The following is a 72,089-nucleotide window of genomic DNA, read 5'->3' on the forward strand; positions in this document are numbered from 1 at the left end:
TTTATGTGGTTGCTTTATTATTTAATTCAAAATTAATCATTGTGTATTATGACAATCTCGGTGGTTTATTGGAAAATGATGTGATTTTACATGATTTCCCTGCATAGGGAAGCTCCTCTTATTCTAAGAAGTGTGTTTCAATAAAACACAATCATTTTGATATAGAAAAATAGATAATCGTTTATATTTTACGATCTTTGTAACTGTACATATTTTTTAATAATTTTAAATATGCAAATGCTGATGCAAATGAAACCCATTTGTCAAACACAAACCAGTGCAAATAAGTGAATCTTCATTCATCAGAATTAATGTTGTTTACAATTAAATGTATTTATAGAAATATACTAGTACGAGGGTTGATCCAAGTTCGTGGAATTTCTTCATATTAATTTCATTTATTTTTAAGTGAAATTGGTTGAAAATTACAAATGAGAATACAGACACTTGTAGAATATTTTATATAAAAACATTTTAAATATTTATGATAATAACACTATGGCAGTTGCCATAGAAACGATTGTTTGGAAATGCAGGGGAGACATGATCGCGTTTATTATTATAATTTTAATTCTTAATAAGTGAAATGAGAAAAAACCGCCCTATGTGGTATAAAAAACAAAAAGTATGTCATAATTACGATAGTTTTACTGATTTTACTGGATATTTAATTTGCGAGGGTTGATCTAAAAGTTCGTAGAAATTCTTTCTAAAATGTTTTCGTGATTTGTTAAAAGCAAACAATTTTATAGTAAAAAAGCTATAATAAATATATTTACCAAGGTTACACATATCCTACATATCATTATAGTTTTCAGTATTGAGCAATTGCAATAATATGAACATGGATGGTTTTTAATGAAATATTTTCTAATAAATTTGCTTCGATTATCTTCATAAACAGGGCATACCAGTAAAAATGATATTCGTCCTTCAACACAATTATACAAAAGAAAAACATTTCCTATGCGATTTGTTAATTTTATTATATCTCCCAGTTTCAATAGCTAACAGGTTTTATGCTAAACTTAACTTTGATATAACGTAAATATTGCAGAATTGCTCCGAAACTATTTTTTATTATAGAATTCAAAAGGATTTGCATTTAATATATATGCATTTTACTACCACGCTGCATTTCATTTCCGGCAATATCCATAACATTTCTGAAATTCTTTTATTTCATTTCCTACATTTTTTGTTTTCATTACCGATATAATTTTTTTTTTCATTTCCGGAATTTTCCTGTGCGGGAAATTAATGTTTTCTAAGTAAAAGCCAATTGAATTTTAAAAGTATTTATACCAAAATATTAATAGAAAGTTAAAAAAAACATTTTTACATATATGTAGCACTGAGTCTAGGTAAAAAAGTTCACTGAGCATAAACTTTCTTCACGTTTAATGTGCACTAAATTAAATGTCAGTGACAGCAGTGACAGCACCATACTTATGTGCAAGTCACTGATAGATTTACAAAATTGTATTTCAATGATTTATTTATGATTTATTCCTTAAAAGTAATCTTCGTTCAAATTCAGCTGAATCAAACAGTTATAACCCATGATAAACATGTTCAGAATTCACCGATTCAAATAAAAATTTAATTTGCGACGTCCAGCTATATTTATTATATTGATTAAGTTTCCACAAGGAAACATGTTTTGTTAAGCGGGTGTCCTCCTTTGTCAGTAACCGATTCCAGTATTGTACAGCGTTAATGCAGTGTCTATGGAAAGGCAGCTTCCAACCGAATTCTCCGTGTAATGCTGGTATCGGTGTAAATCTGTGTACCCCAAGTAGTAACGAAGTGCGCCATTGTGTACCATCTCAATGCAGTGATAGTTTCAAAGACCCCATATTTCACAACAAAAATCTAAAACTGGTGCTTCACAATTCAGAATTTTTTTTTTGAAAGTTGAAATCCCAATATCTTTATATGAACGAATTTTGGAAACCATCCCTCCGAAAGCACGTCTACCTGATCTTGACAAAGTATCGGCATTATTTTGGAAACTAAGCTTTTCATGGAATATAACACCAAGGTATTTGTAATCCAAAATGTATTGTAGAACATTGTCGTTGAGTTTAAACTGGAAATCACTGCGGGATCCTCGTTTACGGAAATGCACTACTGCTGTTTTTTTTTTTCATATTTATACACAAGAGTCATTTTTAACGTTGACTACTTAGGGTATGTTGACGTTCATGACAGTATTACAAATTGGATTAATGAATGATTTGCTAACACTTTGAATTGTATATGATTTACTTTTGTTAAAGGTACTTGGACACATATTTGAAGTTCTTTTTTTTTCTCTATAATATTACGGCTTACATATTTTAATAGAATTTCACACAAAAATAAATTAAAAATCTGATTTCATTTAAAAGTTATTAAAACTTAAAATTTTTTGACGGATTTGATTGACATATTCTTGCACATTCACAAATTTTAACTTTATTCTTAATCCTTAAGAAAAGTGGCAATCTTTTTGTGTATTAATGAAAAATATTAATACTATAATCCAGAAAATTCAGAGTAGAAATGTTCGAAAGCAAAACAAACACACAATATAGTGTCAGTCCGTGCAGTTGTGGTAAGCAGACTGTAACGATTGAACGTACCCAGTGAATTGTAAACACCATACAATAACAGGCTCTTGCCTTGTTTACAAAAACTGTGTACATAACACGAGTGTGGTCGATTTGCAAAACTCTGTACACAACGGAATGACGATACTTGTAAAAGAGTTTTGCTTTCTAGCATTTCTATTCTGAATAAAATTTGGATTTTAGTTTTAATATTTCTCATTAATACACAACAAGATTGCTATTTTTCCCAAGGATTAAGAATAAGGTTAAAATATGTGAAAGTGCAAGGATGTGTCAATCAAACCCACCAAAAAATTTAAAGTTTTATTAACTTTTAAATGAAATCAGACTTTTGATTAATTTTTGTGTGAAATGCTATTAAAATATATAATTCGTGATATTATACAGAAAATATGAACTTCAAATCTTTGTCCAAGTACCTTTAATTTAATTTAATTTAATTTAATTTGATCATTTTGTGCAGATCTCTTTGATTTGACCATATTTTATTGTAATATAAATACAAAGGGATTAGGCACAAGTTCTGAAAACTGAAAACACCCTCTCCCTACATGTACATTATGCGTGTCTTTCTTTCTTTCTTTTTTTTTTTTTGGTTGAGTGTTTAATTTTATCACGTAGATATGAGAAATAACTTAAACAAGCGTTATCTGACCAAACTGGAGAAAATATCTTTAATTTAATGTATTAATCATAACTTTGTAGTCTTAAAAGATTGAATATGGAAAATCCTCATATAAACTCATAAAAACTCACAGTAACTGAAAAAGGGCATTTACATAGTAATGGAATAGAAGGGCAGACACAGTCCCTCGAAAATCTGAAAAGTTCCACGAAATCCGCTTCACGATAGATTACGAAATTTTAAACACTTGTAGCTATTGTCCCAACTATTTTAAAGGTACTGGAGGCTTGTTTTATGTGGTTGGTTTATTATGTAATTCAAAATTAATCATTGTGTATTATGTCAATCACGGTGGTTTATTGGAAGACGATGGATTTTACATAATTTCCCTGCATAAGGAAGCTTTTCTCATTCTAAGAAGTGTGTTTCAATAAAACATAATCATTCTAATATAGAAAATAGATAATCGTTTAAATTTTACGATCTTTGTAACTGTACATTTTTTTTGGATAATTTTGCATATGTCAAGTGACAAACAGCTGATGCAAATGAAACCCATTTGTCAAACACAAAACAGATCTAATAAATACATATGCAAATAGGTGAATCTTTATTCATCAGAATTAATGTTGTTTACAATTACATGTACTTGGATATATCGAAACATACTAGTACGATGGTTGATCCAAAAGTTCGTGGAATTTCCTCATATTAGTTTCATTTAATTCATTTGTTAGTGAAATTGGTTGAAAATTACAAATGATAATACAGACACTTGTAGAATATTTTAGATCAAAAACATTTTAAATATTTATGATAGTCACCTATGGCAGTCGCAGTTGTTTGGAAATGCAGTGGAGACATGAACGCGTTTATTATAATTTTAAATATTACATGTAATACGTGAAATGAGAAAAAAAACGCCCTATGTGGTATATAAAACAAAAAGTATGTCATTATAACGATTGCTTGTATGTGAGAATTTTACTGATTTTACTGGATATTTAATTTACGAGGGTTGATCCAAATGTTCTTAGAATTTCTTTCTAAATTTTTTTCGTGATTTGTTAAAAGCAAACAATAGGCATATATATAATATAGAGTCATAATGCAACAATAATGGAAAATTTCACCACGTTCTATTTACCATTATGGTCACACGAACTTTCTGAAAATGGAATGTTGTGAAACCCGGGGAAGACTTCAACGTAACGTCGAGTTAGGTATATCTGACTATGTCACGTCACGTTATAGAAGCATCGTACCCTAATGTCCGATTCCAACATGTAATTCTTCAAAATGCTGCCATTTTCTCCATTTCTTTTTTCAAGAAAAGCCTGGGTATCCTCTAGCACCAACTTATCTTCATTTTTCACTCATATTTCAAAATACTTCAAGAACAGTATGTCAGCCGACAACGTCCATTAATGCTTTTAATGTGTCTAGGGGGGATAAAAACTTACAACAAAGCCTCAAAAAGGCGGCCACACCTTAAATCAACGTATCTATCAGAGTTTTCTTTTTCTTCAGTTTCTTACGTCACTGGAAAACCAGTAACTAGATCTAAATGCATTTCCCCCCAGTCTATCTCAATAAAATTATATACGCATTTAAAGACGTACAACACACTGGGGGAGATAACTCTTGCGATTTCAATTAAACGTTTGACGTGACGTCAAATTTAACGTCAAAAATAAAGCGTCAAAACGACGAGTAAAACGATCCCGATGTAAACTGTATATCGATCATGAAAGAGAATTTCGATATGGGGCTTGGCTGTGATTGTGCGTACCATACTCAATCAATTAGTATTTTTTTAATTAACCCGATTAAACTCCGTAAAAAGCAAGACATAAAATACCATCCCTTAATGTTTATTTCATTTCATTTCATATACAATAAATTGTATTTTTTTATCAAAGCGCAGCATTTTTTTTTTATTCTTAAAATTTTATTTTGCCGAAATTCTCATTATGTACAATTGGCTATATAACATTCCGATTAATGGTCTTCATTACAATTTGTGTATACGCGATATAAATATTGTTTTTCTTCTTTAATTAAACAAAACAACAATAAATAAACAAAAAACTTTTTACAATGTAAAATCGATGTTGTTCTCAGACCCTTACTGATCAAAGAGGAACAACTCTGAAAATGTAGGAGATGTTTATTTTCCTCCCTTTATTCACGGTTTTCCACAGAATCAATCTATACATTTACAACAAGATCTGATAAATCCGAGAATTGAATACTATAGACCTCATATACACAATGTAAGTATAGAATTGAAAATAATTGTTTACTTGTACTGAAATCTGCATTTATGAATATCCTATTGCAGCAAATCGTAACTTTGACTTTCTGTCAACAATGTCGGTTCGCATTTCCTCGAATCAAAACAAAACGTAGCCTATATTAAAAATATCAATGTGCGATTTGTTATAAATTGAAATAAATGAAGAGTTTAATTATTGATATTTTGATGTTAATGTGGACGAATACGGAATTTTCATTTTAACTTTAGAAGCGACGACATTGAAAGAAATGCGTACAATATCATGAGGGGTGTATGTATATCTAATGCAAATGTCGATGTATCCCCACGGCCACATACTGTCTCGTTTGAAAAGATGACATGAAAGAAACTACAATTATTCCATTTATATCACAGGACAGGAGAGTTGAACATATACCATTTTTTAATGAATAAAATTAAAGAAATAAAATTAAAAATCGACACATTCAAGTTCAACAAAACTTGAATTCGTATCCAGGTTTCATGAGATACTAGTATGGAATGCATATCGCATACGTATATGGACTAGACACTAAAATCTTTCAGTAATTTTTTCTTGATACATATAAAAAGAGTAGTCAATATTTATTCTGCATTCATGAATTTAAAAACTAATGCATAGCTCCGGGATTCTTGACGAGATACCAGTATATTTGCACTGTAAACGACGTTTCGTCAAACGCTAAATGGTCTGCGACGCAAAAAAAGGAAGGGGTGGGGGTGATAGGGGTATTCAAAAATTATCTTAAAATCTACATTTAAATACGCTTTACATATGAGGACTTTAAAATTTGTAAGTTAATATATTTTAGAAGCAAAAGCAATATTCCAATTTAATTTTTTTAATGTGTATTTGTAGATTTATATAACAAAATGATCTACCCCCGTCTGAAAGACGCGCGGGAACGTGTTTTATTGAGAAAGGGGGAGGGGGTAATTTTCCGCTATTAAATCAAAACTGGTCGTACAAAAATTATACAAAAAATTATGAAGCTTATTTTTACTACCAGCTACCTAAAGAAAGTTTTTTACAAAAATTAAACGACAGGTTTTTTCACAAAAAAATTTTGAATTTGAAAAATACGCAATTTTCAAGGCTTAGAAAATTCATAGTTTTTCAGTTTAAGGTCTTTAAAAAAATTTTGATGATATGTATATCAAAAAGATGACTATTTTTTTGTGTTAAATGGTTAAAGGAATAAGCCAATGAAATTTGACATTTATATCTAACCTGGTTTTTTTTGAAAATCAAGGTTTAAGTAGTTCATTGATTAAACATTTTCTCTCCTTGTAAACAACTAAAGGGGGTAACTTTCGGAAGTTCCTGTCCAAAAACCACTCGAACGATTTTGTCCAAAATATGCATACATTCAGTAGATATAGTCATGTACTAAATATACAAAAATAACGAAAATTAAACGACAGAAAATTTTGGGGGTAGGTGTGTTGTACATCCTTAAGATAGAGTGATCTCGGGATTTTCAGAAAACTTTTTTGTTTGTGGATTGCAGGTTTGACATAACATACGAGGGTTGTTCGAAAAGTTCGTGGACGATGTCAATCTTCGTTATATTACTCACCAGAAATTTTAAATTGGCATAATATGATATGTAAAAATATTTGTTTTGTTTATGAGTGAAGTTTCATTCCATTCGATTTAATAGAAATCAATTGACTTCAATTTAAAATCAACATGTTTTGTACCCGCAGAGCACACTGAACGGCAATGTAACGTCAAAACATAGCGTCAAGAATTTCTAAATATGAAAATCCCTTTAAATTTCACATAGTATAATCCAATGCCCACTCATTAAATCTTTTTTCTAATACTTTACATTTATTTTTCTAAGAATTGCTCTCATTAAATAATTTACTTTGTTAAGGTTTTAATTTCTTTTATTGCTTAACTTTGCTTTCACAGGATAAGCAACTCTGAAGCGCCTATGTCTTTCTTTGACGTTCCAACTTTTTAGAATTTTGGTAAGATTTTCACAGTTAAACCGTTTCTTCAAAGATTGTTCTCATCCGATACAGAGTCTCTGTCACTCAAATACTGCCCGTACTATTTGTACACACAAGAACAACTCGCTAATGACATGTTTTCTTGATTCCTCCAACATTTTTAGAGTTTATTCAGGATTTTTCCTGAGAAAGACACAAAATTGCATCTTTATCTGCTGCTCTGTGACGTTCTAAAACGTCATCGTTTTTGTCATTTTCAATAAGGACTACCTATCTTCTCAAGTTGATTTCTTTTCAACAAAGCAAAATATAAAGCCATAATTTGGTATATGAATCGATGTAACAATTCTTAATTTGAATTTTTAGGTTGTTTTTCGTTTTTCCTCCATTTTAAAGAGAATATGACTACAGACATTATTTAGTGTATTGTTTGTAACTTACTAAATTTTGACCTGCTCCGCGACCCGATTTTTGCATTTTAAAAATCTGGAAAAAGTTTGAATTAATCGTAATATTTTGAAAAAATTTAATACAAATCATTTGGATTTATTGTAAAAATATATCTACCAAATTTGGATAGCATATGACGTCAAATAAAAAAGATATGACAGTTGTCCACGAACTTTTCGAACAACCCTCGTATATAAGCTGATAATGAAAAACACATGTTTTTAAAACCAAAAAGACCAGTGGGGGTACAACGTAAACAAACCGGAGTTGCTTACCCTCCTCTCTTATAATGCATATATATAGTTGGGTATTTTTATACCCCCCGCTTGAAAAGCGGGAGGTTATATAGCAATCGGTATTTCCGTCCGTCCATCCGTCTGTCTGTTTCGCTTTAGGGTACCCATCTCTTATCCGCAACTCCTCTCATGCCACTGAAGAAAATTTAATAAAACTTTCACAGAATCTTTATTACATATTGCCATTGTGCACCTCCTATTTTATTTACTTTTTGATCTGACAAATATTTTGGATTTTCCGGAGCAAAACATGGACACTGCCATTATATTCATATGGGAGGCGGGGGGATCATTTAGGGAGCTCATTGCTCACAGTACCTCAACTTTTTTTGGGGGGGGGGCGATTGTGTTGGAGTTTTGACGATTCATTCCTATTGTAAACATGCTTAATAAGTGTAATAAATATATAAAATGTGAAAAAATGTCAAATAAGCCCCGGGGGTTGAATATCGGGGGGGGGGGGGGGGTCCTATCCACAAGTACCTGTGTATGAAACTGGTTAATAAAATATTATTATAAAATTTAAAACAATTAAGAGCTAGATGCAAACGAATTTTCATTTGAATTTCAATGTAACAATTAACTTTTTTCACATGCAAGTCAACATACTGTAGTTACAATTTTGATTTTTAAATTTTTCATTTCTTATTCAAGTTATTATTAAACGCTGCTGCATGGTAACACATTTCTATGAAATCGATGAAGAATTTATTTTTCTATAAAGGCGGAATCGGTAAAGCTTCTCTCAATACTTTTAAGGCTATCAAATACGAATATAGTAATAATGGTTTTGACAAAACATTACTGAGAACTTGATGTGTATATATATATATATATATATATATATATATATATATATATATATATATATATATATATATATATATATATAGCACAATTTACAACAACTCTTAAAAGCACAATTTAACAACTCTTAAATAATACTGCCCTAAGTGAAGAAATATTAATATAGAAAGCACAAAGAAATTCACTTTTATAAGGATACTCGCTTCCGCCCCAGCCCGGGGTTGAACTCTCGACCTACGGAATCTGTCTCCTAGCAGTGCAGGAACAGCGCGTTAGACCGCTCGGCTATCTAGGCAAGTGGAATTCTCACAACGCTGCCCTACACTACACGGTCATTGAGAATAGAAGTGAGATACAGTTATTTGGACATTATTTGGACTTCTGTTCTCAATGACCGTGTAGTGTAAGGCAGCGTTGTGAGAATTCCATCGGCATCGAAAGCAAGTTTTTTTAACTTGCCTAGATAGCCGAGCGGTCTAACGCGCTGTTCCTGCACTGCTAGGAGTCAGATTCCGTAGGTCGAGAGTTCAACCCCGGGCTGGGGCGGAAGCGAGTATCCTTATAAAAGTGAATTTCTTTGTGCTTTCTATATTAATATTTCTTCACTTAGGGCAGTTATATTAGTTTAAGAATTGTTGTAAATTGTGCTTTATAAATAAATTAATTTCATCACAACATGTATTGGTAACAATCCTCTAAAAACTAATGTCCAAATAACTGTATCTCACTTCTATTCTCAATGACGTGTAGTGTAGGGCAGCGTTGTGAGAATTCCATCGGCATCGAAAGCAAGTTTTTTTAACTTGCCTAGATAGCCGAGCGGTCTAACGCGCTGTTCCTGCACTGCTAGGAGACAGATTCCGTAGGTCGAGAGTTCAACCCCGGGCTGGGGCGGAAGCGAGTATCCTTATAAAAGTGAATTTCTTTGTGCTTTCTATATTAATATTTCTTCACTTAGGGCAGTTATATTAGTTTAAGAGTTGTTGTAAATTGTGCTTTATAAATAAATTAATTTCATCACAACATGTATTGGTAACAATCCTCTAAAAACTAATGTCCAAATAACTGTATCTCACTTCTATTCTCAATGACCGTGTAGTGTAGGGCAGCGTTGTGAGAATTCCATCGGCATCGAAAGCAAGTTTTTTTTAACTTGCCTAGATAGCCGAGCGGTCTAACGCGCTGTTCCTGCACTGCTAGGAGACAGATTCCGTAGGTCGAGAGTTCAACCCCGGGCTGGGGCGGAAGCGAGTATCCTTATAAAAGTGAATTTCTTTGTGCTTTCTATATATATATATATATATATATATATATATATATATATATATATACTTATTTATCATTTATCCTAGCTGCCTTTACAGATATAAATTTTCTTTTCAGCGACATTCAAATCTGAATTTTTTCTACATTACCAAAAAAATTAAAAATCTTTCAACCATATCTATTTTTTAAAAATATATATGAAATTCGAAACCTTTTAGGAAAAAATAGTAATTACGCATTTATATTAAATATAAGCTTTACACAACATTTTTTAAAAGCTTAAAAAATAAAAGAAAAATTTTGAATTTGAGAACTTTATACGAAATCCTTTGATATTCGGGAAAGGTACAATCATAAATACTTAAAATATATATTTTTAAGATACTTATATCATGTTGGTGGAAGATCTTTATCAAATATTTTTTTATAAATAAAGAAGGCTTTCAAAAATTTATGTACTTCAGAAAAATAATGATTCCTAATTCAACGATGAAGGAAGATTAGCATTTGGACCTCCAGTATTGCAGCCAACGGGAAGTAACTTTTGCTAAACTTAGGTTCATCGAAAACTATATACGGTCTACATCTAAAAGGTTATGGGAAGCAAAATTTTGAATATTTTTATGTTGTTTTAATAAATAAATATTTTATCTTTTTTTTTTTAAATTTGACATTGTTTTTTTAAGTTATTTTATTAGTGCTATGGACTAGGCCCCAATACTTGGCCACTCATTCTTCTGTTCATCTAAGATGTAAGTGGCTGTGGCAGCTGTGCTGAAGTTTTCATTAGGCCTAGTACTGTTGATTACTGGTTGTCGCCCTCATGTTGTTAGATTTAAGTAGCAGGTCCGAAACCACTCTTGAACATAGATCAAGACCTTTCCTTCAAATGGGACCATATAATTGATCAGTGTGCCTGCAGTTGGTGCTAGCATGAAAAAGATTGCTCAATACTGAATAGCCCTGAATGTAATCTGAGCTAGATGTGGTAGGGACTTTAATATTTGGTAGGACGTCCACTACGACATCTCAGTCCACTTCCACACAACTTGATTAGAGATTTTTTGCTCAGATTTCGACCGTTTGTTTCAATCAATACGGGCTGAAATGAATTATCTGCTCGCTTCAATTTTTTCCTTTCAACACCCCTTTAAGTCTCTAACACGATAAAACTTTCATTTCTTACCTTTAAAAGGTTTAAATCCAACAAAATATAAAGTTTTTTATTGTTCCTCTGTAATATCTCATTCATTTTAACCTCCGATGTTGAAGAGTTCCACAATAGTCTGCTTTGAATTATTCGTTCTATTATTATTTCCAATAGGAATGAACTATAGTACGAATTATTCAAAGTAGACATTCTCTTTTTTTAGAAGAAACTTAAAATATGCTGACAGTGCGACCATTAGGGCGAGCGCAGATACCCATTCAGTTTTATTTTTGATCAGGCTTGTCAAACTGCACATGGCATTTTAGACTCTGACATGATGTATGTAAGTTCAATTACCAAACCAAAACTTGAACAGTTCTGATTTTAATGAAGAATGTTTTATTTACTATTTATCTGTCATACTTTCATTAAATGAAGGCAAGTTTATTTTTTGCTGAACTTTTGTTGTTATTCTCGCGAGAACGTAGCTTTAACAAGCGATGCATTGTGGGTCCAAAGTTACTGAGGGAAAAACAGTCAGGGTGTGACTGATATCCATTACTTTTAAAAATTATGATTTCTAGTCATAAAATTGATTTTTGGTAATGACTGAAATTCATCATATTTTAGAATTATAATGATGAAAAACAGCCGTATCTATTTTATGATATTTATTTTAGAAAATACAGTTGCCTCTTATATTAAATATGACTAAATTTCATCATTTTTTGTTTATCAAATTGTTAGGTCGCAAACTGGGCGTACTCAATTATCTTGTAAGTTTTACAGGGCGCACAAATTTATTTTGGTTTTAATTACTTTAATTACTTGTCAAGATGTTTCTCTACACAAGAGTTTATGGCAGGATAGTGTACTATATGTAATTACTGTAGTAAATGGGTTGGAAAAATTGACTTGGGAATGGAAATGTGATAAAAAGAAGTCATATTTTCAAGAATAATAAAAACATATACATTATGTAGTTAAAAGAAATAACAATTATCAATCATTTTTAAAAATGATGGATTTCAGTCACACCCCTGACTGAAAAAAAAATCTGTAATGTATAAATGTGCAGTAGTGCGAATTTTCTCTTTGCCAAGGTTTTTACATTAGAGCTCACAGTGATGAGTAATGCTTTGTGCTTTCTATTATTATAATGAAATATACACTCTTGATTTTATTATTTTTGTGTGCAAGACATTCATCCCTTTCTGAAGTTAACACAAAATTGTGATCACTGGATATGATGTTGTGTGATTCCCTGTTCCCATCCATCCAGCAGCACGCAGGGTTACATTAATAATAGTAGAACGTGATGTGATTTTATCCCATGTTTACCCCTTTATCCTGTGGACATGACTCACTGGATTTTTTTTATATCCCACAATTAAGTGCAGTTGTGATGTCACAATGGTTTTTGTGATGAAGTAAAATAAAGTGCGAGTCCTATATACATGATATAAAACAGTGTAAAGCATTGGTTGTGAAGTATCAAAAAAATCTCCTATGATTTGTAGTTGGATATGACTTTTGTCCAACTCATTGTGTGTTTTTATCCCCTCGCCAAGTCTTGGGGATAAAAAAAATACACAACCCGTTAGATAAAAGTCGTATCCAACTACAAATCACGTGAGATCCTATACATATTACATACATGTTTTAACCATCTTGACGTCCAGCTAAATTGTTCCAGTCCCAATTGGGGCTAAGTTGTCATAACCTAAGAGACTTGTAATACCCAGGTGACCTTTAAGGCCCCTGGGCATCAGCCTGTGAGTAAAACTGCAAATAAATTTTTATCTTTGTTTATCACGTTATAGATTCATTGTTTACTTTTACAGATAAAGATGTCGACTAAGGTACCTGAGCTACTGGAGAAAGAATTGAGAAAAGGACACCAAGTGTAGAAGAGAATGAAGATTCCAACTCATTAAGAATAACAGTTATTTAGCTCACCTACCACAATAGTTCTAGTGAGCATTTGTGATGGAATTGTTCAGATTATAACCTCATGATAAAGAACAGCACAAACGGAGTATTGCATTGAGAATTTGAGTAAAATGAGATTTTTTGATGGAATAGTTTTGACCCCTTGAGATGAATCTTGTTTAAGGATACACCAAAGGCTTTTTTCAAGATTTTTGGCTAAGAAATGGATGGCAATCACTACTTTATAATGCATGAAAAATTCTTGCTGATTATCAAATGGTTTTCTAATTATTTAACAATAATCAAACATAAACACTACCACATGTAAATGTGCCTTTATTGAAGCTTCTGATTTGATCTGTGACTACCTGCTCATAAAGGACGCAATAAATCACTGTGACCACTTGAGGAATTCTTCACTAGCAACACAGAGGTTATCAATAATTAAACTACAAGGAACCAAGATTTAGGGAAGGCGATCTAACAGGTCACTAATGACCATAAAATTGGAGGTGGAGCTTAGCTCTTTCCATTTTGCTAGGAAATCTTTTTGATTCAGAATTGAACCTATTTTACTTAATTAAAAACACCTAAGATAAGTAAAAGGTATCCAAAGCTGAATCTCCAAGGTGTCATATATTTCTGGCTTTGGCAGAATTTGTTGTGTAATGGGTTTTTGCCCTCTACTGTAAAGTAAGATCAGACAGTTAGTTGTATTATTTCATAGGATTCAGCTCCCTTATTTATTGACTAATTTCTCTGAAAACTGGATAGATTGTGTCTCAAATGTGTGTTCACAAAACCGTATATCAGATTTTTGATATCTTGCTTAGTTATGGAATTATTGGGTTAAATGTAGAATTGGGATAATAAATTGGTAACAATAAAGGACGAATGATGGTAATATTTTAATTAGAAGATTGATCAAAAATCTGAAATACGGTTTTTAAGTTCAATTTTTAGTCTACCTTGAGGCAAAATTATAACTTTGAGAGATGGAATGCAAAAAAGTTGATTTATAAAATATAAATGCACTAATATTTACATTAAAATATTAATATTTTTTTAATAAGACAAAAATGAAAGTTTAAATTAGGATCATTAAATAATAAATTGAACAAGCTTTCAAATAATATATACTTTTAATATGTTATCTTTGATAATGAAAGAATTACAAGCAAATTAAATTCTGTCCTTTGGAAACCTTTGGTGTATCCTTAAATTATGGCCATATGATGGATTCAAAGTATGTTTTAAAAGTTTGTTGAGGAATATATTAGGATAAGGAATATCATTTCATTGAAAATTGCTTTTTTAAGAACAGTAAAACAAAAGATACATTTTGATTAACCAGCATCAATTGCAGTAAGAGTTAAATTTATTAAATTCATCCAAATATACATATGCATGCATGGCAAAGTATTTGCTGCTATGGGCAAGGGTACAGACACAAAAAAGGAATCAAAATTTGACATGGAAACAAATGAAAAAAGTCTTTGTAATCAATATTAAAAGGTTAACTAAGCTTATTAATAAAAAATGTTTGTTTGCAGTTGCTGATCAGGACCTCTGTTGTCGTAAACTTTTCACAATTTCATTTTATTCTCAAGAACCACTTGGCCAATTTCAACCAAAATTGCTACAAAGTATCCATAGGTAAAGGGGATTCGACTTTGTTCAAATGAAGGGCCACACCGTTTTTCAAGGGGAGATAATTATAAATTAGAGAAAAATTAATGGTATTTTTTAAAAATCTTCTCAAGAACCACTTGGCCAGGTAGATAAAACTCATGTGGAATCATCTTAGTTAGTGTAGATTCAAGTTTGTTTAAATCATGACCCCCGGGGGTAGGGTGGGGCCAAAACGGCCGATGAAAGTTTTACGTAGGAGTATATAGGAAAATTCTTTAAAAATCTTCCTCCACAGAAGCACTGGGTCAGGAAAGATGAAACTTATGTGGAATCATCCTGAGGTAGTGTAGATTCAAGTTTATTAAAATTATGACACCGGGGGTAGGATGGGGACACAATGGCCGATGAAAGTTTTACATAGGAGTATATACTTAAGGACAAATCTTTAAAAATCTTCCTCTACAGAAGCACTGGGCAAGGAAAGATTAAACTCATGTGGAATCATCCTCAGGTAGTGTAGAGTCAATTTTGTTAAAATAATGACCCTCGAGGGTAGGGTGGGGCCAAAATGGCTGATGAAAGTTTTACGTAGGAGTATATAAGGAAAAAATTTTAAAAATCTTCTTCTCCAGAAGCATTTGGCCAGGAAAGATGAAACTCATGTGGAATCAATCTCAAGTAGTGTAGATTAAAGTTTGTTAAAATCATGACCCCCGGAGGTAGGATGGGGCCAAAATGGCCTGTGCTGTTAAACTTTATTCACACGCACTGACCTCTTGGAGGAGGGTAAAAAAACTACAAATAAATGACACACATTTAGACACAATCAAATCATAAGTTTTGCAATAAACTATTATACTGACAAATCGACTTATTAGCTGTGATTAACGACTATTAACTGACTTAATGAGAAGAAAATGACACTATACAGTTAATCAATATAATATCTAAATTTATAAAATTGACTTAAACTGTCCGCCATATTTAAATGCACCGGTTACAAAAATAGTAGATTAATATGCAGAATTATGCAAAATGTACATAATATTTACTAAGGACATAAAGCGTACATATTAATCAAACATTTTTCAATCAATTTATAATCAAAAACAGCAATAAAAGTTACTTCATGAGAGGACGAGACAAACAAGGTAACTGTAAGCACGTTGGGCTGTAGACTTGGCGGAAACAAACAAACACATGTAACAAGAGGCCCATGGGCCTTATAGGTCACCTGAGCATTATGCAACAACTTTCCTGTGATTGAATTTGATTCATGTTTTAAACCAGATGCTATGGCATTCACAGTTTTGAAAGAGGCACCATTGATCATCATAACAATACACTTAGCAGTTGCTTAGTTTGTTTACTTAATGCCCATAGCCAGGGTAAGGAACAAAAAATGCATTTCAACTAATCAGTAATATTCAGCAATAATCAGTAGTGCCCCTACCACACATGAACCCCTGACCCTTAGGCCTTGATATTTGATTAATACCAAGGAGCAGATTTCAAACCATTCATTCATTTTCAGTATATAAGTACAGCCCCAAAAACGTTACCCCCCTCTACGTTACCCCTGACCCCGGGACCTTGAAATTCACAATTCTGGAAGATTAGGGCCCTTGTCCATCATAACTATATAGGTAGTTCATCTGCTTAATACCCTGGAGCAGAGAAGAAAGTTTTCAAAAACTTAATGTATTCTCACTATATAATTAATAGAGCCCCGCCCTAACATCAGAACCCCTGACCCTGGGGCTATAAAATTCACAATTTTGGAAGAGGCATTCTTGGTCAATATAACTATGTACTTAGTTAGTTTATTTAATTCCTAGGAGCAGAGAAGAAGATTTTCAAAAAGTTCATGTATTTTCACTATATAATCAATAGAGTCCCATCCTAACACCAGAAACCCTGACCCTGGGGCTATAAAATTCACAATTTTGGAAGAGGCATTCTTGGTCATCATAAGTATGTACTTAGTTAGTTTATTTAATACCTAGGAGCAGAGAAGAATATTTTCAAAGAATTCATGAATTTTCACTATATTATCTATAGAGCCCCACCTTAACACAAGAACCCCTGACCCTGGGGCCATAAAATTCATAATTTTGGTAGAGGCACTCTTGCTCACCTTAACTATGCACTTAGTTAGTTTATTTAATACCCAGGAGCAGAGAAGAATATTTTCAAAGAATTCATGTATTTTCATTATAAAATCAATAGAGCCCCGCCCTAGCACTAGAACCCCTGACCCTGGGGCCATAAAACTCACAATTTTGCTAGAGGCTCTTTTGCTCAACATAACTATGCACTTAGTTAGTTTATTTAATACCCAGGAGCAGAGAAGAAGATTTTCAAAGAATTCATGTATTTTCACTATAATTATTATCAATAGAGCCCCGCCCTAACACCAGAACCCCTGACCCTGGGGCCATAAGATTCAAAATTTTGGTAGAGGCACTCTTGCTCATCATAACTATGTACTTAGTTACTTTATTTAATACCCAGGAGCAGAGAAGAATATTTTCAAAGAATTCATGTATTTTCATTATAAAATCAATAGAGCCCCGCCCTAGCACTAGAACCCCTGACCCTGGGGCCATAAAATTCACAATTTTGGTAGAGGCACTCTTGCTCGTTATAACTATGTACTTAGTTGGTTTATTTAATACCCAGGAGCAGAGAAGAAGATTTTCAAAGAAATAATGCATTTTCACTACCTACTTATTTAGCCCCGCCCTAGCACTAGAACCCCTGACCCCAGGGCCATGAATTTCACAATTTTGGTAGAAGACTCATTGCTAATTACAATCATGCAAACAGTTTGACTGCTTCATGTCCAGGAGTAAAGAAGAAGATTTTCAAAGATTGCATTAATTTTAGTGGTTTTGGCCCCACCCCTCAGGCCACAGGGGGGCAGGGATCATGAAATTGGTTCAGTGGTTGCAGAGAAGAAGCTGAAAATGTTCAAATGTTAACGCACGACGCACAACGCACAACGCACGACGCACGACGCACGACGACGGACGAAAACGGTTAAATCAGGTGACCTAAAAACTAAATACAAAACCCGGGATGCCGGAGACGGATATTTCCGGACACTAAATGGCCGATGCAAGTTTTACATAGTAGTATATAGGAAAAATCTTTAAAAGTCTTCTTCTCCAGAAGCAATAGGCCAGGAAAGATAAAACTCATGTGGAATCATCCTGAGGTAGTGTAGATTCAAGTTTGTTAAAATCATGACCCCCGGGGGTACGTTGGGGCAAAAATGGCCTATCAACATTTAACATGGGAATATATAGAAAAAATCTTTTAAAATCTTTTGCGCAAGAACCATTGAGACAGGAAAGATAAAACTCATGTGAAATCATCCTCAGGTAGTGTATGAAGACATTCTTAAATACATGTAGTATTAAAATTCAAGCCCCCACCCACCTAAGTAAACTTTCTCTTATGGTCTGATATTAATTGCTTTTTCCTAACCGATGTGCTCAGTTGAGCACTGTGGCCCCTGGGCCTCTTGTTTTGAGTTTGTCAATTATGTTATTTTTTTAAGGTGATTTTAATTTTCTTTAATTTTCAAGTGCTTGTTGGGTGACCAATATCAGAGGCATTTAAATTTGGATTACTAACATGAATAAACACTTATTTGTATCCACTAATTAATAGAAACAGAAATTCAAAATGGAAATTGAAAGAGTATCAGTATCCTGAAGATTTGAGGTTAAAAAACCATCATGTCAGAAAGTGGCTGAAAAGAGTTTGTGTCAGGTTGAATTTTTTTGTGAGTGGGTAGTTAAATGTAAACAATCATTATTTAATTTAGGCCTTACTCAACAAGGGATTGCAGCACTCGTTAACAATATTTGATACACATTGTTTTCTGTTTCTTGAAGGATTTGGAAAATGAATGCAGTAAGGAGAAGAAGCCCCGCGCAACAAATCACTCGAATTATACCTATGATTCCAGTCAATCAAGTAGGGAGGTAGGATGGGGCAAAAAAGGCCCATAAACATTTTACATGGGAATATATAGAAAAAATCTTTTAAATATATCCGATCCTCAGCCAGGAAGGATGACTCTTTATTTTATAATTTAATTCAAAAAGTTTTAAAATAAAGCTTGAAATTGAAATTTTTTCATGCAACAATTTTTATTTTATGCCTCTACGTATGATCAATGTTCTTTCAAATTTAAACAAACAGTAATAAAAAAGTTGACATTTGTACCTCATAAAGCTAAGTAAAACTTGCATATTGAAAAAAAACAAAGTTCTTTTAACTTAGCCTTAGTTACCGATGTTTATAAGCATGATTTGAAATTAGAAATGATTCATGATGTTTTCTTTGAAAGGAAACACTTCATACACTATGCATTGTGAAACGATGGAAGTGAGTAGGAGAAAGATAAGTGCCGAATAAGTATAAAAATCATGCAGTTTTTTAGAAGCATGGATACCTATGATTTTTATTCCTAAAATGTATTTCTTGATCAATTATCAATTAGAAAATATGCAGTAGGTAGTTCTAATCACATTTCCTGAAAAATTATTTGAGATTTACAAATTTTCCCTTTATAATATGATTAAATTTGTAGATAAAGTTTAAAGAAACACCGTGGGTAAATACATTTTATTTTGAGAATTTAGAGACATCTTTGTGAGCATTTTCAATTACTCAATGCCTGATTGTCAAAACCTGAGGATCGGATGACCTTAAATTCTTTTGCTCAAGAACCATTGAGACAGGAAAGATAAAAATCATGTGAAATCATCCTGAGGTAGTGTATGAAGGCATTTTCAAATAGTATTAAAATTCAAGCCCCTCCCCCCACCCCCACCTACCTCAGTAAACTGATCTGATATTTGCTTTTTCCTAGCCAATGTACTCAGTTGAGCAATGTTGCCCCTGGGCCTCTTCTTTTGAGTTGGTAATTATGTTATTCTTTTTTTAAAAGTGATTTTAATTTTCAAATGCTTGTTGCCTGACCAATATCAGAGGCAATCTAATTGGATTACTAACATGAATAAACACTTATTTGTATCCACTAATTAATAGAAACAGAAATTCTAAATGGAAATTGAAAGAGTATCAGTATCCTGAAAATTTTAAGTTTAAAAAAATTCATGTCAGAAAGTGGCTGAAAAGAGTTTGTGTCAGGTTGAATTTTTTACTCAGTGGGCAATTATTATTTAACTTTAGGCCTTTCTCAACAGGGGATTGCAGCAGTCGTTAACAATATTTGATACACATTGTTTTCTGTTTCTTGAAGGATTTAGAAAATGAATGCAGAAAGGAGAAAAAGCCCCGCCCAACTTATCACTCGGATTATACCACTGATTCAAGCCAATCAAGTAGGGAGGGAGGATCCTGTTCTTGGAGTTATCATGATCTAAAGTCTGTAAAAAAAATTTTCGAGGAAACACAAGAACCCTTGGAAAAATTTATCAGTGAAGTGGAAGATGCTCTTAGGAATCGGAAATACTTTTTCGAACATGATCCAATTGAAATGATCAGTATTTTGAAGAAACTTTTGGAAATTTTTTTCATTTTCGTACGAGTTGGCAAAACTGAGAAATGTGCGCAAGAATGGTGTACCTATGGAAGAATTGGGGAGAATAGCAGAGGAGATGAGGGAATGTGAACAAAAAAGGACAAAGGAAAAGTCAGAGAAATTGCTACAGGGGAACCAGTAAGATCTATATCCAATATTCCAGTTTACCCTAATGCCAATCCAACTTAAAAAATGTTATGATGTTATTTCTCAGAATGTGTGCAAGGAAACTGCAAATATCTATAACACTAGTTTAAGAGTCAGTAAGTTATAACTATCACTCAGTGTACATAATCATAATCAAAGCAAGCATTTACTCAAATACTGAATAAACCCTATTAACCGCCTCTACCCCTATAAGCACCCCCTAGGGCTTTTTTAATTGTCACGAAATAAAGGTCCCCAGTACAGTGATTATATAAAATCATCTAAATTGTATTGAAAGCCCGCCATAATTTGAAGAAAGTAAAAATCAAACTTGGTTATTGGTTAACTTGTACCTAAAGTTTTCCTGAAAGTGAAAAAATTTCTCGAACGAACTAATCATAATGTTTCTGCAAATTTTGTTCTCCTTGTCTATTTTGTAATTTCTGAGTGGAAAAATGAATCATTTAGCATAATTTGGGTGGATTATCTTAGCTTAAGGTAGGACACAATTGATAGGCCAATTTTCCTCTAATTCAATTTTTCTGAAACTTTGATATTTTGTTCTAGGATAAAAAAAAATCTCTCTTAAGGTTCATTGACACTCGATCTGATAAGAGAGATAACTCTTAATGACATAAATGTCTAAAGTTTATAGATTTACGAAATTGAAATGTCTTTTTTGTCCAGTTTTGCCCCGCAAGCTATGCTATAATTGTTTGTATTTTACTTATAAAATACCTTACTTTTGGAAAATCATTAAGGATCAAGGAACATTTTATATGAGTGAGCAGAGGGTTTATGAACATCAAATTTAAAAGAATACGATGTACATTAACTTTTCTAAATCAAGCACTTGTACTTGGCATTTCAGGGGGAGACAAACCAGGATCTGCTGATTACTTAAGGTCCATTTGTAGTTAAGTTTGATATATATTTGGAACGAGGTCAAAGGCATAAATGGAGGCAAGAAGAGAGTCACCTTCCTCATCAAGAAAAGGATCAAAACCAGGCATACTACTTGTATGATCTGAGGGCTCCTCTTTAAGTTCAGTTGAAACTTGGTCAAATTTATTACCAGAAATTAATGCAAGCAATAATTTAGCATCTTCATCAGTTATCTCTTGTCAATCAGTAACTGGGGGATAAACACTACATTTTCAGTAAGAATTGTCAGACTTCATTCCTATCGACTGTATTTGGTAATGATGGGGAGTTGCAGAAGATTGTCAGATTTCAGAAAACGTTCAATTAAGAGAATTACTTAATGTATTTGAATAAAACCAGTAACTCTAATGAAGTTCATCAAATTATTTTATAATTCATTATTTATTTTGCTTGTGTAAAGATATATCATATTAATTACTTTGTAAACAATTAATCAAAACAAGTATTTTTTCTTCAGTGTATTTGTATGCAACTCATATACAACTGTACATGCAGGTTAACATTGGACCTTTTATTAGTATTTCATAGAATCAAAAGAGAAATAAATATGCATGCCGCATGAATTATCAAGAAATTATCAAGATGGACTTTTGAAGTGTTTATCATACGAAGGGTGATCAAAAAGTTCGCGAACTAATTGAATAACTTCTAATTAAGAAATGATATAGGGTTTAAGTGTTGAAAATTTTTCAAAGTAGTCCTCTCCAATTTTAATGCGTATCTGCAACCATTCTGCCCATGCGCGGATCACGCGATAAAGGCAGTCACGCGAAATGCTACTTTGCGTCCTGTCACAGAGGCTTAATATTTTTTTCCGACTCTTATATTTCTCGTCATGCTAGTTTTTTTTTTTTTTTTTTTTTTTTTTTACAACAAAAACAGTCCATTTGTACGAAATGGCCTAATCTCGGCAATAGTATGGGTGGATAATGATATCCTTTTGCAGAAAGAGCATTGTGACCATCAAAACACAAGTCCTCTGTCCTTTGAGCGTCGTTTATTTCATGTGGATTAAGTATGGGTGCCTTCATTTTATCATATCTTATATGTTTGAAGTCTAAAGTAAACGATATTTTAGAGATTTAATAATTGTATCATTGTTAAGATATTCATCAATTTTTCTACCTGTAAGTTGGCGATCTTTCATATCAAACTGCTTAACAAAGGTAAAGTCTCCTTTCCAGTTTGCTTTCACTGTGCAACAGAACAATTATCATTTTTAAACTTCTCCCTTCCTTCACTTAAACAACCAGTCCAATTAATGACAAAACTCTTGACAAGTATTTTGTCTTCATAAACCGTGTACAAATTATTATAAATTTCTGCATAGAAATTTCCAAGATATACGCTTAACTGAACAGGCGTCCGTTTCTTGAATACGACGAAGTCAACCATTTTTTTGTCACAGTGATCTACCTTATGACGTCCTTTTATCATTGTGACGTCACAAATACGGGTGAAAACGTCCCATTACAAATGCTATTTATAAATGCTATATATAACATGTGTATGACTCTATGTGTGCCAAATTTCATTCTGATCTGAGTTGTGGTTTTGTTAATATAGAAATAGTTCGCGAACTTTTTGATCACCCCTCGTAGAGAAAACAATTAGAAATGGAAATATTTCTTGATCATTCTGACAGCATGTAAATTTTGCCAAGGGTATGTCAGGAGCTAAGGAGGCCAAATGCGCATGTAAATCTCGTGCGTCTGTCTTTGTGTCTGACTATAAACACCTGAACACCGTATCATAGTGTTCACAAGATGTATGTGTGTAATTGTGTCAGAGTTATGGACCCTTAATGATGGGTAGAGTAGAAAACCCTAATGAAAAATGAAGAGAGACTTTTAAGCAATGCAATAATACAAAAAAACACAATGAATATGATTAAAAGTTCGGTCATTGCCTTTGTAATAGCGTGACAGTATGATTGATGTGGCATGCTAAAATTTTGTGTGCTGATTATCATTTCACTCATCGATTGGATGTTTTATTTCAATGTGAAAAATAGTAATTAGCATATGAAATTCAAACCACAATACCCAATACACAATACCCTGATCACACTGCCCAGTCACATTAAACAAATATTTTGTAGTCAGCAGCAATATGTGGTCAATCAAACAGGTTGGGACCACTCGCCCAAATGGGATATGATGGCCCGTTTAGGATATAATACCCCAGATGGGATATAAATAATCTTTAATTAACAAGTCCTCTTTATGCTTTGAGCACGTAAGGCCTACACCGAGGACCTCGATCTCTGTCTGTCTGATGCCATTGTCTGTACAATGCCCCAAGTCCATCTCTGATCTTTCATTATAAATATATATTTACATGTATGTATATAAATAGAAACAAAGTAAATGTTTTAATAAGCAAGAATATTTTTACCAGATTTTCAACATCTGGACCATTTGGTCAAGTGTTCTGGTCCTGGCAGGGCTCTATAAATGTGTATTTTACAGAGAGAAATTATTCCTCTTTGCAATTAACGTTTTAATAATTGATTAAATTTATCATTGTAAATAAAGTATTTTTGAAAATTTAATAAAATAAGAAAATTATGCAAGAAAATTTATTGTATAATATAAACAAACACTACTTTATAGTTTTAATGAACACATAGACATAAACACAGTTATTACAAAAATGAGACAAATATAACTTATTAAAATGTTCTTCAAAGACCAAGAGAGGTCAATGTGGGAAACTACATTTTAGGGTTAAATGAAGTAAAGAAAGACTTATTGTTTGTTAATTTAATTCATCAACATTGTTTGGTATACATGGAATATCTTTATATTCGTGGTGATAATAAATAAATCGTTGACAGATTAGAACTTGATTTATCATTTGTAATTGATAATCATACCAATTAATTCATTGATCCTGATCATCCTATCTCTTAGCTTTGGGAAACGAAGCTTCATCAATCGGTAAGATTTAAATTCTGTGAATTCTCTAAGTTGTCGTATTATACTCAGGTGACCGTTAAGGCTCTTGCGCCTCTTGTTTATCAAATGGGTTGGGTCGTTGGCATGGCACTGCACAAGAATGGTATGGCATCACAGGAAAAGGGCCTGAGACCGTTATATGCTAAAACGCTCTAAAATAAACATGTTCTTGATCATCATCATTGTAGACTCCTTCAGTTTCTTTGACTGTTAACTGTTCATTTTACATTGATAGATGGTGTATTGTGAAGAAGAACAGATCAGGGATCCAGTCAGCAGGGAACTGGAGAAACCATATATTGCTGAGGTTTTTTTCAGAAATCCCTATGGTGATGCTGTATCAACTCGGGATCTGAAGAAGGCAATACAGTATATAAGCAGTCTACCAGGAGGTTTGTGAATCAAATAGCACACCAGTAAAGTTTAGAATTAGACAGCACTTGTTACATACCTTATATCATTTTATAATACATCTGCACGTTTTTTAGCTCTAGAGGTTAGAGATCCATTCTGTGTATCGGTTTAAAACTTTGATGAACGTTATCGTCATCATTACTAAAAATAGAAATTACTATCAAATACGTTCAGAACACTACTCTTCCTACATTTTAGTCTGATATAAATATAACCCACAAGTAGAATACACTGAGATACATAATTGTCTTTTTGTCTCTAATTCATTATATAATCATTTTTCAAATATAATAAATTTGATGAAGGATATGGAGATAACGAGCAGTATTCAAGATCAAAAGTCCACAAAGTTATATAAAATAGGAGCAGAGCAAACACGGACCTCCAAACCATCTGAAGTAGTTTCAGATGCCATGGAGGAGTGAGCATCCCCTGTCCACTTGTTACATCCGCCGTGTGCTCCTTGTCCTGATCAGGAAATAACGGGAAAATCCGTCGTCAATTCAGTGTATAAATAATAGACAAACATTTAGTGTGAAAAACGTCAGTCAGCATTTGACTTAATGATAAATTATATTTGCTGACACGATCATTGTATCTACCATAGAACTTACGAAATGATGACTTAAACCGAGACTGCTGATATCTTTGTTTCATCAACTTGCATTTTAATAATGTACCTCATTTTAGAAATTGTTCATACGTAGAGCATGCTCTTGCATATCGAATAAACTGATATATACATTCCATTTGCAGGTGTTGAAGGGATATTCCTGCATAAGTAAGGGGAATTGAGGAATAAAAGTTAAAATTGTCACGTTTATCATAAAGCTTGGTTGTTAGATTACCATTAACGTCTTTTTCAAGTAAAATATATAGGTATGAAACAGATCTGTAGTATCTTTTATCTAATGTTCTCCCGGATATATCGTAACGAGGTAGGAATGAAAATTACCATTTTTAAATGACAATACGTTGTTGATATATTTTAATTTCGAGGTGAAGGCCACAGCAAGTGTTTTCTTCTTTTCGCGCATAAAATTTTGCACAATTTCTGCTTCATACAAATACAAAAAAAGGTCTGCTAATAATGAATAGCAATTGGTCCTGTACTCATGGGAATTCCAATAGATTGTTGGAAGACTTGGTCTCAAAAAACGACATAGATATTGTCAATCAGAAACTCAAGCATCTTTTTGATGTCAACTTAGAGTAAACATTCCATTTTTTATCTTATAACAGGCCTCGTTAAATGTAATCAGTAAGACACTCATACATGTTTAATCACATTTATTTCAGCATGTACGAGGGTTGTCCCGTAAAATCGTGGACAAGTTGTCTAGTGTAAAAAATAAACATCACTGCGTTCTGAAATTTTCACTATTATTTAGTACATATTTTAGTAATATACACAGCAAATTTCAGATAAATATATGCATAAATAAACAAATTATGAGATTTTATGCCATGTATTGTATCACCTTACGGCGCGTGGATTATAACGTCAAAGTGTGTAAAACAGCGTCACGTTTTATCTTTGCTGAAAATGAAGTTGGATGAGTCCGACTTAAATTTAGGATTTTTATTGATACACATTCTTTAGTCTCCATAAACAGCCGATCGAAGAACCAATTGGCACCCTCATGCGATCTTCTGAAGATTTATTAGTAAGTTACGGACAAAATTCTCACCATCATTCAACTAATAGAAAATCTCATATCAGCGGTATACTGTGACAGCGTCTTTTGCTATTACATTAGGAGTTTGTCCGTATGTTTTGTACTCCCCAGGGACTCGATCAAAAAAAACTTCGCTAAGAAAACTCCTATTTCATTTGTAAACTTAAGATATGGTGATATTTTTATAATCTGTTTTCTTCTATAATGGTCATTTCAAGTCTCTAAAGGTGTCATTACAACATCGAAATAAAATTGAACTGTTCTCCGGTGCGCCGTAACGTCATAAAACGTCGCCATTTTTCGTGTGTTGTGTTTACCACTTTCCCATTTCGAATGCTCGAAAAACTGCCAAAAATTAAGCATATGCCTTAAAAATTTTACAAAGACTACAAAATTGATTATGGAATTGAATTAGGATAATTTTAATCCAAATCTTATGTATTTAAAACTTTTATTTTGAATTCAAACTTGTGAATTCTTTAATAAAACCTTGGTTTTTTTACCGTGCGCCGTAGGACAATACCTCGTGCACATTCAAGCATAATAAAATCTTAATTTTTGTCTATATTTTATCAAAAAATTTATCATGCACTTAAATATGATAAATAAACATTTACTGAAATTTTCAGCTTAGTGCGCCCATTACTTTTCGAGAAAAACGCTTTGTCCACGATTTTACGGGACAACACTCGTACATTGTCTATATTTACACAAAATCTAGGGTGTCTAGTTTAGCCTTTTATAGTTTACTTAACCTTTTGACCTAAAAATCAATAGGCGTGTTCCTTGGGTGTTCCTTAGGTCATAGTCATGTAAAAATTTATTGCAAAAGCTGAGAGGCCTCCGGAGATATCCCATGGAAAAGAAAGTGCTACGGTTAAACGGGCAGACAGAGAGTAAAATTAATATCCCCCACTTTCAGTTGGGGATAAAATATAAGTATTACAATCGACTTAAACATTGGACTACTATACAAAATCTTATCAATTTGAGAGGCATTATTTTGATGATTAATATTTATTCAACCATGCATGTATACTCATGAGCTCATGATACTGTACATTTTAACTGATATTCAGTTACCGCACAAACATACAGTACTTTAGGATATGTTATAATTACAATCAGTTCTGCCAGTTGCCAATAGACTTTTCTTTATCAGAGCTGCACCAAAATCTTGTAGGAAGATATGCATTGCCAGATTTAAAGAGAATCATTAAAGAGTACATTAAGAAAAAAAGGTATTTCTATAAAATATACGGAATATAATTTCTATGTGACTTACAGTAGGTAGTAAATATATTTACCATGAAAAAATAATATTTACCTATTTAACCTATTATAGTTTGTTTCTCTATACTTGCTGGCTTCAGACCATGTCCAGAAGAATTTGAGGAGGTTTATGAAGAAATGAATGGTACTTTAGGTAAATGCTCTAATTCTAAAACTATTACATAACATATAACAACTTTAATTTTGATTATTTGTCAAAGTGCATTGTATCAAAAATCACCAAATCGTGACAAAATTATATGATGCGTATCATATAAAACCGAACTGATTTCTGCTATTTTGCTAGCCAAAGTGCTCAGGTGAGCAGTGTGACAGGCCCAATGGCTTTTTGGATTTATATCTGTAAAAAAAAATAATCATCAATGGTATGATAAAAACTCCCTCTCACGTAATACAACACCCTGTGTGTGGATCACGTGACAGGACAGCTGAAACGAGTATATCAAATTCTGAATCATTGATTAGTTCTTCATCGTTTCATTGATGGAAGATCAACTTTTCAAGAAAAAATAATGTACATGAGAATTGATTTTTGATTTGTAGGCCGCCTTGAGGGACCGTTGGCTGCTTCTTATCTAAAACATGATGAGAAAACTGTCCAGATACAAAGAATGACACAGGAGATTGACCAGATACAAAGAATGACACAGGAGATGGACCAGATGCCATTACTACTGCAGAGAAACCAATATCTTTTTGAAAAGGCTGCACTGAACTCAGAAAAGGCTGCACTGAACTCAGAAAAGGCTGCACTGAACTCAGAAAATGCTGCACTGAACTCAGAAAATGCAAGACTGAAAACACTGCTTTTCAGAACATATGTTTTCTGACTCCAAATTAAAACACAAATAAGACTTTTTTAACAGTAGATCATAATTTTAAGGTAAGAATCTTCTCTGGTTTCTGACTAGATGAAATATTCAAAGTACATACGCGTATATGTATTATTTAATTGGGTGTAGGAAATTTAAAAGACCATATTTTACTTTCCTCATCACAATTGTACAACTTTGAAATTGTAAACCGCGTTTGAAAACAATATATTGAGGATTTTCAATCTGAGAACATTATAATATGTGGTGATTTTAATCTAGTATTGAAACCTGAATTAGATTGTTTTAATTATAAAAACGTGAATAACCCAAATGCAAGACAAAAGATTATTGAACTCATTGAAGATAATAACTATGTAGATGTATATAGAGAATTTCATCCGGATACCTTAAGATATACTTGGAGGAAGAAATCTCCATTGAAACAAAGCAGATTAGATTTCTTTCTTATATCAGGAAACTTATTATCCAGTGTCAGAGCAAGCTCCATAGAACCTAGTTATAGGTCTGACCATTCAATGATTAGTCTGAATTTAATTTTTAATGACTTCAAGAAAGGTAAAGGGTTATGGAAGTTCAACAATTCCCTTTTGTATGACGATGAGTTTTTAAAAACAATAAAAACTGTTATAGAAAATGTTAAAAAACAATATGCAGCACCTATTTACAATTTTGAAAATTTTAATCTAATTGACGATAAAGAAATTACTTTTACAATAAATGATCAATTATTTTTGGAGACTCTCCTTATGGAAATTAGGGGTAAATGTATTTCTTACTCATCCTTTAAAAAAAAATCTAGAATAAAAAAAGAAGAAAAGCTCATAGAAGAAATCCAAAATCTTGAGAGATGTGAACCAACTGCATTAGATGTAGATGCACTTGATAGTAAAAAGAAAGAATTAGAAAATATAAGAAAACAAAAAATGGCTGGTGTTTATATTCGGTCTAGAGCAAGATGGATTGAAGAAGGTGAAAAACCAACACAATATTTTTGTAGTTTAGAATCCAGAAATTTCCTCAATAAAATTATCCCAAGAGTAGAATTGGATAACGGAGACACTATTTATAATCAGTTTGATATTTTAAAAGAAACAAAACACTTTTATCAAAAGTTATATCGAAATATCGATGACTCTATACAAAATGTCAATTTGGAGGAGGAAGTTAAATATCCAGACATTGTTAAACTCTCAGAGGAAGAATCCAAATCTATAGAGGGTCATATCACGTTAGAAGAAGCAGGGGAAACATTGTATAAAATGAAGTCTAATAAATCACCAGGCTCAGATGGGTTCACATCAGAATTTTTTAAAATGTTTTGGAAGTTTTTAGGTACTTTTGTAGTAAGGTCAATTAATTATGGTTATTTAACTAATAATCTAAGTATAACACAACGGCATGGTATCATTACATGTCTACCAAAGGGAGACAAACCAAAACAGTTTCTAAAAAACTGGAGACCAATTTCTTTACTGAATACAGTATATAAAATTGCATCTGGTATAATTGCAAATAGAATTAAAAAAACATTTAAACAAAATAATTCATTCTGATCAAACAGGTTTTATAAAAGGTAGAAATATATCAGAAAATATTCGAACCATTTATGATATTATGCAATATACAGAAGAGGAAAATATCCCAGGGCTGCTTCTTCTAATTGACTTTGAGAAGGCTTTCGACTCAATATCCTGGTCATTCATCCAAAAGTCACTTCAATTTTTTAAATTTGGTAGCTCTATTCAGAAGTGGGTAAAATTATTTTACACAAATATTACAGCAGCAGTTAATCAAGGTGGTCATATTTCTGAAACATTCTTCTTACACCGTGGGTGTCGCCAAGGTGATCCACTATCCCCCTATCTATTTTTGATTTGTGCTGAAATATTAGCAATTTTAATTAGGAATAATAAAAATATAAAAGGAATCGAGGTATTAGATAAAGAATATAAGATCACTATGTTAGCAGACGATACGTCTCTTATATTGGATGGTAGTGCACAGTCTCTACAATTAAGTTTAAAAACTTTGAAGTATTTTGCTAAAATATCAGGACTTCACATCAATTACAGTAAAACACAAGTCATATGGATAGGAAGTATGAAACATAGCAATCACATTTTGGATGTAGGTGTAGATTTAGAATGGGGAAAAAGCGCTTTTAGACTACTTGGTATTGATTTTGATGTTGATTTACAGAAAATTGGTGATTTAAATTTTAAACATAAGTTTGAAAAAATTAAAAAAAACTATGATAAACTGGAATCGCAGAAATCTCACACCACTAGGGCGTTTAACAGTGTTGAAAACCCTTCTTCTACCACAATTAAACCACATTTTTGCTTCACTTCCAAATCCTTCTAAAGCTCAGTTAAAGGAATTAGAAAACACCTTTTTTACTTTTGTTATGGGAAAAAATAATTACAGAGTGAAAAAATTAAGATACATAAAAAATTACAAAGATGGTGGTATAAAAATGGTTAGCATCAAGGAATTTATTATGTCTTTAAAACTAATGTGGGTGAAGAAAATTGTGATGCAAAAGAGCAGTATACATTCACTTTTAGACTTAGAGATGAAAAAATTAACATTATGTGGTACAGAATATGTTAGAGGAAAACTGAAATTTATTAAAAATTTGTTTTGGAAAGATGTGTTGGAATCATGGGCATATTTTTTAGATAAAAACTCAGATTCAACATATAATGTAGCTATGGAACCACTTTTTTACAACACTAATTTCATAATAGATAGAAAACCTATTTTTGATAGAAAATGGTTTGAGAATAATATTTATTGTGTTAATGATTTATTGAACGAAGATGGATCCTTTATGAACCTGATTGCTTTTAATAAAACATATGATATGAAAGTTCATTTTCTTGAATATAATGCAGTCTTGGCAGTTGTTAGAGAATGGATGAAAAAAATAAAGAAGCCTTTATCAAAGTTTAGTTACCCACATATATCTCAAGAACTGTTCTCCATATTAAATGTCAAAAAATCAAGAAAATTGTATGAAATCTTAAAAAGTAATCAAGAAGAACCTTTAGGGAAAATTGGATGGAACCGTAGCTTCGATTTGAGTGATGCTGAATGGGAAAATATTTTCTCTCTCCCATTTAAGCTCACACAAAATACAAAACTGCAATGGTTTCAGTTTCGAATAAATCATAAAATCCTAGCTACAAACTTATTTCTACATAAAATTAAAAAAAATGATACTAATATCTGTACCTTCTGTATAAAAGAAATTGAAACTATTGAACATATATTTTGGGAATGTGAAGTAGTGCAGGGCTTACTAGAAGCCTTTTCTACTCTATGTTTTAGCAGAATTCATAAATATATTACATATTCAAAGAAAGATTTTATATTGGGGTCACATGTGAAGTCAGAAAAAGTGAAAACTCTTATTGCTCTCCAAATTAAGTATTTTATTTACAGTATGAGATGTGCCAACAATACTCCTTCTCTGAACGGGTTGATGTCCTCCATAAAAATATTATATGACACTAATAAAATAATAGCAAAGAAAAACAATGAACAAGAAAAATTTGATGAGGCCTGGAAGTATTGGAAGAATTTATTTAATTGATATTTCTCTCTTGCTCTCCCCCTCCCTCCTTTCCCTCCCTTCTTTCCTCCTCTCTCTCTCTCTCTCTTTCTCTTTCTCTCTCTCATTTTTCCTTTTGTAAAACCATGGAAAAAAAATAAAATAAAAAAAAAAAAAAAAAAAAAAAGGTACGATTCTTCTCTGGTTTCTGACTAGATGAAATATTCAAAGTACATACGCGTATATGTATTATTTAATTGGGTGTAGGAAATTTAAAAGACCATATTTTACTTTCCTCATCACAATTGTACAACTTTGAAATTGTAAACCGCGTTTGAAAACAAGCAAGGACTATATTTTTGATGGATTGATAGCGTATGAAAATATCTTTTTTTTCTGTCTAATAGAACTATTATAGCACAATGAATTTAGTTATATTTTTTACACAATCAAAGACGTGAAGAACTTTTCAAATGTAAGTTTAATGGGAGTCATTCGTCATATTTTTGACGTCAGATGTCGCTGGTGTACTAGAGGTGGTTACGTAAACGTTTTAATCAGCGCGGCGCTTGTAACAAAGTAAACAAATCAACGTGTTCTTCGAACTTGAAAGTTGGCGGAGCTAAACCAAGGGGCTGATTCGATCTTTAATCGAGCTGTCACAACCTGGAGAAAGGTTTATCTGAATCTTGGGTAATTATTTTCTGTATAGAATACACATTTATGGAAACTTTCTAAGAAATATCGAGTGTAACATGCCTACATGACGAAGATAGTACAATGACAAAGTGGAAGTATTGTTTACAATCGACATATTTGTGCTTGCACAAACACTATATTCAAATGGAATAAGTATATGGTTTGAATGCTTATGGCTATATTTTGTTATTTTTTCATTTTTACGTGACAATCATCGCACAGCTATAGGTTATGAAGGCCTACACTGGCTTCATACAGTTGCATTTCGTTGTTGTTGTTTTTTTGTTTGTTTTAAAGAACAAAGTCCCAAATGATCATCAAGGTTAAATTTGTACAACGTAATTAATTAATTGCAAGGCAAATACAAGCTAAACATTCTTTTTATTTGAACAAATTACCATAACAAAAGAAAATAAACAAAATTGAAACAAACACAAATACCTGACACATTTCATTCCTCACCAAAAGACTTTCCAGATCCTACACAGAGATACATTAAATGACCATTCATTGATATTGATAAAGATAATCGATTCTTGATCAGCTTGACATTGTTTTTCAAATTCACCGAAAAACAATTTGGAGGCTCGATCCTTTTTATTTTGATGCAAATGGCCTGCATCTCGCAGTGGTTTGTAAGGCCAAAATAAAAAATAGTCTTGTTTCCTGCTACCCGACCTACCCTATTTTTTTGCACCCGACCTTAAAGTGTTTTTTAGCTATTGGGGAAAAAATTCAAAATTTTACGAATTTCATGTTTCAACAGTGAAAAAAAATATATACTCAAGTTGTATTACATGAAATATATTTATAAAATATGAACTTACATAAAATTCCACTTGAGTTGTGCATCAAAAGACATGGAATTTCATTTTTAAAGATGATATCTACCTAGCTATGACATGTTTAATTTTGTTTTGTAGTAGTTCATATCCAAAAGAATACCGTTGGAAAAAATAAAATTAAATTAAACAATAAAATAATTTTCCTACCTACCTACCCTATTTTTTTTTCTGGATGGTAGCAGGAAACAAGACTATTATTTTTTTGGCCTAAGAATATTTGCACTGTCGCGGGTTCAAATCCACTTCAGGGTGTGGAGACCAGTCCTACAGATAAGACATGTTAAGTAAACTGTGGTCCTGTGTCGCAGTAGATGTTGGCACAAAAAAGATACAATGCATCACTGCTCAATGGCCCAGAAAGCCAAGAATAAGTATAAATTTGCAGTCCGCCACTCTCAAATGATGGTGTCTCCATATGAGTAAAAATTCTTCAGAATTAAGGACTTTAAACAACAAACAAACATAGATTAATATGTGCCCTTATACTTTATAGTGCATATAATTGATTTGATTCAGGAAATTATTTGTTCTGTGCATCTTTTTATCATAGTCAGTAGCTATGTGTACATGTATACATAGAGCAATACAACACCACGAATGATTACAAATATTTTAAAGTTATAATTTGCTAGGTTCATTTTGTACAGTATCTGTTGGTCTCCGAAAATTTTTTTTTGGAGAGCTACAGTTTTGCAGCTAGCTGACTGTTAGTGTAAGATATGTTTTATTTCTAAATGAAAGCCTATGCTGAGTAAATTGCTTTTATTATTAATATTTAGGAATATAAATTTATCATTTTATTTTATTCAGGAAATCTGCAGGTAAAATACCAGTAAGATGTCAAAGCTTAAATGGAGCTTTATTTTGGCCGGATGGTACATGTAATTTAAAAATTCTATTTTTCCCTCATCCAACTCATGGAATGGCATCCATCCTATTGTTAGTGCTACCAGGGGGAAAACAGGAATGGTATATAAATGATAGAAGGTACTCATAAATTATACCTAAGTAATACTTCAATGCTTCTAATTTTAATTCTAAAAAAATATATATATATTTCCTTTCATTATCACTAGGTGTATTACAACCTAACACTGGATGTTGAGAAGTTTGGCAGTCCTATACATTCACCATGTTCAAAGTCCGAGAAAATGTTCTGCTGGAAATATGGGGTAACATTCAGCCTGTACACACATAGCCCAGTTATGCTCATGCTTGGAGAATTCTCAAATAAAAAAAATAATTTTGTATGCAGTATCTTCAGAATTTTCACAAACGGTAAGGGTTTTATATTCCTTTGAAAAGTAGATCAATTTTATTTATAAATTAAAAATATTAAAAGACAGTTTAATTTACCGAAAAACAAGTACAGTCTTAATAATGCTATTACTCTATACTAATTGCTACTCATTCATATTCAAAGGGGCTCCAAAAAAATTTTGAAGAGAAAACAAGCTGATGTCCATGTACTCGAAGAATCCCTGGCAAGAGAACTTAGTGAAATGAAAGAATGCACAGACTTAACATTTTAAGATTTGTTGGTACAAAGTGACATTGAAATGGATTTATCTTTCCAAAGCTTGAACTTTTTGCTGTTAAGGATTTTGCTTATTTTTATTTATAGCTGTAAATAAAAACAAAAATTAAAGATTGTATTAAACATTTATACATATTCTTTTCACACTTAAATTTTAGCATACAGGTACAATGTTCTTGGTAACCAATGTTCGTGGATTTCAAGAGTCTGAATACCCCATGAATTCATGTATCCATGAAAATTATTTTTTTAAACATATTGATTGATTTAATCTACATTGTTAAAGAGTTATAATCCACAAAATTTCATACTCAGGCCAAAATAAAATTATAGTTTGTTTAGAATTACCTCCTGCCTCATTGAAATGCCCCCTCCTGAAAACATTTTATTGACCATAAGTAGGAAGATTTTTTTTTATTAAGTCAATATTTTTTGCCCATTACATACAAAACAATGAATATAGTGTCAGATCTATGTAAAATTAGGATTTTTTGTTGATGGTAGATACTTTTTTTAAAAGTCAGAAAATATATTTACTGTTTACTGAGATTTTTATCAAAAATAAAAAAAATTATCTTCAATTTAAAAAAAAACTAATTTCCCTCCCTCCTGTGTCTGAAATGCTTCAGGCGGCAATTCCAAACAAACAATTTTTTAAGGATGTCCTCATGAACAAGTAAAATTTTTCTTGTCCACGAACATTGAACCGCACAAGTTAACGATTTGAATGACTCCACAGAATTCATAATACAAGTACAATCATTTTTAATGTTTTTTTTTTTTCTTTTTAAAGCAAGCAAAAAAAAATCATATAAGTTTTATTTTTTATTTAAAAATAATGAAAAATTGACCCATGTGTCAAAAATACTTAAAAATATGTACTTGTACTCTAAAATTTAAAAAGTATCAGTTCTACATCTTCTAAGCACATCTCACTTTTTATAGCCTGATAGCTTCTTCCAATACGTGTATGAGAAAGAATCATTCAGATTGAGGCTTTGACAGCTTTGAAATGCTTGCATTGAATTTTTCATCTCATTTTTAAGGAAAATATGTATGGCTCTGAGCCTCTGATTTTAAAGAAACATCACAGTGACTGCTAATTATCACTGGGGATACTGGTCGAAACTTTATAAAGCACACTTGAAGCTCAGTCTTTGTATACTTTGGGTCTTGATCGCAGTCCCGGAGCTGTTGCTGGAATTTAGGCCAATACTGAATGTTAAGTTTACTGCATCCTTCTTTAGTCTACTTTTGTCTCCTGTAAACAAATATGTGCAAATATTACTTTTGTTTTGTACAGAGTTAAAGTAAAATATAATCAAAATTTACCTAGGAAAAAGCAAAGACCCTACAAGAACTGATCAAGTGAAGGAAAAATAACTCATTATTCCTGGTGTTAAAATTTAATATATTTGTCTATACCGCGGTATATCTATAATAAATTTTAATATCATGTATAAATTACAGACTTAATGTTCATTTGCTAATGAATCAATTCAAATCTATGGGGACATAAAAACATCATAAACTCCTTTTGTCCTCATTTCAAAAAGAAAACTACCAATGTACATTAAATTTATCAGATTTAATCCTAAACAACAAAATCATGAAGTCTTTTGACATTTAAATCGATTTCAAACTTTTGAAATGATAATGCCATGTGTCAAGCTATTTTGGACACTGTTCATATAAATAAATCAAATGTCGTTTGCCGAAAAAATAAGAAAGGAGTTCACTTTTTCAGCTTAGTTTAAGACAAAATTGTCACAAGGTCGACATTTTAATTTATACTTTGACATATGTGCATTGACATTTTCATTGTTTAATGTATATGATTAATGACATATACTTCGTGAATTACTAATTAGAATATATCAAAATTATTGTTTTACCGAAAATCTAATCCTTCTTATCGCTGTCTCCGAAATTCTGATGACAAGCGACGTCGTGTTTACCATGCAAGCTTCCCTAGTCAGCTGATTTTAATGACCGATTTAGCATCTCTTTTCGTCTGAAACAAATGTCTGGATCTGAAAAAAATGAGTGTCCCAACCTCTACAACATCCTGGCATATCACAGCGAGTTGGCATTCCTTACAAATAAATTAATTTGGAGGTATATTACCAGGAGAAACTTCTGTGTCTCGCCACGCTACCATTTGTTTACACTCAGTCAAGCGCTTGACAAATTCAAACGTTTGCGTAACCACCTCTAATACCGCAGCGCCACCCGACGGTTAATGACGTGAATGCATACTATTAATAATAAGGGACTAAAGTTCCAAAATATATCCTATAAAGCCATATCAAGAGACGCTTATGCCTGGATCAGCGGTTTGTGCAATATTTTTTCATTTGATTTGATTATCAAATGAAATGATTTAAATCTAATTAGAATTTAATTTGTTTTATTGGGATAATTGTGATATAACAATTTGTGCACATACTTTGCTAACTATTTTCAATAGTGCTGGCTTTTCGAAAGTTTGAAATTGTTGAAAAGTTTCATGTCATTATCATCGATATAATGTTAGTGGTTATTATCCTGTTTTGATTTTGAACAAATTAATAGTAAAGTGAATTGGAATTTTAAGAATTTACATGCGTTACCCCTGACTGATAGATGTACATGTACATTGTCAAACGAAGTGTTTCTACATTGATGGAGATTAAAGTACTGTTTGTTTGAAACTAAAAGAATGTCTCTAAAATATGAACATTATTTTAACTATTCTAGGGCCGAATTTTTAAATTATGAGAAGAAAATGATTATTGATTAGAAAATATACGGGAATTTCTTTGATGTATTCTTTATTTAATTTTAAAATCATAACATATCTTTGGGTCAGGACTGTTAACTTCAATAACTGGTAACTAATGGGATATTGTTAATCATAGTTATACAAAATCTATCTGTTCAAGAGCAATGACCAAAAGAAAAAAAATTTATATGTATTAATTTCGGATCAGACAAAGTTCTCGAACAATTAAAGCCAGGCTTTCAGTTCTTTCTCTACTTTAGTTTTATCAGGCCAGCTTTAAAATAATTCGATTTTGACCTCTCCAAACTCAGGGTAAAATAATTGGTTAGGAAGGTTCAAAATAAAGGTGGGGAAATCGTTTTTATAGAAAATGTCAACATATTTGTTGATGGGATAAAAGGAATAAGGAAGAAAAAAAGTATCGTGCCCGGGACTATAAGAAACAGATTTGAGTCAGGCCATTTTTATTTAGTTAGTTTTGGAGTGGTATGAAGAAATCAGGCCCCGAGGTTATGAATTTTTTTGGAGTTCAAAATCATACTCAAACTCAAACTCCGTACCCCAAATTCAAAATCAAACACCAAACTTGAGGTTATGAAAATTATAATATCGTACTCATACTCAAACTCCAATGGAGTACAAACTCAAGATTTTTCAAGTATGCTCCAAACCAATCTCAGAGTCAATCTCAAGTGTCGTGTTTTAGGTTATTTCACTTTATCTACCGGTTTGCATTATCCGTTTGTGCTGGGTCTATCACCATAATTCTTGTTCGCCATATGGATTGCATGCCCATCGTAAATATTTTATGGCTTAAAACGTTATAAAAATTTAATGTTATGTATATGTCCACTGGCTGCAAATTAGAGGTTGTGTCTGTAAAATATATAATGAGGTAGCACTATTTAAATCTATGTAATTGATCATGCTTGTTTAAAAAAAAATTGACAGAACTTACATGAAAAAAAGATACTTGTAACCTAGAACATTGTTTTATTAAGTCTCTGAAACTATTATTCCACATCCGTTCTTCCGTCTTTTTAAATTATGATTTAAAAAAGTGTTTTATTCATCTTGTTAAAAATATATACAAGCTTACACATTTAGATTTTAAAATCATTACAGTGCTGCAGAAAAGTTATCTGACCACTGTACTCGTTGCTACATTTTACCGTAAATATATTAAAAAAAAAACTTAATTATGTGAAACCAATAACTTAATATATATATATATATATATATATATATATATATATATATATATATATATATATATATATATATATATATATATATATTGATTATGCCTCCGGATCGAAAGATTTTGGGGTATATTGTTGTTGTTCTGTCTGTCTGTTGTGAACTTTAACCTAGCCCATAACCATTGCACTGTCAGGGATAAGTATACCACTTCAGTCTACGCCCCACTCCAGAATTGTGTCACCATCGGGGGGATTATAGTGTTTTACAAACACATCTTGTTTTGTGATGAAAATCAGTCTCTTAAAAGCTTATCTATTTGTTAAATTTGTCTATATTTCAAATATACATGTGTGCCATTTATATAAATATGATTATTTTGTTCCTGATGGAATTTTTCTTTATTTACACCAATATGAGTTTAAATGTACTTAGACACAGATTTGAAGTTAATATTTTCTGTATACTACATAGTAATATGACGAATTATATATTTTATTAGCATTTCACACAAAAATTAATTAAAAACCTTATTTCATTTAAAAGTTATTATAACTTCAATTCTTTTTGGCGGGTTTGATTGACACATCCTTGCACTTTCACATATTTTAATTTTATTCTTAATCCTTCAGAAAAATTACAATCTTGTTGTGTTTTAATGAGACATATTAAAAGTTTAATCCAGAAAAATAATTTTATACGGAGTAGTAATGTTAGAAAGCAAAACGCCTTCACAAGTATCGTCATTCCGAGCTAAGTCGTATGTGCAAATCGATCACACTCGAGTTATGTTTTTGTAAACAAGGCAGGAGCTCTGTTTTTGTTGATGTTTTGATTTCATCGGGTGCGTTCAATTGTCAAAGTCTGCTCACCACAACTGCACGGACTGAGAATATATTGTGTGTTTGTTTTGCTTTCGAACATGTCTACTCTGAATTTTCTGGATTATAGTATTGATATTTTTCATTCATACACAACAAGATTGCCACTTTTCATAAGTATTAAGAGTAAAATTACAATTTGTAAAAGTGCAAGGATGTGTCAATCAAACCCGCCAAAAAATTTGAAATTGCAATAACTTTTAAATGAAATAAGATTTTTAATTAATTTTTGTGTGTAATGCTATTAAAATATATAATTCGTTATATTATATAGAAAAAATTAACTTCAAATCTGTGTCCAAGTACCTTTAAGTGTGCACTATTATTCTAGACCGTATTGATATATTTTCTTTTTGTATGTGCCTTTATTGTTTTGACTGTGATATTAATGCTTTTTGTATATAAAAAAGTTTTGTTTTGCACGTTTGTTTTGTTTTTTTCTCTTTGGCTCATCTTAGTCAAAAGCTCAAGTTACTCAGACTTAGCTTTACTGATCAACAACAGGCGCCTGACGTTTTTAACTTTTCTTTTTATAAATAAAAATATCGCCTATACTATAATAATAAGGTTGGTCACGGTCGCCATCTTGACTTTTTCAGTTCAGCTTTTTCACCTCCATTTTTAGTCTTCAATGTGTTTAAGATTAACGGAAACAACTGTTTCTATTTAGTACTTACTTTAGTGCCTCCACTTTCAGGCAGTTCAACTCAAACCACATTTAATCCTCTCTAATTCTTTAAATTTTGCTTCAAACTTTGTCTACCTTTTATCAATTCTGTAAAACCTAGAAAAGGGAGGCCGGAAATATTGATGTTGTAATGTAAACGGGAATTCCCTAAATATAGACATTAAATGCTTCTAGATGCTGCTGGAAATTGCCTACACGTAAAAGGACAAAAGTATTCAAATGGTAGTAAGTTTATAAGAATGGAAGGATTAACATTTTTAATGATCAACTCGATTCTGCAAAACCTCCATACTCCACTTACATTGTATCACATGGAAGTTACACCTTTCGATTTTGCATTTTTGCCATTCCTGAAATTTATTTTAAGATCTCACTAATATCAGAAACAATACAAAAGACATTATAGAAGAAAAGTAACACGTCTTGAAATAGATATTTAACATTTAAGTAGAAATAAGACAAGAAAAGGCTAAAAATAAAAGATATTTAGAACAAATAAAAATCTTAACAAATGTGGAATCTTATTACCGGGCGCCAGGAGGCGGTCGGTTATATGATATGAAAGTTTTAAGTCGCTGTGCGTTTCTGCGGAGCTAACAATTTAAATAAAAATATTCAACATCATATCGCCGGCGTTTTAATATTAAACAAAGATTTCTACATGTTTATGAAAAAGCACAATAATCGTAAAATTCAATTTTATAAATAATGGGGTAAATATTTCATCCTGATATAACTGAAGTGCGGAGAAAATTAGTAGGAGTGTTAGGCATAGTCTAAAACAAAGACCGCGTTGTAAATCAACAATTTTACTTCCTCTTTTTAAAACAGGATCTGCTGTATTATTCTCTGTATTAATTTGAAATGAAGTGTATATTTAAACATTTCCTATGGATGTTTTTCACAAATATGATGAAATATTGATTTCTTAAAAGCAAAGAATATTACGACATGTTGGTCCAGGAGACTAGGATAGAGCGCGTTTTACAATGTGCCAAACATTTTCCCGCCACATCTCAACACCCAAAACAAAGAGATTGAAAGAGACGAAATGTAGTGGTGGATCTTGAAGGAGTTGGGGGGGGGGGGTGGGGGGTAACAACCTATAAGAGAGAGCGAAGAGCCCCACATGTTATATATTTGTTGCGTTTTTATTAAGGTAAAACTATAGCTAAGTTTAAACTTTAGTTTTGTACTTTTAATGTAAAAACTACTTAAACAGCAAAAGTGCAGAGACGCAGAGGCTGGACTATGCATAGTTTATATTGCCTATACATGTAATATTGTACATGCATTATGCAATCGGCATTGTCGCATGCATTTTGTTTTTCATGTCACGAGGATATTTTAACAGATAAATATAAGAATTTTTTTTTTTTAAACAGCAAATTTCAGTTACTGAAGAATTTTTTTTTTAAATAGCAAATTTCAGTTTCTGAAAGGAACTTTAACGGTTATATAAATTGGTTTGCGGCCGATTTTTGACGCTTGCGTCAATATGTTTCTTGTTTTGATCTGATACTTATGCTGGGGCTCCCTGATCGAAACATCGACATATTACAAAAAGCTAACATAAAAAGTAAACCTGTAACCATGCATGTAGCTTTTTGTTGTTAATGTCAATTATAGAATGCAAATGAAATATATACAATAAAAATGGGGGGAAAAAATTGTAGAATATGAATTTAATAACAATTATGAACTACAGATTCATACAATAAAAATTGAAAAGATCACATATTGCAACGTTTACCAGGCCATAAAAATAATGATAGTTAATCGCTAAATATTACTTGATATTCAAATGGTAGACTGTTTCTGTAGCAAGCTCCTGAACCAGAATGGGTATTTACCAACTTTATATCTGAGCAAAAAAATTATTTTAAAAAAAAAGAGACGCAGTGCACGTCAGAAAAATATTTTTTTGGCAAGAAGGTCATCTAAGAATCTTGTCATGTCACAAAGATATTTCCCAATGCCACTGTTTTTGAAAATATGCCAAATTATAACTACTGATATCGATAAGGAAAATGTTTACGTTATAAAAAATAATTTAATTTTTACGTTATAAAAAATAAGTTACAAATATATACGAGGGTTGTCCCGTTAAATCGTGGACAAGTTGTCTAGTCTGAAAAATAATCGTCACTGCGTTCTGAAAGTTTCACTACTTTTTAGTACGTATATTATAAATATACATAGCAAATTTCAAATAGATATATGCATAAATAAGCAAATTGTGATATATTATGTTATGTACTGTAGCGCCCTACGGCGCACGGATGATAACGTTGACGTGTCTGAAACAGCGTCACGCTTCATGTTTGCTAAAATAAAGTTGGATAAGCCCCACTTAAATTTAGAAATTTTATTGATTCACATACGTGAGTGTTTATTACCAGTTAAGGAACCAATGCGGCACACTCATGCAATCTTCTGCATATTTATGAGCAAGTTACGGACAGTATTCTCACCATCAGTCAACTAAATGAGAATCTCATATCGACGGTCGACAGTGACAGCGTCTTTTACTATTACAATGGCAGTCTGTCCGGATGTTTTGTACTATCTGGGGACTCAATCAAGAAGACTCGCTAAGAAAACGTCCATTTTATTTGTATACTAAAATCTGGTGATATTTTTCATATTTTCGTTCTTCCGTATTCATTTAAAGTCTTTTAAAGTGTCATTAAAACATCCTAATATATATATGAACTGCTCTCCGGTGCGCCGTAACGTCATGAAACGTCGCCATTTTTCGTGTATTGTGTATACAACTTTTCCATTTCGAATGCTCGGGAAACAGCCAAAATTTAACCAAATGCCTTGAAATTTTCAAAAAGACGATAGAATTGATTAAGGAATCGAATTAGGATAGTTTTCATCCTAATCTTATGTATTGAGAACTTTTATTACGAATTAATACTTGTATATTCTCTAATACAACCTTGTTATTTTTACCGTGCGCCGTAGGACCGTACCTTGTGCACATTCAAGCATAATAAAATCTTTATTTTTGTATATATATTATCAAAAACATTATGATACACTTAAATATGATGAATAAACATTTACTGAAAATTTCAGCTTAGTGCACCCATTACTTTTCGAGAAAAACGCTTTGTCCACGATTTTACGGGACAACCCTCGTATATATGATGAAAGACGTTAAAAATGCGGAAGAAATGAAAAAGTTTTTTAACAATCGACGAAATATGCGCAATGAACTTCTGTTTAATAAAATTTCCGTTTTCCGGTCTAGTGTTGTAGTCAAGATCTGCATGGGTTACATGTAAGTAAAAATTATTCAATTTACAATTCGAACCTAATAACAGTTGAGTGAATGGTGACCAATCCTCAGCAATGCCCAATTTTTCTTTTTAGAAATATTCTAAATCTAGATCGTTTGCTTTTGCAAGTTACATGTATGCATTAAGTGATGACACAGGCTAGAAGATTCCTTACTGTTCTATAGTCATTTGTGTCACCTTTCAGCTTAAAGTTTTCACGACAATGTCTAGTGTACAGGAGGAAAGGAGGGATTTCATCACCAGAGAAATTGACAAGGAATATGTAAGGGTTTTTCAAAGGATGTACATAGCATGGTATAAAACGCCAATATCTACATCAGACATGAGAACCGCTATCAGATACATTCAAAAGATTTTGGAAGGTTTGTAGTCATATTTACACTGTATATAAGTTTCAGGTACATGCATTGCATTCATTGTATACATTTAAAGCTATACATGTACATTATAAATATTACCTACTTAACACAATTTCATTTTATATTCAGTACTTACAATGCAGAAATTACAAAATTAGTTCTGCATTAAATAAGACACGAGAGAATACTTAAGGAAGGTCTAAACACTAACAGTAACTGGGGTTTTCTTTTGGATTCAGAAAAAAATATATCATATAAAGATATGCATAATGAGACTTTTTTCATTCATTAATAACATAGGGTACCTGCCTTCATCGTCGGAAACCCACGGATGACCTCGTCTTTTCTTATCAATATGATAAGTAAAGACGAGATCACCCGTTGGTTTCCGACGATGACGTGCCTTTTTGCGCAGGAAAAGTGTCCAAAGACAATGGACTATTTGTGAGCAGAAATCACTGTTGTTTACTTACATTGGGAAAATTAATGAAAATAATTAATTTAATCTCTTACTCTTGGTGTTATACCGGTAAAATACTAAAAATATTTTTATCTATTACAAATCATGTAATTAACTGTAAATAACAATTTCTTTAATCTTACATCTAAGGGAAGATCAATCTAACTGCATAAAACTTCCCTATAAGTAGAGCTCTTAAGTGTGCAGTGTTTAGAGCGTCTTTGTGCTACTGCTAGGGGCATTTAGTATTATATTTAAATACATGTATCTTTTCAATTTATCTGGTTACATGCATATATGTTAGATGAAACTCATTTTTTGGAATGTAAAATATTCTAAATTGTAATTCTAATTTGTGATACACTGTACATATATAGGGGAAGAAAGTCATGGGAAAGCAATGAAACTGTTTGGAGCTATACAACATATTGATATAATGAGAAAGAAAGGGCGACTGGACCAAGAGGGTCATCCAGTGGATTATTCGATGGAGGAGCTTCGGCATATCTTGCTAGAAAGGAATGAACACCCACAAGAGAACTTGGAAAGAATTTTGAAAGAGTTCGAAGATAAAAGAGGTATTTTAAATTTTAAAAAGCTTAGACGAGTTGTAAGTGGAGTTGATGTGTTGAGAAGTATACTGTACATAAAGCTAATAATTCAAGAGAAATTCACAATCTGATTGAAAAAAAAATAGTATTCAGATGTGATGTCATATACATTCATGTGTATCGTCATCCGTTGTCACGACACCCTAAGCTTGATCAGTGATAACAAAATTGTTGTTGTATTTACAATTTTACATAAAAACAAATATGTATACAATGGACATGTGGAACTAATTTCACTGGTCAAGGAAAACGTGCACTACCTAAGACAAACCTGACATCACCATATATAGCGACTGGCCAAATATTTAAATCACCTGAGCGTCGCAATGGGGCTCCTTGCAGGATAAACACTAAATACAAATAAGGGTCAACACAGGACAATACTAATAAAATAGAAAACAAACATACATGTAACAAAATCAACATTGATTGTGACACCCGTGTGGCACAGTGATTATAGCGTCTGCTCTATAGTCGCGGAGTAAGGAGTAAATCCTTTTGTCGCAGATTCGAATCCCACAGTGGGATGGGATACCAGTCCTTCGGATGAGACAATATACACCGAGGTCCCGTGTCGCAGTAGATTCTGGCATGAAAAAGAAGCCTCCCTGCTCAAAGGCCTTGAGTGCCCAGTATAGGACAAAATTTGCCGCTCTCCACTGGCAAGTGGTGGCGTCTCCATATGTGTGAAAGATTCTCGAGAAGGAAGTTAAACAGCAATAATATACAACAGGCACCTTCATTAGCGAAAAGGGGCATAGGATGTTGTTCAAAGTTCACGGGTTAATATACAACAGGTCCCCCCCCCCTACTTTTTTCAAACATATATTTTACTATTGGAAATGATCATTGTCCCCCCCCCCCCCCCCCACACACACTTTTTGTTGCAGTATAGTGAAATAAGGATAGAGTAGTATATATTGTAAGAAAAAAATTGGTAAATTTGGTCTCTACACACACACATCGTCCACACTGCATACATCTCAAGATATAGCATAAATATTGCTCACTGTTTTTCAGTGTTACCAAAACATAAAGTTACAGAAAGTATAAAATGTCACCGAATTAAAGATAAGTACTTATTAAAATACTAGATTAGTAATTGGTTTTATAATTTTTTTAATTTAACTATTGTTTTGTAAATTTAAATGGCACCGACCTTAAAGAATCGAAGATTTTTAAATTCCATGAAAGGTAATATGGTAAATACATGTTCTTTTTTTTTAAACTTTTAAATTCTTTGTTTTGTAAAACTTTTTATTAGGCTTTATTTTCGTAATTCGCCAGAAGTGTTCGAAAATTTCTTCAATTCAATGAAAGGTTATATAGAGCAATAACCAATATATGAAAATTTTGTTCGCTTATGAGTCAAACTCTCGCGAAATTCAGATTCTTCGAAAAATTTGATCTGTTTTTACGGTATCCTACTTGTGATCTTTACATGTGATTACCGGAAAAAATCTCTTGAGATGTAAGTAGCTACAGCTGCACATTATGAGATACTAATAATAGCAGATCAGTGTCGATTTCATCACGCGTTTTATGGAGAAAAGGTCAAAACATGTATAACAAAGATCATGCTGCTAAAACGCGGAACGGAAACGGAATATATTATTTTAGATTAAATCACTTAAAATACAAAAATTTTATCATAAACAATATATCTTATACACATTCAATCTCTATTATAAAAAAAACAAGTTGATTTAGTCATGTTTAGCCTCTTATTCACGAAAATAGTTGACAGAGCAGTGACATAGAATCGAAATTGAAATTTGGGGGGGGGGGGGGTAAACTTACCTGAAAAGAATTTGACAAACAAAAAAAAAAGAGGACAAATGTATGATTCGGGAGGGAGAATGAGTTCCTACTTTAATGTCCTTTAATCTTTTTTACACTAACTTACTACATTATGAAAAGGTATTGACAGGAAAAAAAACATAAAAACAAATTCATTCAAAAATAAAGCATTAAAAGAAAAATTCAAGTATACATTTGAGTTTATTTTGCGATAGCATTTAAAAGATAAACGATTGCTTTTGCAGTTTTAACTGTCAGAAGACCCATGCTAGTCGTAGATTCTGCAGACCATGCATGTTTTGACCACTCGATCACCGTAAATATGAAATCAGTCAAGTAGTTTTAAGTGTTTGAGAATACTAAACGTACTATGATGAAACTTGGACAGAGGACCAATACAAAGCTTAAGTATTGCTATCTCCGTGGGATATTTTCTTTTGATAATACATCTTACAAATACCGAAAAAAGTCGTGACCCACATCGCTTCTGAATCCGAAGCGGTGAAAATTTACTCCACCATTCGTCGAAAACGCCTCCCCCACACTTTTTAGCGACTCCCCGCGTGACCAGTTGTATACGGTGAATTTGAATCTTGACTTACCCTTGAATCAACTGAAGATTACTTATTTCCACCTTGTTGAATACAAAAAAGCTTTATATAATTATATGTTTTTTTCAGTCAAACTGGAACAGATAATTAAAGATATACAAATTGAGGAAGGAAACGAAGAACTTCAACGAAAAAATATTCAGCTTCAAGAGAAAGATGGAATTATAAAAGATAAGGATAGAATGTTGGAAGATAAAGATAGATTGCTGGAAGATAAGGATAGATTGCTGGAAGATAAGGATAGATTGCTGGAAGATAAGGATAGAAGGCTGGAAGATAAGGATAAAATGCTGGAAGATAAGGATAGATTGCTGGAAGATAAGGATAGAAGGCTGGAAGATAAGGATAAAATGCTGGAAGATAAGGATAGATTGCTGGAAGATAAGGATAGATTGCTGGAAGATAAAAATAGATTGCTGGAAGATAAAAATAGATTGCTGGAAGATAAGGACAGGTTGATGGAAGATAAGGACAGGTTGATGGAAGATAAGGACAGAATGCTGGAAGATAAGGATAGAATGCTGGAAGATAAGAAGAAAGAAATACAAAGGCAAAACAAACAGATAAAGAAAATGCAAGAGTGCTTAGAGCAAATGCAAGTATTGTCAGCCAAAGGTTTATTGTGGAGTGAAAATGAAGCTTATTAAACTGTTCAGAGAGCCTACGAAGAACTATTTTGACATACCCGTCATATTAATGTTATCTTGGTTTTGTACAACATTATTAGTTCATTAAAACGTATTGTTATACCTTTAGAAATTAGTTCCTATACAATTCTATACGAAAAAAAGTCTAACATTTTTAATGTTTTGCTGAGCGGGCATAAAAAAAAACGATGTTGGACCGCTGAGTGAGATGTTGGACCGCTCGGAGAGATGTTGGACCGCTTACGTCACAGAGTGGGCGGAGCTTAATCTCATTTTCATTCGCTGGTGTTAAACAGTGATAGATCTGGTGTTACATCACGGAATAAAGTACAAAATACATGTAAATAAAAAAAAATAAATAAAATAAAATGAAAGGTATAACAAAACATTTATTGGAAAATGGCAAAATTTTTGTAATGTGTCTGCCTTCTGGCCTAACGGCCTCAGGCAGACAGTACATATATTATACAAAAACGCATGTTGTAATCAGTCAATATAAATGTATAGTATTTCTAAGTTTTCTAGTAGTAAAACGGATGAATTTAGAAACATACATAATTACATTATTTTTCTGTACGATTTCATGAAATTGTGTCTAAAATAAAATATTGTCAAATACACAGTAATATATCTATAGAATTGTACATGTTTTGAGATTTTTTGCTCACTGTTAAAGTTATGTATTAACATGTTGAAATATACAGTTAGTATGCAGGCATACAACTATACTGCAACAGTATTTTCGTATACAAATTAAAATGCATTATTTTATATTGTTTAATGTAGTTGGGTGTGAAAACGACTTAATTTCAAATATTTTTCTTCGGGTTGCTGGTCGACAGTTTTTTTTTCATATACATAAATATACAATTAATATTCTTACATGTAATGTATGCGTCATGTACATGTTTGTTTTGATCTCTTTCTATTAACATTGTTGAATTGGTAGAATTTTGAATTAAGGACATGCTACAAACAAAAATTGGATGCATGGATTGTTATATGTTGATTTTCTTTTTTTTTAAAATAAGATTTAATGTAATTATCAAATTTCTAAAAGGTACATATATATAGAATGAAAGTATTTTTTATTATGTTCATATGTTATTAACTAGGAACAAAAATCATTTTAAAAACTTTTACTTGAGATTACTTCCATATATAGAAATTACTTTGTGGAAAATTATATTGACTGTTTTCATCAATATTTCAATAAATAAAATACATGCCATGAAATCATGGTATTTTTTATTTAAATGTAGTTTGATTAATTGAGGGGGGAAAATAAAAAAAAACTTGTAAAATAAAAGAAGTATTATAATAACTCTGTGACAACAAAAGAATTATAATTTTAAGAAAATGACACTGAATTGTTAAAATAATTCAAAAACAGCAAAGAAAATTCGGAAGTTTGCATTCTTCCTTTTGTGGTTTTTGTCAAAAGAAATCAAATGTAGTATAGAAAAACTGGCAAAAAAAGTTGGGTTTTAAATAAAAGAAAACTAAATTTTAAACAAAGCATGAAATATAAAGCGTAAATATCTTGTAAACCCAATGAAATGTATGAATATAAGAAGGAAAATTGATATGTTTCAAGCTAAATATAATTCAAATGCAACAATAATACAGGAATAAACACTTAATGGGAGATATCGCCATTGCTACTATGTCTCTGTCAATTTCCCTATTTCTTTAGTTTCCTTTTAAAAAATAAATAAGAACATATTTCCGATATATGTGTCAAGTTGTACTTAAAAACAACTCTTTAATCAAGTACTAGCACTATGAGTTGTAGCTTAATAATAAATGGGCATCTCTTTGAAAGGCCAAATGAGAGGTGAATTCTTTTATCTTTTTTGTACAAAAAGAAACGCATCTTTTTAACAAACTACAAATCACAGGCTAACAAATTTATTAACACACCGCATACACTTGTGGTTTCATTTTTGTTTCACTACATTGATGCAATTCATGGATGCCTATTGTAATCCTGATTAATATGAATGTAAAATTCTATTTAAACGTGCATTCACAAATGATAAAATTATAATTAAATTAATGAATACGCTCGTTACAATCAATAGAATACTAAAATCAAAATTCTCTTAATATTTTTTATATATACGGCAAAGCAGTAATAACAAAAATGAACATGTTGAATCGATTATGATACCAAGGGTTCAGCGGTAGTGGGCAAATTATTATCCATAAATAATACGAATCCCGAATATGCAATTATATCAATGAATTTTACTAAACTGCAGATATGACCTAATATACATGTACCTTACACTCCCATTTTGTTTCATCTCTTGAAAAAAAGATCAAAAGAGCACACGTTAGGTGTAACCGGTTGATAGAGGATGTTCACTCCTCCATGGCACCTAATTCCATCTCTGATGTTTTAGAGGTCCTTGTTTGCTCTGCTCAGGATTTGTATTGTTTTAGTAAGCTTTTTAGCTTGTTTTCTGTTTTAATTTGTTATCTAAATATTACATGCAAGTGAATTATTTAAGGGGTCATTCAAGGGCATCAATGATATCCAACAGACTAGACAGTGATTCCGTATATTCCCATTTCATTGTGAAATAAAATTGTAAATTTAGATTTTAAAATTATTGTGTGTTAGATTTAACCCTGCTAACACGAGGCCTTCAATGTCAATTTTAATAGTCCGCGCCCACGGACGTCAGACATAAAGACAGACACACGAGATCTACATGCATATTAGGCCTTCTTAACTCCTGGCATTTCGCTTTTAAAAATTTACATTCCGGTTGAATTACATGAAATCAACTCAACTATCTTCCTATTTGCTCTGCTCAGGATTTGTATTGTTTCAATGGGGTTTTGAGCTTGTTTTCTGTTTTGTTTGCTTAAGAGAAGACTGAGTTAACTTAACAGACTGTGAATCCAATTGCAAGGATTATGTATTTCACAATTCTGTTATTAGATTGTGTTATCATTGTAAGTATGCAAATAGCTTTCCTGCTTGAAGCAAAGAAGGACGTTTTATAACATCTTGTACATCTTCAGTATATGAACAAACAAATCCATCCTTCATCTAAGAAACAATTTCATAATTGTTAAAAGGTTCACTGCTGATCGGAATCATGTCAACAATTTACCTGAAGATTCGGATGGCCATAGCCTAACTTCATGAGCCTCATAGTACTTGGAATTCACAATTTTTGTCCTATCTTTACTTGTAGATGCTATAAACCAACATTGGTTTCAAGTATTTAAATTGTTTCACAGAAAAGCTGAAAATATTTTGAAGTTAGACAAGACACTGACCAGTGTTCCAGGATGGATGATGCATATTGCTCAATGACAGATGAAAACAGATAACCATAGGTAATATGGGTAACTCATAAAAACCACAAAGCACTGAAGAAAAGTTGTTAGATTCCTATAAAATGTTTTTTAATAATATTTTTTACAAAAATGTACGTATACATTTTTTATGTTGACAAATACTTCTGTTTATTTATGTGTATTGTCTTCAATAGTGTAGTAATCTATACATATTTTCCAATAATTGGTACATTTAAACTACAAGAAATGAAAATAAATGTTTTTGTACTATGATCTATTAAGATTTTAAGAGTGAAAAGACCCTTAATAAATAAATGAAAGATACAACACTAAATTTCTTTAATACATATAAATATAAACATCAAAGTCAAAACAATTATGCCATATTCAAATCTTATAAAAATTATGCCTTGTTCAAATCTCATAAAAATTATGCCATGTTCAAATCTCATAACGGTCAATTAAGAAAATTCATTTCACAATAAAAAAATAAGTGTACTTTCAAATGTAAATATTTCATACATGTTCATTAACACAATTCATATCACGATCAAAACAATAATGCCATGTTCAAATCTCATTCTCATATAGTACCAGTATATTATCACAAGTCACAACACAATCAAAAATATTATGGCACATTCAAATCTCATTTTGGTATAAAAAGAAAAGTTCCATCACATTCAAAATAAATATGGAAGGTTCATTCTCTAAGTGATTGTCATATAACCGGGTATGTAAAAGATATAACTAACATAAACTTTTTTTGAGATTACAATTTTATAATAAAATCATGTAACGTGAAACATACAACTGCTATGTAAAGATATGATGAAATCAAATATTTAATATGTATTTTAAAAATCCATTAAAAATATATGACAATGATAAAAGTTGTTAAACTGCCATTCCACGGAGCTGTCATAATTTTAAAGTATGGTTATTTATAAAGACAAAAGAATGGAATAGTAGTTTCCAGGTCATAATATACGATAATATCATACTTTCAAGTAAATTAGTTGAGTCTGATTGGTCGAGAAACATTTGTTAAAAAACATTATTACCCGCTAATTAATGAAACCACGCCTTCCAGGTAGCAACAGTCAACCGTGCTTGACGACGGGTTATATTCCAAAAAATAGCGACTGCGCAGAATTAATGCGCGCACGGTTCATTGTTATTTGTATTTATATAAAACATTCAGGATAATATAATAAATATTGTACAAATGTATGTAGTTGAGTGTAGCATTGAAAATTTTCACCCCTCGAAAACCATTGTCAACCTCGGCTGCGCCTCGATTGACAATGGTTTTCTTGGGTTGAAAATTTTCAATGTTACACTCAACTTCATGCAATATTTAAATTATGTCAGATGATACATTTTCTATACACCAAATTCTCTCAAAAATTACAAAAGGAAGAATTGATTAAATTTCAATTGCACCACCTCATACATTTTATATTTCACAGCGTCACTTACATACTTTTCAAAAATACAATGCAGTATTGCAAAAAATAAATTATTCAAAATTTCAGATTTGAAATATGAAAATAAATCTTCCAGGTCTTTTTCTGAAAGGCAATAGTTTTCAGATGTTTAAAAAAAACTGCACACTTTCACTCAGGACTCATTAATATAGCATTAAGATGTATCAGTTATCATTCTTTACTTAATAAAATTAATAAATCTACAATTGGAAATTGTCTGCAAGTCTTAAATTAATCTGAATTATGTTGTGAATTGTGAATGAAGTATAATTGTAAAGTATTTCTAATTACTGAATATTTTGCAATCTTGTGCACTTATGTATATATTGGGAATATTAAAAAATGAATGCAAAAGTATATTTACCCTATCATAAACTGTAAATGTTCTTCAAAATTATTCAAAATTCCATGGAATTAGATGATTGAATGTAGTAATAACCCTTTGTGTAAATCTTCGATTTCCTCTGCTCTTTCATGCATTATAAAAGAAGTTAGGCAGAAGTCAGGTAATGCACAGTCATATAGCACAAAAGACTAGTGCACAGTCCACAATTATTACTGTTTAAACATTCTTTTTGATTTAATATTGAATCAAAACCGAGGGTATCGTGTAATTTTTAAAAATAAAGATATTTTGAGATTTTTTTTCTGTAAAGTATGGACAGATTCAACATCAAATTGTTAATAATTTCTGGTACAGATTTTAAACATTCTTCTGGCAAGTGAATATTTATTTATGATTTTCACACGTTTAAACATAAATTTGATGTGTTTTTGTGCATAGCTAAATAAAATATGATATCACACTTCTTAACGATCAATTTTGGCTGTTGAATTTTGAGAAGTATGTACTCTGAGACATGGATGTTTTGGTCAGTTAAAGTATTCGAATTAAAAAATTAACGGTGTTGACAAAAAATTCTGAAAGTACGGACCTACCTTAAGGTCATCATAAATTTTGATGAAAAGATAACTATCTGAATTTCTAAAGCATTTAGTTGATGCATTCAACTCCATTTCCTTTGATATTTTTCTTGAGATTCCTGATTTAAATTCTGCATCATGAAATAAATAATCAATAAAAAAACCCTTTTGATTTGCAGTTAAAAATAACAAAAATACACTCCGATTTTTGATCATAAGAAAATATATCTTAACCCACTCTGTCCTAAGGAGAAGATTGTTTTGATTTTTTATCTGCTTCAGTAGTGGTGTCCAAGTTTTTGAAAGTTGAAGGCTGCTCCTTTTTAAGGCAAGGCTGTGGTTCCAGACTAGAAATGATACAGGGAATTTATTAGAATTTTCTTTTGTTCTACAACTACATTACAAGCATAACACATGGTGTATAAATATAAAAGTGCAAAAATCATCATTAGATATATTCAATGGATATAAATTACCCCTCAGAATGCAGAATCAATAGACATGTATTATATATACTTTCCTCCATTTACTTATGAATAAAAATGTGTTTAAATACTGGAAAATGTATTGTTTTTACTCACAGTTCATACAATCAATCTTGCACACAATGATGATGGGGAGATGCTCTAAATCTTCCTGAGAAGTTGATGTTGTTAGCAACTTTTAACTCAAGTGGACAAAATGTAGCTTTTTTGATGCCATAAGAATGTCATTGAAATAAAAGATCTATTTAATCACTGTATTGACAAAGACATGCCACAGGCATCTGTATGTGGGAAACCTGACCCACTGAAACGGGTATCTCAGGATTCAGGAACCTGAATGTATTTACATAAATTGCAAAATATTCACAACATTTAATGTCACCGATGCATAAATTACACTACAAGATCCCACATACATTTAAAAAAAAAAATAACTGCAGTGTATCCACAAAACTGAAAAATGAAACATGATAACAAATAAATTTTGTAAAACAACCACTGAAATGAATAACTCTAATTATTAATTCCAATTAAGTGTGCCGTTTTGCTTTACGTCATAACCTATGATGACAGCTGCGCTCAAGATAAATAGAAAAATTCTTTTTATCCCTGATTGGTTGCTTGTATAGCAGACTATTTCCATGTCAATGTTCATAAAATGGGTTGACTAAACACATAGAGAGTGTGAATTGTTTACGTTGGGCGCATTGTCGAACAAGATTGTGACGTGATGGAAAGCGGAACACTTTACTGGACTTGATAATATTTATTTCATACTGTGTATTTGCATCATTACAGAGTGAAACATCTGTCTGTGAAAACTGGTTTACTAAAGTATGCATGCTGTCCTGCGTAGAATCAAAGTCCTCCATTAAATTCTTTACTTTAGTCATTTTGCATCGGCACATCTGGGCTAATAAACAAATTTCATTCATATAAGTAAAGCTGATGTTGGGGATGGATGAATCCCAAGACTTGTCTATTAAATTCTGCATACGTGTTAAATGAAGATTTAGAAAAATATTTACACTTTTCTGCATTTCTGCACACCAAGAATGTGTGATTTACACACCAATAACTCACATAAAACTTGAGAACATTCATTAAAGCAATATGAGCTGCATTTTTGAGAATTTTATTTTGCTTTGAAATTGTGTTATTATGATTAATCTGTATGTAATCTAAACCTTTATGATCAAAAATACCAAAATAAAGTTTTAAAATGTTTCAGAAAAAATATTTCTGTACAACCAAATAAACAGTATTATATAAGAAATCATTATTGTACAGGACGACAATAATTCAATTTTGCTTCAATCAAAGCTTATAAAAAGTTCTTCTATAGCAATTATGAACAACAGACGTTTATAAAGGATCTATTTTCCTGTCATTGAAATAATTAATTACAAATTTGAAAAAAAAAATTCCGATGTCAAACATGCAGCTCATATTGCTTTAAATGCACTCACTGGTATCTTTTTTTCTGTATTGGTGTTTCGCCAGTAGCTAGGTGAGGATCTCGTTCTCTTTTCTCCCATTTTCTACATCTTAAAATAAATAAATTTCATATTCAATAGCTGGAGTTCAATTTTTGTCATTATCCTGCAAGTAAAAATTTATAGACGCAGTGTATTTTCATGGTAAAAACCAGAATTATTTTATACAGAAATGGAAAAAAAATGATTTATACACTTTACCATGTAAATAGCAACAAAAAACCGAATTACAGTATTTTTCTCCAAAACACTTTCGCTCTTATAAAAACCTGAATTGTTGAGTTAGATGAAACAATAGACTACTTTAAAATCATATTTTTCAAATCAATGAGCAAGCACTATTTTTTGTGATGTGTGGTCAGTTTAGATACATTGTATAGAATGCTGGCCATGATGCAAAGATATTTAGATATAAATCTCTTAAGTAAAAATGTGACGAAAAGTAATGGTATCTAGTTTCTTGAGATCTTGATTTCTCAGTACAATAATTTTTCATGTTCTAGGTTGACATACATCCTTTATATTAAAAAATATGTATTCTTACATGGTGTCTTGTGCCAGTTATGGGGCGCTCCGCCACATTTCCCATATTGATTTCAAGAAAACCATTATGCTCTTATGACTTTAGCTTTACTTCCTTGAAAGTTTGAATCCTTTAGAGTTCAAATACCCTTATGACATATCAAAGAGCAATTTAGATTTTTAATTTCAATAAAATGCCCTCGATCATCCTCGATTTTCTCGCAAAATGGATTAAAAACATTACTATTTTATTGTGAAATGCAAATCAATGATAAGCAAAGCTCTTATAAGAGATTATCGGATTATATTCCAATCTACAACAAATTTTACATTCTCATTTGACTTCAATACTTTGAAAAGTGGACGAAAACACACCAGACCCCCTCTATAGGAGGTATTGTGCTACAAAGGAGAGGGCTCTCTCTCTTCATACATGTACAAGTCTTTAACAAACGACAGGTTGTGCTGAATATAATGTTTCAACTTAGCTGCAATGAATAAATATAGAAATTTCCCTAGGAACAATGTTCCTGACCTTCAGACTGCAATCAAATGCCACCAGTCGTACCCATTTTGCTGTCTGCTCCTCCAATTTTCTTTTACCCCTGTCAAGTGACTTCCAATTAGTATGGCGTCAGCAGCTCTAAGGAAAAATAGGAATCTAAAATTAACAGTACTGTTGTAATTCAAAAGGGGAAAAAATGATCATTTTCTTCTTAGAAACCTTCTGCCACAAAATATAGTTTACTTAATTCTACTTGAATGGAATTTTAATCGCGGTTTTTTCATTGGATATAGTTCAATTTGCATTGTAGAATTCAGATTTAATGTTAGAAATTAAAAATGACGCAGCAGTTTATAAATGAAGGACAGGACCAAAACCCGCTCAAAAACTCAGGATCCAACGTCCTTAAAAAATAAATACATGTAGAATTTCTTCTATGCTTATGCATAGTAAATTATTTAAAACTTTGATATACAATTTGATTCTCATCTAACCCCTCCTGTTGCTTAAGTATATACAAAAAGTTTATCCATCTCCCAGTAGAAAGCCTCTTATAGAAATAGCAGGCCTAGGTGCAGTATCTGATAGTCTTATACAGTGCAACCATAAGCTATATTATTGAATTTCATGCTTTAAAAATGGGGATTCAGATTAATTTATAAAAAATCAAAAAATGCAATAATTGGCTTCAAATCCCCAAATGTACTATACAATAAGAAGCTGGAAAGCTAATAAAAAAAATTTTCCTGCAATGTACAGAAACTGTCAGACAAAATATATCAGGTGGGTAGCATTTGTTCATCTTCTTCTTATATAGAGAAATGCCCCTGCTGATTAAATACCCAGCTCTCCACGGTCCGAGGAAGCTTAAAGATGAAAGTCCTATATAGTGTTTAAATGAAAATGAATCGATCAAGTTAGTCAAATTAAGCAAACATTATAAAGAAAACAGCAATATTTTTCAACTTTTCTGAATTTTTTTAAAACAAATTACATATCTTCTACATAGCCGAATGTTACAAAAATGAATCCATCAAGGGCAGAGTACATGTTTTACAATATTACATGTAATTACATGTAAATATTAGAAAATTCTAATGTGATACATACAGTTTAATGCCATAGTCCACCAATTCAAGAAAAAGGACTAAGCCTAAGGCCACAACAATTAAAATTTTATCATGCTAAGTTCTACATGTCTGGTTTGCAAGTCTAAGGGAAGTAACGCTAAGTGCAAAAACTGGAAAGCAGTAGAAATTTAGTTGCATAGAGTCACCCTGATGAAACTAGAAGGAGCAAAATATGAAAAAAAAAACAGACCATTGTCTTGCTACAATATAGAAATAACCAAACTACAAGTTGATCACCCAACAGTCTAATAGATGCTATCCAGAGGATCAAATACACTATCGCCATGAGATGTCAAGACAGAAAATGCCCTGCTTTCACATACCACTAAAGGCACTTTAAAGAGCCAACAACATTATATGAAAAGATATCAAACCTACAAACGTCTTACTCTAAGAAACTAAATAAAAATTAACACCAGGACACTTTCCTACACTTCTATAATGTACACTTATACAGCAAACCATAGAAATATACAGTGACATGTACAATGTATATGCAAAATACATACATAAATTTATTTATACAAACAAATATTCATTATAAGAGAAATCTGATACATTTTCTTAACTTACCTTCCTCCTCTGGCCATGTTAACTGCACAGTGATTTACCAGTTTCTATCCCCTCTACACCCCCCTCCCCTTATCTCTACAACCTTCTTAATCTTCCACAGAAAAATAAATCAAATTTCTGCTAATTTTTTAAATCTTTTTTCTCTCTTGAAATATTATAATAAATAGCTAAATATAACTTTTTATAACTTTAAGTTTACTTTACAATTTAAAAATTTGGGTCTCTATCGGAAAAAAGAGTACATATGTACCAATTATTTTCCCATAGAACTCTTGTAATGATTATATTGTTTTGAAATGATAATTCCTGGTTAAAGTTTAGAATTTATTCAAGTCCAAAAGTACAAAATCAAAATTCACATTTTTACACAAAAATTCCTAAAGTGAGAGTGAATTACAAACAAACTCAGGCACGTCTCATCTTTGACAACTCCTCCCACATTTCATAAATGAACCAATGAAACAAGTTAAAAGACAGTAGTAAAGTTTGGGGAAAGCTCAATGACATTAATTTATAACACAGGAAACAATTTGAGTAAGCATAACAAATTCAAAGAAACATCAGTCTAAGATCTGACCATAAACCTGATAACAATTAAGAACTAATAGCATCGATACCGTGGGATGGAGAGAGAGATGTCAAGTTTGAGAAATTACAAACACGTGCAGCAGTGCTCTTTCTGAAGATCAAATAAAACAATTAATTTTCAATTACAAATTCCCAGTACATCAATTATAATATTTAAACAATACCTAAATCATAAGTACATCTAAGAAACTAACAAATTGTCTTTATCAAAAATATGAATATATACGCATGTATATAACACTCTATACAAACCTTATGCACTGCCAGTAATTTAATAATTCCTTTTCAAACAAAGTATATGATATCATATGGTATCATTTGGAAGTTGGTTCTAAGCACTTATTAAAAACACGAAAAAAAAATTACCGTGCGTTAATAGGTCAAATTTGCAGTTATTAAGAACTTACAGCGATCGGCAGTAAATGATACCCTGCCAAAAATATCAATCCCCATTCCTACAATCTCCAATGGTATTTCTTTATTTTCTGTAATATTCCTACATTCCATCATTTATTTCAAACATGAATATTTTACTTTAAAATGAAAATATTTACATACCTGAATTCAGCCAGTCAGGTAAAGCCTACCCTACATCATCCTAATATTCATGAACGAAATATCAACAACAAAACCCAATGCAGACAAGTGTTTTCCGGAATAAAAATGCATTCGTTTTTATTCGAAGACACGCTCTGTTTTCACTGTTAGTACTGTTAGTGGTAATACTCACGTTGGGCACTATAAGATAAGATAAGATAAGATTTATTAATACCAATTTTGGGCCCATCAGGGCATACAAGTAATAAGAAAAAAAAACATACAATCAGAAATTCAAAATTGATAGCAGTAACTAACAAAAGATAAATGATGTTACAGCAGTTGGGGATTACAACATACATAATCAATATACTGTAAATAAAAGTTTGTTTAAAGTATTTGTATATTACTCTTTTGTATTTATTTTTTTCTTTGTTTAACATTGCATAATTTGCTATTTCTTATTTTAAAGATATTGATTAAAAAATTACCCAGCTTGATAAGCAACATGTCATCTTCATTAGACATAATCCATAAAAATTTTTCTTTATTTGTTAAAGTATAGAAATTTTTATTACTTTTAGCAATAATATTAAAAAAGTCATCTCTATCATGTTTATATAATGGACATTCAATCAGTGAGTGTATCTCATCTTCCACACAGTTCATGTCGCACATTCTACAAATTCTTTCATTTCTTGCAAGGGTGGTTTGCTCTCCAGCAGAGTTTAGTTTTTTTTTTTCGTATCTTCCACTTTCTATTCTGAGGTTATGTGAACTCACTCTAAATTTGCATATAATTTTTCTTTGTTCAAAATTTTTTAATAATAAATACTTTTTAATTTCAAAACTTCTTTTTATATAGAAATATGTTGTAAGTTTATCCGATAGACAACCATCATCTCTTTGTTTAAACCAATATTGAAGGAAATCTTCTCTAATAATTTTTTTTCAAATGTTTCTTTAAAGTTATTAGTTTCATTGATTTACATCTTGACAAATCTATGCCCATTCTGTTGCAGAAATATGTTATATTTGAAAACCAACTATTTACATTACAACTGTCCAAGATAATGCTTTCTTTGTATGCACTGTATAACAAAGAGTTTTCAGGCATGTTTTCCAGTCTGTGCCAGTAAGATATAATTGCTATAATAATAAATAAAATGTTGGTTGTCTACCCAATTCAGATAGAACTGCAATATTGGTACTTCTTTTCCCAGACCCTATGATAAATTTGCAAAATTTCATATGAAGATTTTCAATCTCCCAATCTTTAAATATATCAAATAAACATTTTTCTTTTCTTTGCATTGATGATGACAATATACCCCATATTTCAGATCCATATGTAGCTATTGGCTTGATCATATGATCAGATAGATGAAGTAAAGTTATAATGGGTGGATCTGTCGATTTTATATCTTTGTATATTTTAAATGATGACTTTAAAGCTTTGTTATGTAAATTACACCTTGCTTCTTTGAAAGAACCAGAATTTGAGAGTATTATACTTAGGTATTTATACGTTTTTACACATTCTATATTAATACCATTAATTGAAAATGTTTCTTTTAATAAATGCCCACTTCTGTTGAAAATAATTACTTTTGTTTTGTTAACATTGATTTCCAAACATCATTCTTTACAATATTTGTATAACATATCAAGTTTTTGTTATCGCAGTTTACAGGTACCCTATATTTCCTTATGTTTTATTGAGTAATTTGCTGCTTTAAAGTCTATACAATGGATTTTCACATCGTCATCCTGCTTAAAATTTATAATTCATAATCATTTTTAGAAGTTATTCAAGGCACTTAATGATGGAATCGAGTAGGTTGTTATTTCGAAACCAGTCTTCTTTTCCTTGTTTTTTTTTAATATTTTTTTTCTGATTTAAAGAAAGCAGCATCATCGTTATTCTGTGCTTTAAGTGCTAACATAACCAGTGGATCGAGACTCGTTGCCGACTGCTTCTCATTTTGTCTACAGTGAGTAGGAGGGGCGTTAAACAGATGTAAGGCAGAGCGGGGTTGTACTGTAGCGGGGTGTGTGTCGTGTTCATTGATGTAAGGTTCGCAATGCCAGTGTTACTTTGTGAGCGTCAAACTGTCCTCAGGTATGCAACCAAGCGTATCACAAAGTGTTGTGTATTAAACACCAATAAAACAGCGTGGCTATGCACTTAACGTAAATAATCGTGTTAAACACGGAGACGGGATAGTATAAAACTCATTTATAAGCACATGGCGCAGTTTGGTCATTGAAATAATTCATTTTGTGTTTTAATTAGATTATATTTCATGAGGACCTAAAACAGTCGGTAAGTACAAGTTTAAGTATAAATTGGAATAAAGTAAACCGCAAATGATTAGGTTAAAGTTCAAAAAGGATCAAAGATCATCGATCGCAGGTAGACGAAATTCACATTGTTGTAGTGTATTTTGGGGGATACTTTAAATTTGTAATTGGGATCGTGCTCGGGAGCCTGTCGATCTGGCTCTTCCCGCGTTTCCGCCAAGCCAGGTGCAGGCCATGAGTTGAGAGCTCCCTGATTTTGTTATATTTTCTAATCAATTTTTTCTTAATTAAGGTCTTTCGTTTCAGACGGAAGACCTTATAGTGATTCTACTGTTTCTTTTTAATTATTATTATTTTTTCCCCATTTGAGATTTCTTTTTTTGACGATTTCTCAGTGATGACTGGACAGATTCTCATGAAATTTTCAGGGATGATAGAGAATTAAAATATTTTTCAAATGCAATTTTTTTAGTTTTTCAAAATTTACTTCCGGTCGTCAGATATGTCCGATTTCCGCTTTTTTCAAAAAGTTTTGTCCGAGTCATATCTCAGAAACGGTAAGAGATAAAGACACCAAACTTAAATGAGTAATAGATCATGATAAGTAGGCAAAACCAAATGGAATAAGATTGTCCGTCGTTACTTCCGGTTGTCACAGGAAGTGATCAAAGAAATCGAAAATTTCAACTTTTTCTTTTTTGAAATTTATTTGCATCATATTATAGCATCTTATTTGTAGTTTCGAAATATGTCAGTCCCACCGGAAACAAAATCGACAACTTCCGGTTATTAGAGAAAAACTGCATAATTTGAGTATTTTTCTTTCCCATAAATATTTTTTATGGATAAAGTATTTGTAATGATTTTTGGCTAAGTTATTCAGACTGCAACTGTCTATAGTAACGTCAAATATCTTTGTAAAATTCACTTCCGGTCGCGTGATTTCCTGTCCTCAAAATGAAAAGTTATCATAGCTAAATCTCGTAAACGGTAAGAGATTAAGATACCAAACTTTAACAAGTGGTAGATCTTGATGAGTAGGCAAAACCAGTTGGAATACCATTGTCCGCTGTCACTTCCGGTCGTCACAGAAAGTGATCAAAGAAATCAAAAAATTCAACTTTCTTAATGTAACCTGTGTTTCATCACATTATAGCATCTTATTTGTAGTATCGAAATATGTCAGTCCCATCGGAAACAAAAACGACAACTTCCGGTTATTAGAGAAAAACTGCATAATTTGAGTATTTTTCTTTCCCATAAATATTTTTCATAGATAAAGTATTTGTAATGATTTTTGGATATGTTTATCAAACTGCAACTGTCTACATTAAAGTCAAACATCTTTGTAAAATTAACTTCCGGTTGCGTGATTTCCTGTCCTCAAAATAAGAAGTTATCATAGCTAGAACTCGTAAACGGTAAAAGATTAAGACACAAAAACTGATAGGAGTGATAGACCTTGACGAGTAGGCAAACTCATTTGGGTTTCTATTGTTCACCGTCACTTCCTTTCGTCACAGGAAGTGAACAAATAAATCAAAAATTTCAAATTTTTTATGGAATCTTTCTTAGTAATACATTTTAGCATCTTATTTGTCGTTTTGAAATATGTCAGTACCACTGGAAACATAAACGACTACTTCCGGTTATGAGAGAAAAACTGCATAAATTTAGTATCGTACTATTCCATAAATATTTTTTATAAAAAGAGCATTTGAAATGATTTTAGGGCATGTTATTCACACTGAAAAGTCTAGTGCCTCAAATATCGTTTCAAAAATTTACTTCCGGTCACGTGATTTCTTGTGATTATATTACGAGATCTCTTAAACTGTAACAGATCAAAACACTTAACTTATATGAATAATATACCATGAAGATAGGGCAACAGATATAGAGTCAAATGCGTTCGCTGTCACTTCCGGTCGTCACAGAAAGTGACAAAAAAAAAATTGAAAATGATTTAGTAAATGTAATTAAGACTATAATTGTCTAAAGTAACATCGAGAATCGAATCTTGGTAAGTTACACCATCAGCCGTTTGTTTTCCTGAAATCATGTAAAATATTATATGCCTTTTTAACATTGATAAAAGCTCATTCATGCAGATAAATAGAGGGAAACGGAAGACCTTCTTTGTTGCTGTAGCAACAAGAGTTTCTAGTTAATATATTATTTTTACCCAAAGTGATTCAATTGTTTTCAAAGTATTAGGAAATCACTTTATTGGCGTCGTCGGCAGGATTTCTGACGGTCTTACGAGACCGAAGCAGCGCTTAGGGGACGCCGCGCGGTCAGGCCACGTGTAGGTGATTATGTAGTGATTTATTTTGGTAGAATAGAATCAGGAAAAATCATTGGAATTTACTTAAGATCGGTTATTTTGGAATATGTCTTTATGTGAATTGGATTTTTTTGTGGCAATTGATCTGTGATGTTTTTGTGTACAAGGCCATACAGTAATTAGGTCAATCGAAATATAAGTCTGAGTGAGAAGAAAGGGTTATTTGGTCAGGTTAAGGAGAGTCCCGAGCGCATGAGTGGCATGGGTGTCCTGGGGGGCAAGGTACATGTAGCTAGGCCGGGTGGTTTGGCATGGGCCCAGGGACATGATGCTAATGCATGGTGTGGCTCTCAACGTGGTTGGGCAGACCAAATTTCCGGGTTAACTCTGTTTAAACCAGCAGTATTTGGCACTCCGGTCGGTATAGGGGGTGAGAGTAATACAGTGGTTGGGGAGGTAGACATGTCCCTTACCCTGGAGACTAATGATAGGCAGGTTATGGATACAGCCACTGACATTGGGACGGCTGGGGGTTGACCACATCAGAGCTCGGGTGTTACACCGAGCAATGATCAGATCCTGGCTTGGTTAAAGGGAGTTCAGACCCAATTAGCCCAACTGACCCAGATCCTGGTAGGGAAGTCAGGGGGTAACCACTCCATGGAATATAGTGTAGGGAAGGAAAACAGGAACACTATAGTGAGTAGGCAGAATGTAACCTCATTGAGTAGCCCCACAAGGAACCCCAGGTCGAGTGGCTTGACTTGTGTAACTAGTGTACCCAGCAGCACCCAGGTTACATGTACAACCACTAGTGTAGCCTTCTCACATGGGGGCCAATCTGGGCAGAGTAATAATCAGGGGAAGTGTAGAGTCTTGTTTTCAGGTGGGTATGGCGGTAACCCATTGAGAGTTTCCCCTGGCCAGAGTGTTAGTCAGGGGAATGGGGGTACAGTGCTGCTATCCCACAAGTTGACATGGGATGGGATTGGATAGGATTCAGGATTGAGGATTCACGATAGGAACATATAGAAATTAATCCAATCCTATCCTATCCTATCCTATCCTGTATCCTACAGCCAATCAGATTCGAGCAAAGGTTCATTCATATTTCAGAATAATTTACAAAAACGAAATACAGTATAAAATGTTTACAAAAGAACTATTTATAAAATTTAAATAGAAAATAAAACATTCTCTTTACTAAAAACAATTTTTCATGATAAACTTCGAGTAATACGGCGTACGATCTAACCGTGAACGAGCACCGGAAGAATTTGAGAATGTAAACAACGAAGAGTCCAGGCATCGAAAGACCGTATTTCTTCAGCTTGTTTGGATGATTTAACCGATTCTTACTTGTGTAAAAGTGTAATAACATGTTTTCCTGTTAAATTTGCTCTGTTTGATTGGATAATTCCACAGGAACCCTCGACCGCGGACTTGAACAGATGATGTGCGAGAACATGTAAGTATACTACAAAATGTACACTGTACATGTGTGCATTTTTACACTTATTTCGCCCTTTAGACAATATTCTAATGACTTAATTTATAAACATTTTATTATATTTTATGTAAACAAAAATAGGATGCGGAAAAATAGAGAGAAGTAGTGTAGATATAAGTAGCTAGATAGAAGGGGGGATAAATATTTACAACTACTCTGTCACATGATTCAATCAGCTATCAATGAGCTCTTAGACTAAAACAATCATATGTATTATGCCTTCATCAGTTTGTTACTATTATCATTTCCCTAGTAAGGTTAGAAAATAGTTTCTTTCATTTCAGTGCAATTTATGATAAATGAATGTAGAATCATTATGACCATTTCTAATGCTACTGTTTAAATGTTTAATAAGCTCATTCAGCAGTCAGCACTGCACTTACATTGTATGTACATTTGTAATAGTGTATAGTGAGTTATGAAACACAAGTTAATCTTTTAATATTCATTATTACAGAGAATGGACTTGCCTGCACACTTGCCTGCACTCATCACAGTATAAAGGATTTTAATCTAAAAAGTATGTATGATTTGATTTTTTATCATGTATTTATGCATGATCATGAAAATGCATATACATTATTATCTGAGTTGAGATAACGTGTCAGCAGTTTCTCGGAACAAGTGATTTTCTTCTTTTAAAAATCTGGAGAGGAAATTAAACTGAAAACAATGTTGAATTATTCTAGTCATTTTGTTGTTATATAAATTATGTATTTTCTTTTTCATAAATTATTCAAATTTCAAGACAAAAAAAAACAAAACAAAGAAAAAACATTAATTAAAAGATAAATACAAGCAGAAAATAGAGAAAAATCTCCCAAACTAATGTATTCATGTACTTGTTAGCATGTCAACAAGATAAAATGAATTATAATGTACTTTTGAGTAAAATATGTTAAATAAGATTAAAAAAAAAAAATAATATATGACTGAGGTTGCAGTATAAGATTTTATTTTTCATGATTTCTTAATGCACTAGTTTTGGGAGAGAAAAAAGGTGAAATTAAAGCCAATTGTACATGAAAAGTGAAAGATAATCACAATCAAAAACAGTTTAAATGTGTAATAACACAAAATTATAATCTACGTGCCTATAAATTTTTTTTCAGGACAACCCTGCTCATTTCAGCTGTACAGATTGCAGTTCATTTCATATGCTGTTAGACTAAATAATGAAAGATGTTCAAACCAGTTTCAAAGAGTCCTAAGTCTGAAATCATGGAGCTTTTATTAAGGAGATCAGTGCTTTTTTCTGTGCATTGTTGACATTTGTGGAACTGTTCGGTTTATGACCATTTCTCTGACAATAACTCTGACATTTGAAATTCAGTTTGAGCAACGGATAAGGAAGCCAAATCATATGCATGTAAAACATTATACAACTGTAATAAAAACATTGATAAACTTAAATTTAAACAAAGTGCATGTACATGTATCTATGATGTTGGCATTGAAATTCATCCTGTACATGGATACTTTTAAGGAATTTGTCTCATGGTAATAGAATATTCAATTGTTAAACATTGTTGAGGAATCACCCTGAATAAAAATATTGTGAATTTGATCAAATATTTTTTCCTCATTTAAACACTGAAAAATTTAAGATCAAATGTCAAGGTCAAATACAAGGTTTACTCAAGAAAGTGTGATAATTGATGTAAATATTGTGAATTCTTTTGCATGTTAATTATAAAATCTAAAGAACATGTGTGGATCATTTTAATGTCTCTCAGTCAGACACTAATGAACATTAAAGATCAAATGTCAAGGTAAAATACAAACTTGGCTTACTCAAGAATGAGTTATAAATACTGTAAATACTGTGAATTCTTAATTTCTTTTGTATGTTTTATAAGATCTAAGGAACATGTGTGAGCTCACTACAATATTTATTGCTTTCAATCTGTCCGAGTCTGACAATGAAGATTTAATATTTTAAATTAAACATAAATTATTAAATTTCCACACATAAAACAAAATTGGAAATTGAAATACATTTGTTCGGCACTGAACTGTCCATAAACTGAGAAGAAAATGAAGTTAAATAAGAAATTTGACTTTCTAAATATCTTGAATTTTATTCAGCAACTATATATTTTGCATGTTTGTGAAATATTCACATAAGAATAAATTAAAATATGAATTTAAATAAAAATTTAATATTTGATATAATAAGACAATTTCACATTTCAAATGTTTAATATGTGAAAGTCAAGATATTCTATATCTAAATTTTGACTTGTCTGTTTGGTTTATGGTCTAATCATATCTTCTTTTTTTATAACTGCGTACAGAAAAACATGTTATACAGGCACAGTTAGACTTCACATGTACATGCATGTTATTTTTATGCAGTTCGGTTTAGGAAAAAATAAAATTTTACATGAAACATATACTTAAACGTTATTACCGTATAGACCTATGTTTTTGTTTTTTTTAAAAATAATTATAACACGCTGGGAGCAAGTCGCGATCCTGTGGCCATGTCTCCCGATCATTGTAAGTACGAAAATTGAAACAAAGTCTAATTATATTTTTTTCGTTAATTCCTTCTTCTGGATGCCCAAATTATTTACAGATGTTCGCAAAATCAGTACTTGCCCACGTTTTATTACAATCTGTTTGTTTACATTTATTTTTAACATGAATATGATAATCCTAAATTTAAAATGTGCGATGTGTCAGGAATTATGGAATGTCGATCTCGATTATTTTTATCCATTAAAATATATAACACTTAAATGAATACCATAACTATATCTGCTTTTTTTTTGGTGGTCATTCCGTTTTCTTTTTCGTTTTGTCAAATTAATTCCTAAATATTAAAAAACTGAGAGTTGCAGGATAGGATAGGATAGGATTAGACTGAAATCACAGGATAGGATTGTGGATGCAGGATTCACGATAGGATAGGATAGAATTGTCAACTTATAGGATAGCAGCACTGTAGTCATCCCTCAATCATGAGGACTCAATCACACACCAGTAAGGGGGCAGTGTCCTGGGGGGAGCCCCTCTCTAGTTTTCAAGTTCCATTAACTCAGGTTAAGTCAGATTACGCTATGCCTTGGGAGGCATATGAAAATACAAATGGGGAATCCCCCGGGACTCTGAGTCACTCATTTTCTGCATCGGGGCAGATGTGTGTTAGGGGTCAGACAGGCACGGAAGCTGTGCCAGGTGTCAGTTTGGCGAGTCCACCTCTGGAGTTTAGGCCAATAGATAGTTATATTTCGGGTGCATCATGCGGTAAGGAACATACTTCTCTTGAGACTCCTGTAAGACTCCAGCGGTCATCTCCCAGTGATTCCTCAAGGTCTGGCCGAAATATCCCAGCTGAGGCCAAGAGTCTCAAGTACACTGGTGACCTTGAGTGGGGTCTATTCTATGCAAAATTTAGAAAGTTGGCTCGATATTATAGGTGGGATGATGATGATAGTCTATTTGCTCTCAGTGTCTCCGTCGAAGGACCAGCACTTAGGTATTTCTACCTGCTCTCCTCACGGGGTGAGCATATGACTTTTCAGGAGATAGCATCTAGATTCGAGCAACGGTTTGAAAAGGGTGCATTGCAGGCCGCGTCGCAAGTGGAGTTTAACTCCATGACTCAAGGGATTGACGAGAGTCTAGAGCAGTGGGGTGACCGGGTCATGGAAACCGCCCAACGTGCTCTAGGGGCGAGGGTCCCGGGACAAGTGCTCCAGGAGCAAGCAGTCCTGCGGTTTGTGATGGGCTGTCTGGATGTGCGCGCAGGCAGACGGCTAATCGACAGCCCCCCTGTTAATTTGGGTGAGGCGAGTAAAGACTTACCAGCTAAGCCGTCAAGCCCTTTCTCCTCAACACAGAGTAGTGCGCTCTGTCTCGTTAGGCAGTACACCGTCAGGCGTGGAGAAAAAGTCTCCCCCACAAGCTCCATGTAAGGGGTCCTGGAAGATCTGAAATTGGAAGCCACTGAGGGAAAATTCTGGAGTCAAGTCAGGAGGTAGGCATGACCAAAGGGACTCCCAAGGCAGGGGACAGGATTTCCCCTGGCAACGCAAGCAAAAGCGCCGGAGAGGTCGTTGCTCTAAATGCCATCAGCCTGGGCATTTCCGACGTGAATGCCCAGAACGACTTACGGGGAGTGGTAAGAACAAGTCGGAGCTTATGATCAGACCCCAGGCCTTGCAGGCCAGGGGCAAAAGAGGCGCAAAGCACCAAAGTGTAAATGTGAGGGTCTAGGGGAAATGACTGCACCAGATTAAGGAGAAGGTTCGTGCCCATTGCTCATTGAGCGGGGCTAATCAGACGACTCATATACAGTTATCTTTCAGTTGATGTTCTTGTCCATATGTCAGCTGTTCTGTGTCCAGGGAGGATTCATGCTGGCGTGTTCGCCAATACCGCCAGTAGCCGATGGTCATAAGGAACTGTGATGAGTTGTTTCCAGAGACAATCATGATTTGGACTGTTTAAATAGTGTTAAAATGATTTATTTGAGTTTATATTGTGTAAACAATTTGTATTGTACATTACAGGAAGGCAATTATGATCTTATAAATGTGTTAAAGTGTTATGTGATTTTATATTGTAAATGGTCTCCACTTTGTCGGAATTGGGACATTCCTCCACAAAATGGGGGGGAATGTAGTGTATTTTGGGGATATTTTTAATTTGTAATTGGGATTGGGCTCGGGAGCCTGTCGATCTGGCTCTTCCCGCGTTTCCGCCAAGCCAGGTGCAGGCCATGATTTGAGGGCTCCCTGATTTTGTTATATTTTCTAATCAATTGTTCTTAATTAATATATTATTTTTACCCAAATTGATTCAGTTGTTTTCATCGTATTAGGAAATCACTTTATTGTGAAGTTATCTCCCGTTGTCGATGTGACATTTAGCTACTGGATCGAGTAGATCCAGATTTTTTTTCGGGAGGGGGGTTCACACCCCTGTCAAAAAAATTCCAGCCCAGAATTTCATGACAAGCAAAGAAAAATCAACAAAATAAAAACAATGATAGTGGGGTCGTGGGGTCAAAGTTTTCTAAGGGGGAGGATGTCCAAAGTCTTTTTTTATCTGCTTCAGTAGTACAGTCTTATTCAAATAACAATGCAAATTCCAAAGAGAGGTGGTGGTGGTGGTACAATCTCCCTAACCACTCCCTGTCTCTGAAATTACAATAGATCTTGTGACTCCAAAATAGTAGATTTTTTTTCCATTTGACTATATACATATTTTATATCTTGTGTTTACATTATGTCTGTCTGTTTGTCTCAGTAACTTTAACCTTGACTATAAGTTAAGTTTTAAGTGGGATGGGCTATACCCATGGCTTCCACATTACATAGATTCCATTTGACAAGACCTTTTCTTTTGGTTACCACCAATTTTGACCTCTTGAACTCTTGACCTTGACCTTAGATTTTTACCTACAAGAAAAATACCAAACTTTAAACTTGTTTTGATCAGTAGCTGCTAGGGCTTTCATGCTTAACACATGTATTTATTGTGAACTTTCAACAGGTATAAATATGTTTGACCTTGACCATAGAGTTTGACCAACTTTAGAAAAAAAAAAATTTAATTGGCTATCAACTT

At 32.4% G+C, this 72,089-nt stretch overlaps 1 long non-coding RNA gene across 1 annotated transcript; it reads left to right on the forward strand.

Moving 5' to 3' along the window:
- Positions 1 to 32,959: 32,959 nt before the first annotated feature.
- Positions 32,960 to 35,610, forward strand: LOC134280192 (uncharacterized). The gene is made up of 4 exons (XR_009994858.1): positions 32,960 to 33,120; positions 34,782 to 34,940; positions 35,048 to 35,249; positions 35,395 to 35,610. It is a non-coding gene; the product is annotated as an uncharacterized LOC134280192 (long non-coding RNA).
- The last annotated feature ends 36,479 nt before the right edge of the window (positions 35,611 to 72,089 follow it).

This window comes from Saccostrea cucullata, unplaced genomic scaffold (assembly GCF_032062105.1).
Source record: "Saccostrea cucullata isolate Sc308-1 unplaced genomic scaffold, CSIRO_AGI_Scuc_v1 ctg483, whole genome shotgun sequence".
Classification (NCBI taxonomy): Eukaryota; Metazoa; Mollusca; class Bivalvia; order Ostreida; family Ostreidae; genus Saccostrea; species Saccostrea cuccullata.